The sequence below is a fragment of the Centroberyx affinis genome, unplaced genomic scaffold, assembly GCF_046629955.1.
Source record: "Centroberyx affinis isolate AG114_WGS23_722 - 3 ecotype Tasmania unplaced genomic scaffold, CSIRO-AGI_Caff_v1 ptg002280l_1, whole genome shotgun sequence".
NCBI lineage: Eukaryota > Metazoa > Chordata > Actinopteri > Beryciformes > Berycidae > Centroberyx > Centroberyx affinis.
The window spans coordinates 808-61,755 of record NW_027280558.1 but is presented as its reverse complement, the minus strand read 5'-3'; the positions used below and the strand labels follow the sequence as shown (position 1 = coordinate 61,755).

The 60,948-nt window shown below is 41.6% G+C and overlaps 2 protein-coding genes across 2 annotated transcripts; both read right to left on the bottom strand.

Annotated features, from left to right (window-relative positions):
* Positions 1-2,874: 2,874 nt before the first annotated feature.
* On the bottom strand, positions 2,875-42,070 carry aass (aminoadipate-semialdehyde synthase). The gene is made up of 24 exons (XM_071532907.1): positions 41,997-42,070; positions 39,724-39,954; positions 38,284-38,460; positions 36,852-36,936; positions 34,509-34,576; positions 34,134-34,280; positions 33,558-33,636; positions 32,509-32,636; positions 30,951-31,099; positions 28,574-28,696; positions 26,971-27,082; positions 26,683-26,742; positions 26,250-26,317; positions 21,572-21,693; positions 20,774-20,903; positions 19,471-19,581; positions 18,989-19,097; positions 16,095-16,235; positions 15,701-15,868; positions 13,192-13,287; positions 11,082-11,197; positions 9,607-9,695; positions 8,300-8,476; positions 2,875-4,439 (listed from the first exon to the last, which is right to left on the bottom strand). Exons 2-24 carry the CDS (start codon positions 39,940-39,942, stop codon positions 4,321-4,323), a joined length of 2,793 nt encoding a protein of 930 aa, XP_071389008.1. The 5' UTR covers positions 39,943-39,954; positions 41,997-42,070; the 3' UTR covers positions 2,875-4,320.
* Positions 42,071-49,765: 7,695 nt separating this feature from the next.
* On the bottom strand, positions 49,766-54,320 carry fezf1 (FEZ family zinc finger 1). The gene is made up of 4 exons (XM_071532902.1): positions 53,562-54,320; positions 52,529-52,663; positions 51,220-51,352; positions 49,766-50,010 (listed from the first exon to the last, which is right to left on the bottom strand). Exons 1-4 carry the CDS (start codon positions 54,318-54,320, stop codon positions 49,766-49,768), a joined length of 1,272 nt encoding a protein of 423 aa, XP_071389003.1.
* Positions 54,321-60,948: the final 6,628 nt, after the last annotated feature.

The following is a 60,948-nucleotide window of genomic DNA, read 5'->3' as shown; positions in this document are numbered from 1 at the left end:
TGAGTGCAACAAGCAGAGCTGAACAGAGAACACACACAGAACCAAGTCCATAAAACACACTGAACTCCTTCAGTAAGTGAACAAAACTCATTTAGATTTGTCTTCATGCTGTTTCACTGTGGCTGTGAAACGACACGACTCAAGTTAGAGTTCAGTCTGTCCAATTACAGTCATATTGGATTGAGCCGAACAGATTATAATCAATAAAGCAGTCATGTTTAGTATTTATGTAATAATTATTCATAATTCTGAATGTCTGCAACTCGGAAGTTTCTTCAGACTTTGGATATTTTATTTCTTCTTTCTGTATAAGGCAAAACAAGCGCTGAGAAGAAAAAGGCTGAGAAGAACGTATGAAAAAAAAGTCTGGTGTTTGAGCTGCAGACTTCACTGCATGTTTTTAATTTTCTGACCACTGGAACATGGTGGTTGTTCATAGGTACAGATATGCAGAAGTGACTGCATATTGAGAATTTGCGAAAAACGACTAATTTATTGAATAAAACGGCTCTGTACTCAAAACTGCACTGGGCAGCTTTGGCGACCCCAAGTGGCAGCGCGAGATAACGAGTAAAAGATTGAAGTACTTCATTACCCAGAAATAATATTATCTGATGTCAGTCAACTAAATGTCTTCTTCTTAGTGTGTGTGCGTGTGTGTATGTGTGTGTGTGTGTGTGTGTGTGTGTGTGTGTGTGTGTGTGTGTGTGTGTGTGTGTGTGTGTGTGTGTGTATTAACTTCAGCCATCGTATCATTTCACATCCAAAGCAAGAAAACTACAGAGCCAAAATATCAAACAATGCGTTGCTGTCTTCACTGTGTTACATCAAAATACATATCGGCTACATGTATGGATATATCATATCAAAATACATATATTATTAGGTATATGTAAAATATCTCATCTCTGGTATATTTACCCATTTATAGCATGCAACAAACCGTTCAGAAGGTGACCCAAAAAATATAATAAATATGGCTAAGATGACATACAATAAATATTAATCAGTCTGGGGTCCTTTATCAAGGTTCCACAAATATATAATCCCTTTAAAAACACCTCAACGCTATTTATGCCCAAATACAGGTTCCTCCCCAGGCGCTCTCTAAACAACAAAGGAGTACAACAGTACAACATCACATCCTGGTGGCAGGATGTGATGTAATATCCCTATATTACATCACATCCTGTCACCAGGACATGTCAGTAGTTTCTCACGTCTTCCATTTGTGTTTGTTTTGTTTGTTTGGCTTTCCATACGCAGTGTTCAGAAAAGTACAGTGTAACTTTGAAGGAAGTATAAAGCGGTGCGCTGGTCAAGTCATGGTGGTTAACAATTTATTTGGACAGTCCAGTGTTGATACCCAGCTAACCCACACACTGAATATCATCTGAAGCTCAGGAGACACATTATAGGTACTTGATAATAGTGATGGGACGATATATCAAAATTCAGGAACTCAGGAACATGAATATTGATATCAGCTCCATGTTATTCTGCTGTCAGGAACATGAATGGTGATATCAGCTCCATGTTATTCTGCTGTCAGGAACATGAATGGTGATATCAGCTCCATGTTATTCTGCTGTCAGGAACATGAATGGTGATATCAGCTCCATGTTATTCTGCTGTCAGGAACATGAATGGTGATATCAGCTCCATGTTATTCTGCTGTCAGGAACATGAATGGTGATATCAGCTCCATGTTATTCTGCTGTAGTAATCACTAATGAGACTCTTGACCATCACAGTTTCACAAGCTCTCCATCCAAATTATATTATTGTCACTTTGTAACGACATTTTTAAATTGTTGTTTACATTCTAGCAGCCAATGGCATCGCTGGAAAGATCTGAGTCTCACAAATAAACAGAATTCTGCACAGTCAGACTTTGGTGTCACTGAACTTTTATTGATCACATCGTATCCTGGTTGTATTGATCCTGAACCTCAGATCACGTATTGAATGGTATCAGGAGATATGAATATCGTCCACCACTAGTAGAATTTCAACATTGGACTTTCTAAATAAAGTGACCACCTTGTCTTGTCTTTTTAAAGTTGCCAACACTCCATCCATGTTTTCACAGATTTTTTTGAAAGTCAGTGCACATGATTGGGTTCATCTTTCTTATGTGCTTTAGGATTTCTCCAGTTACTGAAATCAGCCAAAAAAGTTGCCAATTTCCGACTGAGAGACAGCGCCACCTACAGACTGATAAAACCCCGTCCACATGGTCTCTGTATGGAAGTGAGTCTCCTTTCATGAAATTATCATTTATAGATACAAAACCCCTGGTGACCGCAGTAAACCGATGGCCAATATTTCAAAAACTTCCGGGCCAACATGCTCAGTTCCATTAAAACTAAACACTGTTGACTTGGAGGTTTCAGTTTGGCAGAGATGATTCTTCAGTTTGTTGTTTTTTGGGGTTGAGACAAAACTTATCCATTACTGAGATCACAGTTTGTTGCTGGTATAAAACTTTAACACTGGTCTAAATATCAGTTTACTGTCCACAGCTGTGGCAAACTGCAGGAAAACAAGATCGCTCCATGCATCTTCAAAGACCGATGTGTTTCGGGTTTTTTTTTAATTTATCTTTTTAATTTTTCTGAAAGCAAGAAAATACATTTGGAAACATTCGCGTTGTGTTTTGTATGCAGCTAACCTGCAGCTTTCAGTCTAAAAGTGCTTTAGGAGCTGTGGATTTGCTCTAAAACACAGCGGGGGGTTTTGGGTTTCGGGGTTTCAGGGTTTTGGGTTTTGGGTTTTGGGTTTTGGATGTGAACCCTCAAGATCTTACCGGACATTTGGACATTTCACTGATGATTGTTATGGGAATGAGAAAAGGCTGCAGGGCTTTTGTTCCAATCCAACACCGTTCTGACTCCACATAGGTTTGATGTATTTTGTTGAGCCAATTAAAAGAGCTTTAACAGAGATATTTTCTGCATATCGCTCTTCTCATGGGAAAACCTTGTAACTCCAATCTTGGAGAATTTCATGTTTTAATTTCAACTGAAGGACACACATGTTTCTCTATGGGTTAAAAACTCTCTTGAACCCTTGGGCTTTCAAAACCTCAAATCTTAAAAAGTCATGGCGGTCAAGCTGAAAACAAGGCTGTTTTTCTTAGTTCCTGAACAGTTGAGATTGTGGAGATTTGGTTTTATATTTCTCTCTGTGTGTACGATCCTCCACCATGACGCATAAACCAGTTCTTTGGACTACTGAGATCTGTGAACCTGGATAAACCAGATCTGTCTTGGCTGTGCTTTATCTGTATTGTATTGTCTGTCTTGCGTATTGTTAAATTAGGCCTGATGAAGGCTGAGAAAGGGTGTGGGGGGTGTTTGATGCCAGAATTTACCTTCTGTCTGTCTTCATGGGTCTAAATCCCAGGGACAGCTCCTCCCACCTCCAACACCCAGCTGGTTTCTACGCTCAGGCTAGTTTAATAGCAGAGGAGACAGTTAGATCAGATGCTGTGTGCTGGTGAGTGTGTTAAACAGCTGATCCTTTAAATGTTTATCTGTTTTATCAGCCGGCCTCCTTCACATCTCTGAAACGTTCTCGCTCTGCTCCACAGTGTTTTCAGATTGGCACTGATGAGTGAGCAAATGAAGCCAAACAAAAGATATCGTCTATTATTATTAAACTGCAGATTACTGTCTGTACATTACTGGCTGCCTCTTCAGCATTTATTGCGGCCAAAGACTAAGAAGAATCTGCAGAGTGTGACATCTCACCGCCAGCCATCAAACGGCAGTGAAATTATCTTTGGTGGATAAATCAATAAGGGTCACTGATCATTTCAATTCCTTGTTTTTTTCCTGTTTTCAAACTTTGTCCCTGCTGGCCACCGTACACACTCTGACCGTAAACCAATCAAATCGAAGCAAAACAACGGCTGCTCTACACAGGCTCCTGATTGGCTGCCTGTTGTGCTGCTCTACACAAAGCAGTAGCATCTAAACTTCTGCAAACTTTGACATATTTCTATGAAAACTGACATATTTCTACGGAAAATGTTCATTAATTATTTTGGGCAGGTCATTTTTCTTCAGTTTACCGGTCCTTGGAAAGTGAGCCGACAACATCTGAATGGAAGCGGGACCTTCAGCGGGTCTCAGGATCCACTTTGGATGAAAACACTGTAAAATGTAGAAAAGGCAGCAGGGAGCGTTTGTGTTAGATCAGGTCTGACTCGCCGTGGCCCCCCGGTGGCCCCCGGTGGCCCCCGGTGGCCCCCGGTGGCCCCCGGTGGCCCCGGCGGTCTGACCCGGGTCACAGTGAGTGTGTGTTGGAGCGGCTCTACTCCTGCAGCGTGCTCGTGGCGGTGATGCGCAGGCCTTCCTCCTTCAGCCGCCGCAGAGCCGGACCGTAGATCTCCTTGGTCATGGGAACCACCAGACCCTTGGTGCTGATTTCTCCTGCAGAGAGGGAATTTACTGATTTAGGCTTTGTCCACACTGTAACAAACACAGTAAAGTTTTCCTTCCACACCAAGGTTATTATAGTTTTGCATTTTTCATTTCAGTTTTTATTTTTATTTCGTTTTGACTTTTTGTTTTCAATTTCAGTTTAGTTTATAATTCGTTATTAAAGTGGGCTTGCTAGTTCAGTTTAGTTTTTATTTTTTGAAAATGCTTAGTTTTAGTTTAGTTTTTATTAGTTTCAGTTAGTTTTAGTCTTTTTTTGTAATATGGGGTATTTGTCAGGAGCGAGATTCAAAAATTCAAAATACTAGGCTTATGTATGAAATAAATTGACAAAGAAGAAAACTAAAGACATTTGCATTAGTTTTGTAAACACACAATACAGTTTCAGTTAGTTATCGTTTTTTTGTAAAGCCTCGTTTTTATTTTTATTTCAGTTAACGAAAATGTTTTTTCACACCTAGTTTTCATTATTTCGTTAGTTTTCGTTAACGATAATAACCTTGGTCCACACTAGTGTTTTCACTAGCGTTTTTGAAAAGTCCCTTGTCCACATTGCCTGGGTCCAGACCTTTGACTCCGCCCACTCCACCAGTTGACTGATTCTGGTCTGGCATCGTGACATGAAACAGCGGTTTCTCGGTTGAAAAATGATCGGTCCAATGAGCGCCGGGGGGGGCTAACGATTAGCCAATCAGAGCCACGGGGGCGGGACTAACGCCGTCGTCAAGCTGTTGTCAAGCTGTGAGCCGGAACCAAGGAGGAGTAATAACAACAATGGAGACGCTATAGACAAGATGGACGCTGCTATCCAGGCTGTTCTGAATCCATTAAAAGTCGTCGTACTTTGTTTTTACTTGGCTCCGTGTCAAAGATGCTCTATACTTTCTGAACCGTCTCTGGTGTCGTCATGGCTACGCATCAGCGTCGACTTAAAACAACATTAGATTCAGGCGGATACGTCGGTCTCTAGTGATTGGTTAGGGAAAATCGAATCCCCCTCCCCCATGTTAATCTGTTAGAGTGGAGGCAATGAAGACTGAAGATGGAGATGGAGCGGAACCAGTTGACAAGTCTGTCTGATATCAGGCAAACTGTCCACACTGAACCACCAAAAACGCATCATCATCATCATTTCTTCATTGTCCCTGCACAGGACACTCGGGCTGGAAGCTTTAAACCGTTTCCACCAAGCAGCAGCTTTTCCGCCACCGGCATTTCTAAAAAGAGAGAGCGTTTTCAGAAAGCTCCTTTTTTTTTCGACGGTCAAAAACGCTGCTTCAGTGCGGATGAAAGGCCAATAAAGATGAAAGAAAGAAATAAAGACGCGTTTTCAAATGTATCTGCATCGACTCGGCCTGAGGATCAAGAGGAACTTCAGCAGCAACAAAACCGAAGCCTTCAACATTACATCTGCTGTGTGGTGGAGGTTTCTATTCAAAGTGCTGCATACATTTTCATCCCAGAGGGTCCCGGTGGGAACTGACCCTCTGACCCGGCGGTGTCCGTGTCTTGCTCTGTTCATTCAGCTGCACGGCACCAAATCTCCTAAAAATTGCTCAATAGTGTTCTCGCAAAACACAGAAAAGCTTTTCTTCACAGCGGTTCCTCTGATGGAGCCTGAAGGGAGCAGAAATCTCCCTGAACTCTCAGCATCACATCAGGAGCTGGAGTCAGGAAAGAGTCTGCTGTTCACCTCCAACAAGGAAGCTGGAAGGAGGTTATGTTTTTATCTGTCTGTCTGTCTGCCTGTGTGTCTCTCTCTCTCTCTCTCTGACTGTCTGTCTGTCTCTCTCTCTCTGACTGTCTCTCTCTCTCTGACTGTCTGTCTGTCTCTCTCTCTCTCTCTGACAGTCTGTCTGTCTATCTGTCTCTCTGTCTGTCTGTCTGCTCGTCTCTCTGTGTCTCTCTCTCTGACAGTCTGCCTGTCTGTCTGCCTGTCTCTCTCTCTCTCTGACTGTCTGTCTGTCTCTCTCTCTGTCTGCCTGTCTCTCTGTGTCTCTCTCTCTCTCTGACTGTCTGCCTGTCTGTCTGCCTGTCTCTCTCTCTCTCTCTCTCTGACTGTCTGTCTGTCTGTCTCTCTGTCTGCCTGTCTGTCTGTCTCTCTGTCTCTCTCTCTCTCTGACTGTCTGCCTGTCTGTCGGCCTGCCTGTCTCTCTCTCTCTGACTGTCTGTCTGTCTCTCTCTCTGTCTGCCTGTCTGTCTGTCTGTCTCTCTCTCTCTCTCTGACTGTCTGCCTGTCTCTCTCTCTCTCTGACTGTCTCTCTCTCTCTGACTGTCTGTCTGCCTCTCTCTCTGTCTGCCTGTCTGTCTGTCTCTCTGTGTCTCTCTCTCTCTCTGACTGTCTGCCTGTCTCTCTCTCTCTCTCTCTGTGTCTCTCTCTCTCTCTGACTGACTGTCTGTCTGTCTCTCTCTGTCTGCCTGTCTGTCTCTCTCTCTCTCTCTCTCTGCCTGTCTCTCTCTCTCTCTCTCTGACTGTCTCTCTCTCTCTCTCTGACAGTCTGTCTGTCTATCTGTCTCTCTGCCTGTCTGTCTGCCCGTCTCTCTGTGTCTCTCTCTCTCTCTCTGACTGTCTCTCTGTGTCTCTCTCTCTCTGTCTCTCTCTGCCTGTCTCTCTCTCTCTGACTGTCTGTCTCTGACTGTATCTCTCTGTCTCTCTCTCTCTCTGTCTGTAAGATATCTCAAAAGTTATGAATGGATTTTGTCAGAAATCTGCTGGACAGATCTCTCTCTCTCTCTCTCTCTCTCTCTCTCTCTGCCGAAGAACTAGCTGATAAGATTTTGGTGATGATTTGGATCTGGGATTTTTTTCAGATTTTTGTTTTTCAGCCATAACTCTCATGCTGCGTTCATGTGCTGGTGGGAAAGTGGGGGACTTCCAGGTCGGCTGCTGAACAGCGTTGCTTTCACATGCTGCTTCATCAGGAAATCAAACCAGACAGATAAACGATGAAGAAACAGAAACTGTTAGAGAGGCTGCAGATGTGAAGATGAAGAACTGCTGAAGGTTTGTGTTTTCTGCCTCAGTAAATTCTGCTGATACTGCTGCTGGAATCCAGACATTATTGCATATTTTAATTGATTAATTCATACTAAATAGGTCTGAGTGTTGATATTGTCAGTTGCTTGTTCTATCCAATTTCCCTACAGCCATCTGATGGCTGTAGGGAAATTGGGTTTTTACAAGTTTTATCTAATTGAATGGAAATGACACGCCTGAATGTTGCTGTGTAATCAGCAGAGGTGAGACCAAGTCAACTCTGCTCGAGTCCCAAGTCAGTCTCAAGTCTTGAGGCACAAGTCTCAAGTCTAAATGCAGATTACCAAGTCAAGTCCATGTCATTAATGTCAAGTCTCAAGTCTAAATGTAGAACAGCCAGTCAAGTCAGAACAAATCAAGAGTCCAGTATCAATTTAATATCTTAAAGAAAACTAAATATCTAGGACTTTTCAATGCAATATGGTTTTAATAGGATAAAAACTCGGTAAGAGCATCATGAGTTTGATTTCTATAATCGGTTTCAACTTCAATAAATTCAATCATTCCATACAAATTCAGAAAACAGAATTTAAATTCAGTCGTCTGCTGGAACAAATCTCATCACTTTCAATCTAAGTCATTTACACAAACACAAGATCTCAAGTCAAGACTTTAGAAACCTTTTCAAGTCATCAGAGTACAAGTCAGAGTCAAGTCCCAAGTCACCAGAACCCAAGTCAAGTCAAGTCTCAAGTCTTCTCTTCATGCAAGTCTCAAGCTGTTAAAACTGGGACTCAAGTCTGATTTGAGTCCAAGTCATGTGACTTGAGTCCGAGACTAGCCCCCCCCCCCCTCCTCCCGGCACTGTACTGACCGTCGAGCACCATGCGTGCAGCAATGGCTGCTGGGTAGCCGACGGTCTTGGCCATGGCGGAGAAGCCGTCGGTCTCGCCGTACACGACCAGGCTGATGTGTTTGGTCTCCAGCTCGCCCGTCGGGTGGCGAAGACCCACGTCGTTCCGCATGATGATCATGTCTCGCTCGCCCTTATCTGAGGGAGAGAGAGAGAGAGAGGGAGAGAGAGAGAGAGAGAGAGAGAGAGAGAGAGGGGGTGAGAGAGAGGGACAGTGAGTGAGCATCCCGTCCACACACACACTTCAAACCAGTCCCAGAATGAGGTTTTGTTTTTGGTTTTTTTGTCCTTTTACATTTGTATATAATTGATGTTACAATTGTAGTAACAGTAGTAATGGTGTCATGTTTTTGTTTTACTTGTTTCACACTGTTCACATTGTTCATATTGTTATACACATGTAATATGCTTTGGCAATACAAATGTGTACATTTTGTCATGCCAATAAAGCACCATTGAATTGAATTGAATTGAATTGAGAGAGAGAGAGAGAGAGACACAGAGAGAGACAGAGAGAGAGAGAGGGGGGGGTGAGAGAGGGTGAGAGAGAGAGAGACAGAGAGAGACAGAGAGGGGGGGGTGAGAGGGTGAGAGAGACAGAGAGACAGAGAGAGAGAGACAGAGAGAGAGAGGGGAGAGAGAGGGTGAGAGAGAGAGACAGAGAGAGAGAGAGACAGAGACAGACAGAGAGAGAGACAGAGAGAGAGAGAAACAGAGAGAGAGACAGAGAGAGGGAGAGAGGGTGAGAGAGAGGGAGAGAAACTACTACTACTACTACAACTACTACTTCTACATCACTACTACTGCAACTGTTACTACTGTTATTACCACCATTACTGCTACAACAGCTACTAGTACTACAACTACTACTATTACTACTCCTACTACTACTGCTACTAATAAGCTTAATAATAATATCACTACATCATTTTGCACTTTAACATACAAAAAGACTCTTTATACACATATATACACATAACACATGAAAGATATAATAAAACTGAGGATTTCATGATGTAATATATAATATGTGTGTAATATATAGTTATATTGATCGATCTCAACTGTCCTTTTTTAGTCTCTCACTTTGTAACTTTTGTTTTGAAAAGTCTCTATAGATAAAGTTTGATTAGTCACTGTGAGACCTGCTGTGTGCCTCAGACCAAGCTGCTGGAGTGAAGAGAGGAAGAGAAGAACACATTTCTAATTCATCTCTCTTCTTCTCCATCCATCCATCTCTCTCCAGTCATAAAGAGTTTGTGTCTCACCGTAGGACAGTTTGGCCTCCAGGTGCTTCGCCAGAGCGGCCAGGACGCTCTCCGCCTGGGGCACCGGCTCCTCGCTCAGCATCCCGAACCTGACAGGCAGAACGCAAGGAAAAAAAAATCAAGACTTTTCCTTCACAATAAAATAACCTTCACAAAGCAATATTAAAAGCCTCAAAAGAAAATTACTCTGCTTTAACACCCCGGCGGCGCTGCGGCCCACACATCCTTGGCTAAGTCTAAAGAGATGAGCAGTTGCTTTTTGTAGCCGCTTTTGCTGGTGAATTGAATAAATGAACAACAAGTCATTGAATTTCAGCTCCGAGCGCGGCGGCTTTTTACCCTTTTAACGGCGCAGATGGAATGTTTCCAACAGTTCACTTTTACCGTTTGAGGAATTCACGTTTCAATGCCGGCGCCGGCCTCTTCCCTCCGCCGCCGGCAGCAGGAGGAACAATGGCGGAGCAGAGCCTTGGTCTGAAGAGACCCTTCGAAAAGTTGATTTAAATTGAAGAGCGTGCGCGCTACACCACTTCACACGCCACCATTAGGCAGCGGAGTGGAGGGGGGGGGGGAGGCTGAGCGGAGGGGGGGGGTGGGGGGGGGGAGCGGCGGCCTTGCTCTCGCTCTCTCAGCAGAGGCTCTGCAGAGAGGCAGCGCCGCAGAAAACATCTACATCTGAAACTCGTTGAAAGTCTTCTCCTGACCCACAGCACAACATGACCACAATGCATCAGCAGGAGGTCGACAGGCTGATCAATACCAATGACCAGAGGTGGGGACTCGGGTCACATGACTTGGACTTGAGTCAGACTCGAGTGACAGTTTTACATGAATTCCTCCATTCCATACTTTACAAACATATTAAACTTGTAATAGGACTTGTAACAACTTTTTACTGTAGTCTACTCTTTTACCATGTCCTTTTTCAAAAAATGTTAGTCATTTTCATCCCACAATGTTTTGATAATCTATTATGTGATTTATTACCTTCTCTGTAACACTTTACAGTGAGGGCACAATGACTTAGATTGAAAGTGATGAGATTTGTTCCAGCAGACGACTGAATTTTAATTCTGTTTTCTGAATTTGTATGGAATGATTGAATTTATTGAAGTTGAAACTGATTATAGAAATCAAACTCATGATGCTCTTACCGAGTTTTTATCCTATTAAAACCATATTGCATTGAAAAGTCCTAGATATTTAGTTTTCTTTAAGATATTAAATTGATACTGGACTCTTGATTTGTTCTGACTTGACTTGCTGTTCTACATTTAGACTTGAGACTTGACATTAATGACTTGGACTTGACTTGGTGATCTACATTTAGACTTGGGACTTGACATTAATCACATGGACTTGACTTGGACTGGACTTGGTGATCTACATGTAGACTTGGGACTTGACATTAATCACATGGACTTGACATGGACTGGACTTGGTGATCTACATGTAGACCAGACTGAGCTTCTCACCATCTGAGCGTGTCCATCCTGAAGTCGTCCTGTCCGATGCGTTCGTACACGGCGTCTTCAAAGGCATCATGGGAGACGGAGGAGGAAACGCCCATCTGTGCACAGAGCAGCTCTTTCTGCAAGGAGAGGACAAGTGTACACTACACTGTTTCCTTCTATACCTCCTAGCTCCTACACTGTTTCCTTCTATACCTCCTAGCTCCTACACTGTTTCCTTCTATACCTCCTAGCTCCTACACTGTTTCCTTCTATACCTCCTAGCTCCTACACTGTTTCCTTCAATACCTCCTAGCTCCTACACTGTTTCCTTCTATACCTCCTAGCTCCTACACTGTTTCCTTCTATACCTCCTAGCTCCTACACTGTTTCCTTTGATACCTCCTAGCTCCTACACTGTTTCCTTCTATACCTCCTAGCTCTTACACTGTTTCCTTCTATACCTCCTAGCTCCTACACGGTTTCCTTCGATACCTCCTAGCTCCTACACTGTTTCCTTCTATACCTCCTAGCTCCTACACGGTTTCCTTCGATACCTCCTAGCTCCTACACGGTTTCCTTCTATGCCTCCTAGCTCCTGTTTCCTTCTATAACTCCTAGTTCCTAGCTCCTGTTTCCTTCTATAACTCCTCTCTACCTCCTAGACTGTTTCCTTATATAACTCCTACCTCCTAGACTGTTTCCTAGTTCCTCTCTACCGCCTTGACTGTGTCCTTCTAACACCTCCTACCTCCTAGTTCCTAGACTGTTCCTTCTATAACTCCTACCTCATAGACTGTTTCCTAGCTCCTCTCTACTCCTTGATTGTGTCCTTCTAACACCTCCTACCTCCTTGACTGTTTCCTTCTATACCTCCTCTTTACCTCCCAGACTGTTTCCTAGCTTCTTTTTACCTCTTAGACTATTTCCTAAATCCAACACCTACTAACCCCTAAACTGTCTCCTTCTATAACTCCTAGTTCCTAGACTGTTTCCTTCTATAACTCCTAGTTCCTAGACTGTTTCTTTCTGTACCTCCTCTCTACCTCTCCACAGCATTTCCACTGAAAACTTCTTCAGTCAAGGTGTGGGATCCACTGACTGTGTTTAAGCTGTTAGTGGATAAAACCGCGGCTCGGGTTCGAGGTTCAGAGCGCTGAGCTCTGCATCTCCTTTAACCCTCATCCTCCCTCTGGGGACCCACAGACCCCAGAGCTATACTTTTTGTCATATCTCACAGGTGCTTTATTCTATCATTCCAATTTTTCATGACTTTGTCAATCAATTTGTTCCTAATGACTTCATATCATTGTTTTCTGTTTCTGTTTTAATTAGTGCTTTTTAAAAAATACCAATGTATCGGGGTCCTGGGGGGCCCCGGCCAAAAGAACCCAATTCCACCTATGCAGTTTTAATAGATGGAACTATTTATTGAGTTCATGTTTGCCATGGGTCCTAATTTAAAGTCTCACACACTATCGGGGAGGGGGGGGGGGGGGGGGGGGGGCACTCTGTCAGTCATTTTGAAGGAGACAGACACAGATGCAGCAGACACAGATTTCCTCATGTGCTCTGTGACCCTAAATACTGCTCTTCCTAAGGTAAGATGATGTTCAAAGTCACAAATACAATACATCATTTAATTAACTGTAACTTTCCTAAAATAATAATAATCTGTGTTTTTTTTTCAGATGACATTAATTACATAACTAATAATGTTTTAAGAAGAAATAAGTTAACATTTTGCTATGATGGTTGTTTCTTACAGTAGTTTATTCTTGGGGTCCCCAGGGACCTCAGTCGGTAGTCCTTGTATGTTAAACATGTTGGTAGGATGAGAGTTAAACTGGAAAAGCCTTCAGTGTGCAGCAGCAGCCTTGATGTTGACAAGCAGCCATTGAAGGTAACGAACTCTTCCTTTGTTAGACTTATACAGCAACACAGCTCATTTGAAAAACTGTATAGAAATAAATACAATGTGATGCTCAGTGTCGGCCTTTCATGTGTTCCGATGTTGTGAATACGTCTATTTTCTGATCTTTTCATGATGTTATTTGCACCCGATTTCATTGCAGCATCGATTCAATTCATGACTTTTTTTTTTTTGTGGTAGCGCTAATCACTGGTCGCTCACCCAGGAGACGGGAGCGGCGGTGTGGTCCAGCATGGCACACGGCTCGCTGTTGATCAGACCCAGCTTTACAAAACCGCTCATGGCCTTGGAGAAACCCTGCGGGACAGAAGAACACAAAGCCAGCTGACTCGAGACGACAAACAGACCCGAGTGACTGCGTACGTACAGGAGGAGAGGCTGCAGGAGAGAATCACAGAGCACACAGAGGAAGTGGTGCGGGCAGAAATGTGTGTCACTAGAAACTGAAATTGAATTATTTATATTTTGAATTTGAATTGCTCAGCTTGAATAATTGCATTAAAAAACTGAATTTGAATCACATAATTTGCATTTGTATTGTTTAACTTGAATAATTGCATTGAAAACCTGAATCTGAATAGCATAATTTGAAATTGAATTTATTAGTTTGAATTCCAATAAACCTAAAACTGAATGTAATATTATGAAATTTAATTAATTTGCTCTGAAACTGTATTCAGTTCTCACAATTCAAATTCAGTTCTCTTAATTCAAATTCAGTTCTTGCAGTTCAGTTTCAGTTCACTGAGACACACATCCTGGTCTTTGAGGAGAGAGCAATCGAGTGCAGATTCACAGAACTCCTTTTCATTTTTTTGGCCTGAAAATTCCAGATCCCTTCAGTTCTCTGGACATGATGCTCCGAGCTGAACGAGCTTTCAGCTTTCAGCAAGTCGAAGCGGTGACCAAAGGCTCGATTCACGGGTTTGTATAAACGTATAATATATATATAAGAAGAAGCTTTATGTATACAAGTGATAGCATAACTGTAGCTGTTAGATCTGGTTAATATGGCACAGCTTACGAGCTTAAATGAAAGATTTCGGGCAGCTGTGCCTGAAATCTTTAATTTAAGCACATAAGCTGTGTACAAACCTGTGAATCGAGCCGTTGGTCATGCTTCGACATGCTGAAAACTGATGCCGTTCAGCTCGGAGTAATATAAATAATTCAATTTCAGTTTCTAGTGACACATATTTCTGCCCATAAAGTGGCTTCCGCTCCTGTCAGCTGAGAAGCTAAAACAGACACACGAGCACCAAAACCGGACGGCTGCAGACTTGAGAGTAGAAAACAAGCTGCCTGTCTGATGATTCCAGGTTTCTGTTGCAACAAACTGAATGCCGATGAATGCCCATGCTGTATCCAGCGCTAGCAAGGTGTACCTGATAAAGTGGCCACTGAGTGTAGTTCACAGAGGACTCAAATATTAACAGCAATGAAATAGCGCCAACAATTAGAAACTATCTCCCAACAAGGTCCCAGGAACAATGAAAACTGTAAAAAAAACAAGAATCTGGAGTTTTTGGACCTTGGAAAATTTGGAGTTGTTTTGCAGATATGTGTCTGATGTATAAATTAATTCATGATCTTGCGCCACCACCACTTAAACAATGTGTGTGTCATTCTGCAGGGACAGTGCCAGGGAGACCAGGGCATCAGTCGGAGGTGACCGCTCGGCTAAATTTAGGAAAACTGCTTTTGGACAGTCAGCATTTTCAGTCAGAGCAGCAGGTAAATGAACTCAGCTCCCGCCCAGATCAGAGAATGCACAAGCTTAAAACATGGCACAAGACAAATCAGTCATGTGATCACTGATCTAAACCCTTCTATGGAACCAACTGTTTTCCAACATGGAGACTACAATGTATATTTTGTATGACGTTGTTTTATATGTGATGTACTGTTTGTAAACTTTGTTAATTGTATTGTTTTTAATTGTTTGTATTGTATTGTATTGTTTTTAATGTCTTCCAGCCCAGGGACTGCAGATGTAAATCAGCTATATACTGTAGCTAACTCTGGCCCAACAGTTGTGTTGTGCATGGCCGCTGTTAAATAAACGAATAAACTAGAAACAATCTCTCAACAAGGTCCCAGGAACAATGAACAAGGTAAAAAAACAAGAATCTGGAGGCATAAACTGCTGCTGATGGTTTCTTATATCCAGCATGCATTGTAAAATAATTGGAGGAAATGTAAACTAGATCAGTGATTCTCAACCTTTTTCATATCATGGACCGAAAAATTCAGTCCATTAGAGCCACAGACCCCCATTTGATGAGATTTTGTCTCTCGGACCCAAATCTGAGAATATTTTTATTGTCAGATTTGATTTTGTCCAGAACTCCATGACTGTCTGTTTTGTAGTTAGAGAGATAACAGAGAAACTATGATCAGAACAGTCATTCTTCTACATTCTCTAATTGTGTTAACTTCTTGTTAATTAAATAATGCTGAACTTTAACAATTCATCATTTTGCTGGGGACCCCCTGGAACCCCCTTAAGGACCCCTGGTGGTCCCCGGACCCCACGTTGAGAACCACTGAACTAGATGTAGACAGAAGTAAAAAGGCTTTAACTCTAAATCACACTGGGATTCTCCATTAACTGATTCTGATTCAAGGTGATTTGTTTTGTTGCCCAGTGCGAGGCTGTGTGTGTGTTGTGTGTGTGTGTGTGTGTGTGTGTGTGTGTGTGTTGCTGCACCTTGAAGCGCAGTGTTCCTCGGACCAGTGTGTGCGCCCCCTGGATGCCGTACGGCTCGGCGTACTTGGTGCTGTCGCGGTTCGGGAATCCCTCCAGACTGAAACCAGGAAAGAAATCCATCGCAGCCGTGGAATCCATCAGAGACCCGCCGGCCGGGATACTCACCACCTGGGACACACACACACACACACACACACACACACACACGAGGACAAACACATGCAAACACACACACACACACACACAGCCAAGAGACATTCATCAGGTTTGTTCGGTCTTTCTGGTTTCTCCTCTTGGTTTAGGCTGACATAAATATACTGTACATTTTGACAAGATATTTATCATAACACATGCAGTAACTCAGTCAGTTTTTGGTGCTTTGGGGCCACCGTACCTGGTCGTCCTGCAGGAAGACGGCGGGGCTGACGGTGTTGAGCAGGACGCCGTACGGACTCCAGCTGAACTTGTAGCGAAGAGGATTGTCCGAACACTCGGGAGCAGGAAGTCCACCGCAGAACGAGCTGTAGGACTCCACCTGGACCACAAAACCCCCACCCAGCATGTCAAACATCCACTACCACGTAACTAAGTACATTTACTCGAATACTGTACTTAAGTACAATTTTGAGGTACTTGTACTTTACTTGGGTATTACCATTTGATGCTACTTTATACTTCTACTCCACTACATTTCAGAGAGAAATACTAATAATAGTACTTTTTACTCCACTACCTTTATTTGATAATTTAAGTTACTAGTTACTTTGCAGATTCAGATTATTAATACAAAATATAATCAACTAATAAATTGTGATGTATTATTATAGATTACTGTAAGCTACCCAGCAGTATATAAAGTAGTGGAAATCAGCCCCACCTTTTCCAGCTGCAACATTAAAGTGATGCTTACACATTAATGCATCAATAATTATAATTCAATAATATAATATATACTGTATTATTCTGAAATGGGCCATTCTGCATAATGAGTACTTTTACTTTTGTTGCTTTAAGTACATTTTGATGCTAATACTTTTGTACTTTTACTTAAGTAACATTTTGAATGCAGGACTTTTACTTGTAACAGAGTATTTTTATACTGTGGTATTTCTACTTTTACTGAAGTAAAAGATCTGAGTACTTCTTCCACCACTGTCCACTAGCACCTGGACCACAACACCGCTCATCTGTCAGTCTGTTCACAGCTGCACCAGGTGACTTGGCACGTTGGCGGCCCCAAACGGCAGAGTGAGACAAATTTCAACTTCATTACCCAGAAACCCTGTGTGGTGAGGTCAGTAAAGCGGTCTGTGCTGCTTTATACCACAGGAAACCAAAGGAACCAGAGAGGTAACATCAGGGTCTCCAATTCCAGACAGCATATGACCAGAAAATCACAATCATATACCAATATATTTCATCCTGTACTGTTTTCGCTGAAGTTTCTCATAACTTAACAATCCTCCATCTGTCTTTTTTAAACTTTAATATCGCTTTTACCTTAACTTGTAATTGATTTTCTTCCAGTCCCTGCAAATGGATGATAGCGCACCTATTTTTCTGATTCAAAATTCGTATCCAATTCCGGACACTTACTTTCGTCCGTGTCGGTGTATTCATACCGACATTCATACCGTAGCCGAGTGCCGCTAGCTAGTTAGCACACTAGCCAAACCAAAGAGCTTACACTGAAAATATTTTTTGGCCAACTTGACTGATATGCTAGCGGCGCAGACTATAGGCTGCTGTTAGTGTCAAGTCACAATATTTACACCATAAGTGATGTTCATGCTAATTGTCCCCCACCAAAGGGAAGACTATGGATCAGTCTCCGTCCGTTCGTTCGTTCGTTAGTTAGTCACACTGTAATGTTGACTTTGTGCCACTAGGGGGCGGCATTAACAATGAATGGGGACTCAGTGGTAAAGCAGGTCATACAGTTAAAGTTATCATACAATGTGGGGGACAATGAATGGGGACTCAGTGGTAAAGCAACACAGTTAAAGTTATCATAGGTAACATAACAGTCTCCACACGCTACACACTTGGAGACATCAGACTGGGTTGATGTGTTGAAGTGAGAGTCAAACCTCTAACCACAAGACACTGTAGTTATTGTCCAGTTGTTGGACTGTTGTTCTGTTATTGCATCATCACTGCACTACCACTGTGCCTCAGTGTTCACTACTTATATCATATTACCACTTACCTACTGTGCAATACCGTATATCACTTATTATTTAACATTTATATTATTCATAACACTCACGCTCCTGGTGTTGTATGTTATATTGTATATTGTATTATAAATTGTATTGTAGTGTACATTGTGTAATGTACGGATTGTATTTATTGCGTATTGTAGTTCTTATATTTTGTACTGTATTGAGTAAAAACAGGACAATTACAGTTACTACATTTCAAGATATAACTTGTAAGCCTAATTCTGAGGAGAGTAGGCAACAGAAATATATGGTCAATCTGTCCTTTCATTGTCCCATACCAAAATGCTTATACAATTTCACTCATATTTCAAGTTCACTCAGCAATCACTGACTGACCCAAGAGTGGAACTACATCACTGTTGGGGGACAACATGTTTACTATCTGCTTGTTAATTCTAATTTCATTACAAAAGTGGGGAAATCAGGGAAATCCCAGATTTCAGCTTTAAAGCGTTAATCTGCAAGATTCTTGTTTTGTTTCTCTTGGTTTTACGACTCTTCTGGCGGCCGTTGCTTTGGTGTTTTGTTCTCGGCACTGACCAATATTACAATAAAGACACTTAGCGTAGACTGCGACTGCCACATCTTCATCACTCCTCATCCTCCCTTCTCATATTGGAGATGTTCGGCTCTAGTTTCGACTCGCCTTCCTGAGATTCATCTGTTTCTTTTTATCTCTAACTGACTGTGTGCAGACAGCAGCAGGAGGAATGGAGAGGAGAAGGGAACCTGGTCCAAACACATCAGTATTATCTTTTAAATCTGTGACTTTGCCATCAGGGCTTCAACTCAATAACTGCTGCTAGTGTTTATAATTTGTAACATCGCCCGTTTTTGGACTGAGGAAATGAACAAGCAGGAGACACATGGACCATCAGTCTGTTTGGTTAGTCAATATCGCTGCCAGGAAGTTTCTCTCCGCATATGTTGAAATAATCATTATCAGCACTCACACATACACTGTAAACACACACAGACACACACACACACACACACACACACACACACACACACACACACACACACACACACACACACACACACACGCGCGGTGCTGACTCACAGTGCAGCCGTCGGCCTTGGCTTGGTCGATACACTCCATGGCCAGCATGTGGTCGATGCCAGGATCCAGACCCATCTCATTCACTATGGTGACGCCCGCCTGCTCCGCACTGCAACACACACACACACACACACACACACACACACAGACACACACACACACACACACTCAGTCCATGACACAGAAAACCCACGCACTTCAGTAGACTAGGCATCTACTGGTCTAATTTTCGTTTTGTATGTTTATTTTCTATTATACATTCTATATACATTTGAATATTCATTTTTCATTCACTTTTCCATATTTTTTCATACTTCATATATTTTCATATTTTCGGCATATTTTCATATTTAACAATTTTCATTAATTTCTTCGTCTCAGTCTGTTCTACTGCTGCTACGCTGCACACATGCAGTAATTCATATATTTTCATCCTTTTTATTCATATGTTTCTATTTAATAAAGCATGTTTCTTCTGTCACCTGTGCTGCAGCTCCTTCATGGCGGGGCTCAGGTAGCTGGCCGTCACCATGTTCACCTTCCTCTTGATGCACTGCTTGGCCACGACCGGGTGGAAAGCGTACGGCAGCATGCTGAGGACGAAAAACATTTAGATGTCCTGTGCATCATTTCATACACGTCTCCTGTAATTCAGCCTGACATATTTAGTATCTTTGGAAACCTTTGGATCTTGACTAAAATTTAAAATAAAGTTCTGTGGGTTTGAACGAAGCTCGGCCTCACAACATGCGTTTGTAGTGATGGACCCGCCGGTGGGACCGGTGAAAAATCTGTGTCCATATGTATCACAGTTCATATATCACAACTGCATGAAAGAAGCAGCGTGCATCAGGTTGAGTTCCGTTAGCCAGTTCCATTTTGGAACCGGTTCAAAGTTGGTAAAATTCCTGGATTTGCTCAGAAAAGCTCAGAGTCTAACAAATCTAAAAATTTTCTTTTTCCTCTCTCTCTTCTACAACTGGCGGCTGCAACTGATGATGTGCGGCTGCACTAAAATCAATGATCAAACGGCAAAATTACCTAAAAAGATCCGAAAGGATCTTTTTAGGTAATTTTGCCACAGAGACAGTTGTGATATATTTGAAAGGATTTGGATTCAATAAGCAGATTTGATACTGGGTTCAGGTTCGATAAAATGCTTTTGGACCCCAGGCGTAATGGTACGTTTCCACAGGATCCGCCATTTCCACGCTTCCCATTCATTTTCTTTGTAAGCAGCCGTGCAATGCATTCTGGGAGCGCCGCGGTGCGTTTCAAGAGACGGGCGTCACGTCGGCCGCTCCACATTTGCATAAAGTTGAGGTCTAGGCTACTTTATGCAAAATGCAAATCAGGGGCGCCCAGCACGACTCGCCACCTCTGGAAACTCCTGAAACTCGCGTACAAACTTTTAAACTAACTGTTGTCGATCTAAAATGAAGATTCAGCTGCAACTTATTTCTCACCTCAAATGTTTTCAGAAACACATTTTGGTGAACTATTGTCATAATATGAGAGAAAGTTTGCAAACGAGCCGCCATGTTTTTCCAGTTTGAAATCCGGGGGCAGACGGCCCAGCGAGTGACAGCGTTCGTCCAATCAGGTGCAGCGAGGAGCCGATATGGAGCTCGACTATCAAGCGTCCGATACTGGGAACAGCGCGACCCCTCGAGTGAAATGATGCTCCTGTGAAAACCCACCATCATGGTTCGCTTGATAGCCATGCTTCGATATTGGTGCGCTGATTCACATGGGCGCGAGTCTGAGGAGCGGAGCGGAGCGTACCTGATGACCAGGTCGTGGTCTCTGACCAGCGAGTCCAGGTGTCCCTCCTGGCTGGTGACGTCCAGCATGACGGGCACGGTGTTGGGATACCGGGCCGCCAGCTCCTCCGCCTGGTTCAGCAACACCGACGCTGCACAGAGACAGAGGAGGTCAGCAAGAGGAACCATGTAAATCCAGAGACCAGCTGTCACTGGAACCTGCAGAACCCGAATGGATAGAACGGTCCTTCCACTGTTTTTCATGGTAATTTGACTAGTACAGGATAACATGGCGATTACGCAATTTTAAGGATTGATTGCTATGGTGACAACACAGTCTGGACATTAAGGCTGTAAAGTCTGTCACACTGTGAGAACTGAGCAGATGAGTCTGTTAGCAAACTGTCAGAACTCAACTGGAAGCTAACGTTAGCGACGAGGCTAACGTAGCTTCATCACAGACTGGACTTCTCTCTCTAGCTCTTCTAGTCAACATTAGCATGTTAGCAATCCATGGCAGCAAGGAGACAGAGAAGCTGCTTTGGTTCTTGCTGTAAAACCTCTCAGCTCAGTGACTTGCTGCGAGTCCCTTTATAAAGAAGCTAGTCCTACGGGTCACAGCAAGATGGCCGCCGTCCAGGAACGTTGATTTGAATGGGAATGACCGTTCTGTCCATTACAGTTCTGTGGTCTCAACTATTAACCCTTCCAAAGACCAGAAAAATAAAATACAAATTCTGAACAAACCTCTATAACATTCCTCATGAATTTATGAGATAATGCTTTTCATGCCTGTCCCAGGCCCAGAGAACAGACGTACCTACAGTGACCTGGGTTCCCTCGTCCCGGGTCAGGTACTCGATGACGGGTCCGGACACGTACCCCGAACCCAGCAGCAGAACCCGCTTCATCCCGGCTTTCTTCATGATCTGGGCCTGTTCCCTGAACGACATGTGACGCTCGCTTAGAACCACCGACCGCAGAAAACTTAACACACACACACACATAACGCATCGATGGGCTTCAGTCGCTGCGTTTCCATCCAACTAGCTGTCAAATTATAGGACAGAAGGTTTCAAACCACAAACCATGAAGACCGAGAGTCTGCAGGGTTTCATTTCAACCATTTTCACTGATTAACAAGCTTCAACCCAGAGGTGTGACCAAGTCAACTTTGGGTCCCAAGTCAGTCTCAAGTCTTGAGGCACAAGTCTCAAGTCTAAATGTAGAACAGCAAGTCAAGTCAGAACAAATCGAGAGTCCAGTATCAATTTAATATCTTAAAGAAAACTAAATATCTAGGACTTTTCAATGCAATATGGTTTTAATAGGATAAAAACTTGGTAAGAGCATCATGAGTTTGATTTCTATAATCGGTTTCAACTTCAATAAATTCAATCATTCCATACAAATTCAGAAAACAGAATTTAAATTCAGTCGTCCGCTGGAACAAATCTCATCACTTTCAATCTAAGTCATTTACACAAACACAAGATCTCAAGTCAAGACTTTAGAAACCTTTTCAAGTCATCAGAGTACAAGTCAAAGTCAGGTCCCAAGTCATGGTTTGAAACCCCTGTTCTAGTCAAATTTCGAAGGCCGCAAAAATAAAAATTTGGTGCATAAACCAGCTTCCTGAAGGCAGGACGACGCTAACGTTGGGTCAGACAACTCCATGCCACGTCATTATTTAAGCAACAAACCGTCACTATTTATCACAAAATGTACAGTTTTTTTACAGATACAATTACAGATTAAAAAAAGCATTCCCATCTAAAGCGAGTGTCAAAACGGTTTTGCAATATTTAATACATTTTTATCAAAATTTGCTGTTTTATATTAAGTCTTTCTAATTGGAAACTTGGATGGAAACCCGACCAGTCACCCAGAGTGAAGTCAACTTCCCCATCTGCACATTTTGTGTGACAGAAGACAGTACAGGTAAAAATGCATTTATTTGGGATTTGTTTGAGATCTATGCAAAGCTCTAATTCAGTGGAAAGTTTATCTTGACATTTTTCTGAACGTTTACATTTCAGAAATTTGGATTAAGGAACTTAAACTGGAGAGGTACTCATCCTCCTCGTTTCATCTGAACTAAATTATTACAGAGACAAAGAAACTTCCTCAGACTTTATGTTTGGGTTGTTAGCGGTCGGCTTGCTTGGGGTTTTGTGCGTTATCTGCAACAGCAAAGCCAATATGAGGAAGGATAAAAAGAGATAAAAAGCTGTCTAGCTAGTTAGTAATCTTTCTTGCTAATCTTTCTCCTGTTTTTTTATTACGTATATTCACGACTTTGGAGAAAAACATGTTGGTGACTGTTATTATATAAAAGCTATTATACCTTCATGGTTATCGACTGTATCTCGGATCTACTGTATCACTGTTTTACCAATAATCACAGTAAAAAAATGCATTTTCAGGCACTATTGCTTTAAAAGATGAGGCACTTTGATGGGTTTCAAATTTGATTCTTCTGGGGTTTTTTTCTATTTTATACATTAGCAAAAAATCTGCATGCATAGATCTCAGACAAAATATCCAAATATTCTGGAACACAACAAAATGCGCAAGTCAGGGAGGATGGAGGGTGGAGAAGGTTTTGATCAACTCAACCAGACAGTTTCTCTGTGACTGATGAAGGTCTGGACCAGGAACACAAAGGGGGGGGGGGGGGGGGATGATGCAAGCAGGGAGAAAAAAAAATCAGAACATTTTTGTTTGATTATTTGGTTAAGTGAGCATTTGATTCGAAAACCATACAGTTCCTTCAGCAATCCACACTGAGGAATATCATGCAAATGCGTTGTGACATAAAATCCTTCTGATTAAACAGAAACAACTGGATTCAGTTAACAGTCTGTGATTGTGCATGCTAGATTATCCTAACACCATAACACAATAGAGGCATCACCCCTAATGACCCCCCCCCCCCCCCCTCCTACAAATCCCCAAGGAGTCAGAGGGATGCGCTCGTTAGCCTTGGCCTAATTGGAAGCGACACTGCACACGTGCAGAAGGCGCAACAGGACTGGCTGGAGGTCCGGCCGGCCGCGGAGCCTCGCTCCCTTAATTAAAACACAGAGACGGGGGCCGCACTGCTCCCTCAGGAGGATTTCTCCCTAAGTTTACATATCTTAAGGAGCCAAACTCAATCAAAGGGATTAAGATTTCGTGGCATAGCTTGTCTGGAAAAATTATACTTAAGATCAATTAGGAAGAAAACTCATCAGTCTTACAAGCGGCCTAAATATGAGCAGAACGCCTCGGTGTGAGCAGCGTCTTCTGCAGGAGGATTTGCTGCCACTTCCAGCTCAGCTGCACTCTGAGGCGGCTGCTGAGTGGAAGTGGAACAGATTCAGATCTATTCAACCAAGCCAACACTGTTTATATGGAACTCCATAGTAAAGCTGCATAGGGTGTAAGCCTTGAGGCTGCATGTTAATACTCTATGGAAACAAAGCAGCATTGACAGAAGAAAGTGTGACACGTTACAGGCATGTGACAGGCTGCACAGATGACCTGGACAGACTGTAAAAGAAGAGCTGTGATCCCAGAGATGTGTTCTTCCAATCAAGAGAACTTAGCCAGAGTAATAAATCAAAGAAAATTAAAAGGATAACTCATTGGGGAAATGAATATTGACAGGAATTTCCAAAATTGGACTGAAATGTTTAACAGATGTGCATTTATATTATTTTAATTTGCATGCCAAAATCGGGAGACAAAATGAGATGGGATGCAACAGAAGGGTGACGGTCTGTTTTCATAAAGTGAGAAAAAAAGATGTTTCACCCCTCTCCAGCGCCTCAGTGATGCAGCAGCGGGCCGTTAGCGCGCTAGCAGGCTAACCAAGCAAGGTGTTAAGGCAGAGGCAGGCAGCACACCGCGGCGCTGTGCAGGAACAACCACAAGGTGACCGTTAGACGCTACGCCGGCAGTCAGCACCCGGGACGCTGCTGTAAACCGTTTCGTCTGGAGTGAAACAGCGCTCCCCCTGCTGGTGGAGGACACTAAATATTACACACCACTGTGTAGCACCAAAAAGACGGTGGATGGCGTTGATTTATACGTGTCATTACCAGCATCCAAAAGACTTCTCTACAAAACGACCTACCAAGCGTTTCATTTTTGTGTTTGGTTTCCAAAAGGCTCAAACTTTCACCCTTCCTCCTCGGTCTTAGTATCATGTAGACGTCACCATCAAAGTTCCGATAAAGTCCTCATAACGCAGCTTTCGGGAAATGGGGGCTAAAGCTAATGCTAGCTCACTGATGACGTCGACGGGCGCACACGGTACTTTGCGGGTTAACTCGCTTCTTAACCCGCAAAGTATAATGCGCACTCCTTCTCTCTCACAGGACTTGGTACAGTGGCGAGGAACTTTTATTCTGAAGGGCTGCGTGAACTGTGCGTGCGGCAGCATAGAGTCGCCATCATCGGTGAGCTAGCATTAGCTTTAGCTCCTGAAAGCTGCGTTTGGGAAAACTAAGGACTTTATTCAGGAATTCGGGACTGTAGATGTAGCAGGAATTGGCGGAGTTATGAGGTAATCGCTCTTTCCAACATGGCTGAACAGAACGTGAACGGTAAGAAATTTCATACAATAAAGCCGAAAATTAACCAGAAGTATAAATTTAAAAGACATATTCCTGTGGTGTTTACATTCATAATCCCCTAGAATAGCCGAAGATTGTTTGCTAGCTAGGCTATTGCTAGCTCGATTGCTAACGTTAGCCTAGAAGCTGTGACGTGTTCCTGACTTGGAGAAAAGTGCGACCCGACATCAGTTGAATGCAGGGAAAGCCTTAGGAGGAAGGGTGACAGTTTGAGCCACAGAACCGCCTGGAAACTAAACACAAAGATGAATTGTATTGTAAAAGATTTTGGGACGCTAGTAACAATACATATAAATAACCGGCATCTTCCCTTTGGGTTTCCCTGTGCTAAGCGGGACGAGCTGAGGAGGGAAAAAACACAACACAAACGGGAGGCTACACAGCACAAATATCACTAAGTATTTGCTAACCTTGCATGCTATAAACTGTCATTAGCACTACAGTTAGGAGAGTTAGCACTGGTTATTTGTTAGCTACACTAGCACATGAGATACAGATGGAAAATGTTACCTGTCTCGTAATCTTTAGACATTTCATCCTTAGATTGGTTGCATTACCTCGTAGATGGAACAGGCATGTGTGCCAAAGTAATTTTTTGACATGTATATTAATCTTTAAAAAAAAAAGAGTTCTTTCTAATATGCAGGAAGATTAAAGATAAAATCGCCAAACACTTACAAATATGCTTAGAACACTGAAAACATCACTTAATATTGGATTAAATATTCTGCAAAAGTGTCATATTAAAACAAACGTTAAACACCAAAAAACATCACAAACCAGTGACACAAAAAACATGTAAAAATACTTAAAAAGCAAAGAGGACATTCATTAGGAAAACAGTTCCAGTCTTTGATTCCATGAAATAATTCTTACCTTTTCTCCCGAAGTTTTTCAATGTATTCAAACTTTGGGGTAAGCTTTCCGTTGGAGGTGATGACAGCCTGGACAAAATAAAGCAAATGAATACTATTTTTGAAAAATATTTCAGAGTGAAGAATCTTTTTTGTAGAGTTTTGTTCCAATAAAAACAGAAGGCCACCATTTGAAAAAGGTGACATCGACTCTTACAAAACCATTGATGGCACAAGACAAACATTTTTGTGACAGAAATTTAAAAGATGGTAGGTAAGGAAAGCAGAAGTCCTTGGTGAACAAACACCTTTGCAGACTGGGTCTGAGGTCGTTCTTAAAGATATTGAACAATGAACTTAAGGTAGAGATTTGTTTTCCAAAGCAGATAGAGGAATATGGTGTTTTGGAAATTAACTCTTCATTTAGTCAAATATTTCAGTTCCCTTCTACTTACGTCTCTGACTTGCGGGCTGAAGTCTTCTTCCTCCAGCGTCCTGGTGGCGTCCGACGGCAGCTGATGAGGACAAACACTGGATTTACAAAAGAACGGGAGAACGCCTGAATCCCCAAAAGGCGAGTCCCGTCTCCCCAGGGTGGTCGTTTTTTTTGCTCAGTTCCACTGTCAATGCTGTTGCAACTCTCTCCCATAGCAAACTGAACCAGAAGTCTGGTAGAAGCAGCAAAGACCGAGACCGAAGCCCAACAACACCGCCAGTTTGAAACCGTAAAAACCTGGTCTTACCATCTCCCAGATGTAGGGGAAGAGGCGATCTCCAAAATACTCTGTGGCCTCGATGGGCAGCTGGGCCGGCAGGTTGTCGATGGAGCACATGAGGATCCCGTTTCCCTCCACACTGCCAGGACCAGAGAGACATGTGAGACAATGTGAAACTGACGAGGGCGGATAATGTGAGGAGGTAGCATTGTCACGATTTCAAATTTCGATACCGTTGCGAAAGATTGAATTCAATATTGAATACTGCAGTCAAAATTTTGGTATCATAACAACTTTATGCAGGATAATATGTACTGTTATGTATAAATCAAGTATCTGGTTAGTTTTTAAAGGTCCCATATCATGTAAAGCAGGACTCCCCTTGCCTCTGTGGTGATAAAGGAGTTGGATGGTCTATCTAAACATGGTGAAAGTATCAAAACTAAATCCACACAATCCATATTAGTGCAGCGAGCCTCTAAACGAGCCGTTTGGACTTCCGTAACTTTGTGATGTCACAAAGGTTCGCTCATTATCATTTTTGTAAGAAATAATAGACTAACAAAGTGTTTTTTTCAAAGCGGTTGAGCGGTTGTCATCGTTTATTACCGGAGAGTTTTCCCTACCTGTAGCCGCCGGGCCGCGGCGTCTCACGTTTCCCTCTGGAAACGGTTAGCCGATCAGAACGGAGGGGGTCGTTAATATTAATGAGCCTTAAAGACAGGGCGACAGAAACAGCCTGCTCTTGGTAAGGCTCAGAGAGATGCTGGAAAATGAATGAATTTTCTGGTTGTTTGTCATTTTTTTGCACACTGTGCTTGTTGAGTGTTCACACTTGTGATGCGGATTACACATCCTCTTGTGTTCCATCTAGTTAATGTATGTATTTTCTTGTGTGCATCTAGAGAGGATTACACACTAAGCATCTGCTGAACTACACTTCCTATCTGAGCAAGAGCAATACAGCACAGGTGTTATCTATACAGCTGATTGCATTGATGATCATATATGGACCTAGTTCATTGTGAAGGCTGCTTGGCCCTGATGAAGGTCTTGTGACCGAAAGCTTGGCACTTGATTTATTAAAGAAACTTGCATGGATCTAAGTGTGTAGAACCTTCTCCATTAATACGGAAAATGAACGTGTCAGAATGGATTGAGAGTGTTTTTGGTACATGACACCACACACACAGCTTTGAATGGACCTCAAGACACAAAATAAAACCCAAAATAATATGGGACCTTTAAGGAATGAAGAATAGAACGCATATTTTTCTGTTGATGCCAATGTACTTTTTTAAACAGGTATCTAGGGCCAAAGGGTCAACTCATAACTGAAGAAAAAAACATTTATGTGTTTTTTCATGGCCGTTTCACACATAACTATCATATCTTTGCAGGCTGGGACTGTCAGCACACAGCCAAAATCACCCATCTCTAATATCTGGCCAAAGTAACCTACAGATCTGCAGAGTTAAAGTGCCACTTTTACTTTTTCTGTAACTCATTGACAGAAAAAAACGTTGAGCCAAAATCACATGTGCAGGGTGCAGGCGACCAGGAGAAAAAAAACAAGACAAAATTCAACAGAGCAGCAAAATTTCTACCTCCGTGTCAGACATGTCGGTACCTGTCGTGATCGATGTGCTGGTTGGCATCGTACATACAGAACGGCTTATCAATGGTGGTGCACTCGTTCATGAACTCAATAGAGCCTCCTGTGTCTGCAGATATGTCACAGATGGCTAGCAGTCTGGGGAGAGAGAGAGAGAGAGGGAGAGAGAGACAGAGAGAGAGAGAGAGACACAGAGAGAGAGAGAGACAGAGAGAGAGAGAGAGAGACACAGACAGACAGAGAGAGAGAGAGAGAGTTACTGTACATATTGTAATAATATTATGTAGTATTATAATACTAACACCATTACATATTGTTATAATACTTATTATTTTAATACTGTTCTTGCTGGCAGTATTTTATCTTATTTAATTTACTCATCTTCCAATTTGTAATATCCATTTATTTTACTATCAGAATTGTTTTTTTTGTATCACTTTAGTCTTTATTTCCTTTATACATACACAAGTAAAACAAAAACAGTACTATTTGCTTATTAAAATTTTTATACAATATATAATTTACATTATTGTCAATAAAACTATACAGTGCCGATGTCTTTATTTCTCAGAATTGATTCTGTCTTATTTAATAATGTATCCACTGTTTACTTTGTTGTTAGATCAATTTTATGCTTTTTTAGTTCAGTGTCCTTAGACGCTTTGCTTAGCAATTTTGTTCTTATGACATTCATGCTAATAAAGCGTATTGATTTGAACTGAGAGAAAGAGAGAGAAAGAGAGAGAGAGAGAGCATGGCAGGTCAAAGCTACCGGCTGCTCTCCACACTGAGCTATCACACAGTGTAAACATGGTTGGAGATAAAGCAGTGACCCCTGACCCCTGGTGAGCTATAGCAGTGAACACGCCACCCAGCAGACACTCAGCCGGAGAGACCAGAGGTAGATCTCTCCGTCAGTCACTGTGTCTGACTGACTGACCGACTGAAGACTGAGGAGGCTCTTTTTTTTTCTCTCTCTTTTTAATGTCTGCAGGCTGGAGCCACTGGTGAATTAACTCAGCTTCAACTTTATCGTCCCGAGGGAAGTTTGGTTTGCAGCCAAATACTCATAAAAAACACATGAAACACATTAGCTGTGTTTACATGGAGCCTTTTATTCCACTAATAATCAGAATAGGAGCCGAATCAGAATAAAACTGCCTCATGTTGGGGATTTTTTTTCTAAATTACATCACATTTCTAGGTTATTCTGTGTATTATACTATTGAAATTTGATCTTACTATTCAAGCATTGGAGGAAACAACGTCCATTTACTGTAATTTGCTCATTTCTGCTATTTTCAGGAAAAAAATAGGCTGATTGTGGAAAAGGGAAACCATTTGAAATAAAAAAATATATATATTTCTAATATATATATTTTTTTTTCTATCCTACCACTAGTAGATTATAGGTTTACAAGTTTAAAAGTTTGCATAATTGTAATCTAAGCCAGTGGTTCTCAATGTGGGGTCCGGGGACCACCGGGGGTCCCCAGCAAATTGATGCATTGTTAAACTTCAGCATTATTTCATTTACAAGAAGTTAACACAATTAGAGAATGTAGAAGAATGACTGTTCTGATCATAGTTTCTCTGTTATCTCTCTACCTACAATACAGACAGTCATGGGATTCTGGACAAAATCATATCTGACAATAAAAATATTCTCAGATTTGGGTCCGAGAGAAAAAATCTCATCAAATGGGGGTCTGTGGCTCTAATGTGGACTGAATTAGGGTCCTTGATATGAAAAAGGTTGAGAATCACTGTATTATACTATTGAAATTTGATCTTACTATTCAAGCATTGGAGGAAACAATGCCCATTTGCTGTAATTTGCTCATTCCTGCTATTTTCAGGGGGAAAAAAATGGAAAAAGGAAACCACTTGAAATAAAATTACAAATATTTCTATGATTTTTTTTTTTTACTATCCTACCACACAAGTTTGTATAATTGTAATCTAAGCCAGTGGATCTCAACGTGGGGTCCGGGGACCACCAGGGGTCCTTGGGGGTGCCAGGGGGTCTCCAGCAAATTGATGAATTGTTAAACTTCAGCATTATTTCATTTATAAGAAGTTAATTTTATTAGAGAAAGTAGAAGAATGACTATTTTGATCATAGTTTCTCTGTTATCTCTCTACCTACAATACAGACAGTCATGGAGTTCTGGACAAAATCATATCTGACAATAAAAAATATTCTCAGATTTGAGTCCGAGAGACAAAATTAAATGGGGGTCTATGGCTCTAATGTGGACTAAAGTAGGGTCCTTGATATGAAAAAGGGTGAGAATCACTGAGCAACACATGGTCCAATATCGGGTGAGCGATGTGATTGGCGGCGGGTGGTAGCTCCGCCCCCCTCGCCCCTCCCCTCCCCCGGTCTTACTTGTGCGGCAGGCCCGGCCAGCCCTCGGTGCCTGCGAACGAGTATTTGAAGGGCCTCATCAGCTTCTGAGCGTCCAGCCGGCGGAGGAGGCGGGGGGTCTGGGGGTCCCAGTAAATCCCGTTGATCAGGCAGGTGGTGTACGGCGCCACCTGTGGTTCAAGTGGCAGGACAGCAATTTATTTTACTTTGATGCACTTAGAGCAGTTTTTTACCCCACGTCAAATTTCAGCGTCGTCCCAGGACGGCAGATCGGCCCAGAGGTTCAGAGACCGGCTACTAGGGACGAGACAAAAATGTGACAATATATATGGTGGGTCAGAAAAATGAATCATGATATTAGCTCCATTTTATCCAACAAACCATCCCACTACTATAATTGGAGAACGGTTTGTGTGTTTGTGTGTCCCGAGAGGAGAGGAGACAAGGAGAGGAGAGGAAGAGAGGAGACAAGGAGAGGAGAGGAGAGGAGACAAGGAGAGGAGAGGAGACAAGGAGAGAAGAGGAGAGGAGAGGAGAGGAGACAAGGAGAGGAGAGGAGAGAAGAGGAGAGGAAGAGAGGAGACAAGGAGAGGAGAGGAGAGGAGACAAGGAGAGGAGAGGAGACAAGGAGAGGAGAGGAAGAGAGGAGACAAGGAGAGGAGAGGAGACAAGGAGAGGAGAGGAGACAAGGAGAGAAGAGGAGAGGAGAGGAGAGGAGACAAGAAGAGGAGAGGAGACAAGGAGAGGAGAGGAGAGAAGAGGAGAGGAAGAGAGGAGACAAGGAGAGGAGAGGAGACAAGGAGAGGAGAGGAGACAAGGAGAGGAGAGGAGACAAGGAGAGGAAGAGAGGAGACAAGGAGAGGAGAGGAGAGGAGACAAGGAGAGGAGAGGAGACAAGGAGAGAAGAGGAGAGGAGAGGAGACAAGGAGAGGAGGAGAGGAGAGGAGAGGAGACAAGGAGAGGAGGAGAGGAGGAGGTTGTAAATTCTAGTCAATGTAATATGAGACTCTGAGCAGCCGATTCTGATTCGTTTTATCCCAACATCTCACAGTATTGTGAGAGTTTCTGTGGACAAACAGTTTGATCCCAGCAGCCTGCAGTCAGCAGAGTTTACTGATCAATAAGCTCACGCTGCTTTGCTGTGTGATGTCATTAAAGTGCGACGGCAGTAAAATCCACAGAGTGACGCTGTGAATTCTGATCAGAGGAGCTGCTGACGGGACGGGAGATCACACGGAGATTTAATCAACAATCAATCACAGAACAAACATGTGGCTTCTGTTTTGCAACACACGCACATGGCGACCTCATGGTGTCCCCCCCCCCCCCCTTTCCCCCCATGGGACACTGAGCCAATCAGCCGGAGCCAAAAACCACGGTGCCGTTTTTAGAATTCACAATTCACTCTTTGGGCGAATCAACTTTTAGCAAAACAGCGCTGCATTTCAAACCGGTCTGAGCTTCCCACACACATCTGTTCTGAAATAGAGAGCCGAGGCGTCCGACTGACAGACAGGAGCAGGTGGAGGTGGGGGGGGTGGAGGGGGTGGGGGGGGGGGGGGGCGGCTGCCAGACTCACGCTGGTCCTGAAGTTGGAGGTGTACAGCTCCGGGTGGTTCTCGTACTCCATGGGGTCGTACATGCCGTCGCTCTTCCTCATCAGGTGGTGGTGGCGGCTCAGCACTGTGGCGAACACTTTGGTCATGTCTGCAGGAGATAAGAGGAGGAGGAGATAAGAGAAGATAAGAGGAGGAGGAGATAAGAGAAGATAAGAGGAGGAGGAGATAAGAGAAGATAAGAGGAGGCGGAGCTCACATGACCGGCTTTCAGCACCATGCCTTACTGTGGGTTCACACCGCAAGCAACTCCACAAACCTGCCGCATATGGTGATTTGGGCAATGTTCAATATCACAGAAAATATTGCGATACAGGCCTGGGCGTTATGGTTGAAATCAATATCATGATAATCATATGGATTTTTCTCGATATCAATATATATCATGATATGGTTCATGTATGCAAAATCACGTTAAATAATCAAATGAATGTTCATCTCATTGAACCGAATGGTAATGTTAGGTGTGATGTCAAACAAAACAGAAATATTCAAATAATATTCCTACCATACCTCATTTTATGAGAGTTTTTAAGTAAAATTTGCTTGTCATCATCAATTTAAACAGCAGAAATGTGTGTCAAGATATCAAAATATCTTCATATCATCACGATATGATTCCACTGAAAGACGATAAACGATAATATTGAATTATCGCCCAGCCCTACCGCGATATTCACAAAATATCGCTATATTCAATGTTATCGAATTTCGACCCGAGCCTAGTTTCTATAGGCTGGAACAGCATGTGCGACATCTTCCCTCCTCATCTGGCATCTTTGGTGCCGGTGATCTTGTGTGTGACCTCACCCTTCAGCAGCCAATGAAATAAGAGCGTTAACATATGCCCCGCCTCTCACTGCATTAGAGCTCAGCCGGTTCAAATCAGCCGCCGGACAGCAGCGGGTTGATGGTTGCTAGCGGTCTGAAGAGTTTTAACAATATGAGACATGAAGCACAAACACATGAACGTGACACTGCACACTGAGGATAAGCAAAGGGGATTCAGTACCTCCAGTTTTAGAAACGTCTTTCAGCTCGAGAGGCTCAACGTATTCCACAGGAAGCTCGTTGATGATGTCCTGCGCCCCCTGCAGGCGGCGAGGAGAGAGCGGCATGATGATCATCACTGGAGTTATGATTTCACGACTAAAACTGAAGCGACCGACCGCTTGGTAGGGCTGAACGATTTTGAAAAAATATCTAATTGCGATTATTTTGACTGATATTGCAATTGGGTTATGATTTGCGATATTAGAGGGAATGATAATTTTTACATCATTATTCTCATTTTCATTGAAAAACATATTAAAATGATTATGGTGTGATTTTTGCAGGGATCTGTACCAAACAAAGATGTTTTCTTAAGTCTGTAGAATATGATGTGTAGGCCAGGACATCTCTGCAGCACCACAATATTTACTTTAAAATGCTATTTTGACACATTTCACCTTTAACAAATATTGCAGCTCCTGCGATTTGAAAATTGCAGTAGGCCATATTGCGATTTCGATAAAATTTCGATTAATTGTTCAGCCCTACTGCTCGGACGTGTGTTTTTGTTTTTGAGTGTGAAAGTTCGTCTTACCTTGGAAACGTTGCCAGTCCCGGTGAAACAAAACGTTACCGGGCCGAGGGACTTGGGCATGAGCCCCATGGAGATCTCATACCCACAATCCCTCACTGCCTGGACGGCCTGGCTGACATTCCTGTAGTTGTGAGCCATGCCGATGTGCTGGATGGAGGAACAGCAAGTTGTTTTCATGGCAAATGAAACGAAATTATTTAAAGGCGAAACTGGAATGTCAAAGAAAAGCTAGTTGTTTTTTTCATTTCCACTTGTCGGATTAGGCGGTGAGGTGAAATACAAAATTCTACAAAAAAAAGTCCTGCATTGTATATTAGCAAGAGAGTGACAGTTGATGTGTTTGGATCCAATTTAGGAGAAAATAAAGCATCTTACCATAAAAGGAGTGTGATGCCCGAGAGCGAGGAAGCGCAGTCCTAAGCCGTGCAAGATGTTAATCATTCCTACAATACAAAAAAACAGATTCAGGATTCAGTCACATGAAGTACAACTTTAAAACCTGATCAGAGCGAGAAGAACAACAGCTTCAGGTCTAACTGAGCGAGTGATGAAGGCAGGGCCGGTGTTAGCCTGCTATATTAGGGTGGGCTGGTAGAAATAATAGGTGGGCAACTTGGGCGGTAGGTAGCCCAGAGGTTAGAGAAGCAGACTAGTAGTCCGAAGGTTGCCGGTTCGAATCCCTGGCCAGATGGCACAAAAATCTGGCAAAATGACAGCTGGTAACCGGAGGGTTCAGAGTCAAGATCAGATGCAAGCTCCTGCCATTGAGCCCTCAGGCCTCTCCAGCTTATGGCTGTGTGTCTGGTTATGGGCTGTTTGGATGGGTTACATGCAGAAGATTAATTTCCCCATGGGGATTAATAAAGTAGCATTCTATTCTTTTTTATTCTATTCTAATTTATAAAGAACAATTTGAAGCAGGGAGATTGGGAGGTAGTGAAGCAGCATTTCTAAGTTTGCTGCTACCCTATGATTTGAGTCAGTGGAGAGCAGATTGATTTACCCTAAAATAAAAAAAAATCCTTCATCCAGATTTTAAAATAATCAACTCCATAACATTTATTTTCATTGGATGAGCTTAGTTCTCAAATACAATTAAAACCTAATCCAGTGAGACTTCTCACCATAGCCAATATTTACAAAAATAGAAGGCAGTCGTATTCAAACTCAAACTGAAAAGTGACAAAGAAAACAACTAAATCAGCTAACTCAAGCCTATACTCAAACTTCAATCGAAATCGAATCTCTGGTCCATATGTTGTGGTCTTGCTCTGTTCAGAACGGGCCGACTGCTTGGCCTCCGGTGTTGCTGCTTGCAGCTTTCTGGAGAACCGCTCATCCAAACAGCTTCACACTCCACACTGAGCTTCCAGTCGTTCGCTTTGAGCCTCGCTGCTGCACAGAGCGCCGTTCGCTTGTTTATTCAAAGTTTATTAACATTGAACGTGTCGCGTGTCCAATCCCACACCGCACGTCCGTGGGTCCCCAGCAACACACCCGCCAAGCGTGAAGTCGATCGGACGAACGGTTCTCGAGATATGCGAAGGACACACACACAGACAGAGATTCCTTGCTTTATAGTATGATATTGGACTCTATTGAAAAGGCTTAGAGCTTACTTTAAACCCAAGGCTGGTATTGTTGGGAGATGAATCTATATTGCCTTCAAGAAACAGTCAGAATATTAGATTTGTCAAAATGGCTTTGATTGCATTGAGATGGAAAAGTGCTGTACCACCAGGCTCTACTATGTGGCTGAAGGAGCTTTCATCTTATGTTCCCCCGGAAAAGATCATGTAAAACTTGAAGAAGAAACCAAGAGACTGAAACGTAATGGACAATTTCTGATATGATGAACTTGTAATTTTGACTTATTGATGTCATTTTTTTTACCTGTTATTATCATTTTTTTATTATTATGTCTATTTTATATTTCTTTTATTTTTTATTTATTTTTTATTATTATGTCTATTTTATATTTCCTTTATTTTTTATTTATTTTTTATTATTGTCTATTTTATATTTCTTTTATTTTTTATTTATTTTTTATTATTACGTCTATTTTATATTGCTTTTATTTTTTATTTATTTTTTATTATTATGTCTATTTTATATTTATTTTATTTTTTATTTATTTTTTATTATTATGTCTATTTTATATTGCTTTTATTTTTTATTTATTTTTATTATGTCCATTTTATATTTCTTTTATTTTTTTATTTATTTTTTATTATTATGTCTATTTTATATTTCTTTTATTTCATTTTCATTTTTTTATTATTATTATTTTCTTTTTTTAATATCATCATTATTATTATTATTATTATTATTATTATTTATATATTTTTTTTTATTTTGTTGTTGGGTTTTGTTGTAGCTGTTCCCTTCCTGTTGATATGTGTGGTGGGAGGGAGGGTGTGGGACAGTATGGGTTGGTTTGGAAACTCCTGACTGTGATTCTGACTGGAATTGCCCTTGAATATAATAAATATATTGGAAAAAAAAACAAAAGTCTTAAGCAATTCAAATTGTGACTCAAGTCCAAGTCATGTGACTGGAGTCCCCACCTCTGCTTCACAATAGTTTCACAACAGATTGCAGTGCAGTGAGTTCTTCACATCAGACAGCTGCTGCAATACAGTTTCACAACAGTCTCAGCGAATGACTAACCAGCTGCAACAACCACATCACAAAGATTAACTGAGGATCACATGATACCTGCCACACCGGCCCATTGGCCGAACGCCACGATCCGGTAGCCGTTAGCGTCGACCATCTTCTCGTAGTCGATCAGACGAACTTCCTGGGAAGACAAAACAAGAGCCGAGGTCGACTTTATTATCCTTCCTGGGGAATTTGGTTAAACAAAAACCAGACACACAGATGATGCAGGAACACAGGGAACTGCAGTCACATACACACTCACACACACACACACACACACACACACACACTCATGCTCAGTCCACAGTCTGGACTCCTGACTGAATGTTCTGTTTCATTCTGATCTACAGTCTTCTGCTTAAATGCTTGAAATGAGTTTCTTAGTCAAATATAAATAGTGAAGTTGATCCTATGTATGAATTTCTTTCCAAAGCCTTTGCCTTTCCATCAAGGCAAAGAATCTAAAATATAAGATAGTTTGGATTTGTTTAACACTTTTTTGGTCGCTGCATAATTCCATTTGTGTTATTTCATAGTTTTGAGTCTTTACTGTTATTCTAAAATGTGGAAAATAGTGAAAATAAAGAAAATGTGGTGTGTCCAAACTTTTGACTGGTAGTGTACATCAGATATGCATCAAATACAGCAACATCAGCTCCAGTACAGAAGACAGAAATCCTCTCACTCATCACTTTATGATACACTCAATTATAAACAAGTCTAAATACAGAGAGGAAAAACTCTACTTGAACCAGGTGTATGGGCAGAAATATGTGTCACTAGAAACTGAAATTGAATTATTTATATTTTAATTTGATTTGCATAACTTGAATAATTGCATTAAAAAACTGAATTTGAATCACATAATTTGAATTTGTATTGTTTAACTTGAATAACTGCATTGAAAAACTGAATCTGAATAGCATAATTTGAAATTGAATTTATTCGTTTGAAACTGAATTCCAATAAACGTGAAACAGAATGTAATATTATGAAATTGAATTAATTTGCTCTGAAACTGTATTCAGTTCTCACAATTCAAATTCAGTTGTCGTAATTCAAATTCAGTTCAGTTCTCATAATTCAAATTCAGTTCTCACAATTCAAATTCAGTTTTTGTAATTCAAATTCAGTTCTCGCAATTCAAATTCAGTTCTTGTAATTCAAATTCATTTCTCACAATTCAAATTCATTTCTCACAATTCAAATTCATTTCTCACAATTCAAATTCAGTTCTCGTAATTCAAATTCAGTTCTCACAATTCAAATTCAGTTCTCGTAATTGAAATTCAGTTCTCGTAATTCAGTTCCAGTTTACTGAGACACACATCCTGGTCGTTGAGGAAGAGCAATCGAGTGCAGATTCACAGAACTCCTTGACACATATTTCTGCCCATACAGGTGACCAGAAACAGAATTCAGTGTCACTCTGTAAATGATTCTTCTGTTGACCTCCTTGCTGCCCAGCAGACCGGAGACTCTGTACCTTCTTCAGCAGGTCGTCCAGCAGCCCCATGTTGGCCTCCTGAGCCTTGATGGTGTGGGAGAAGAAGGCGTAGGTCTTCCTGGGCAGAACCTTCTCCTCCGGCGGCCGCTTCACCCCGATGATCAGCGAGGCCTCTGAGATGTCCTCCTGGATGACGGCTCCCGCTTTCTCATAGTACTGAACACAAAACACACAGCGGGTCAGACCAGGACCGCTTGGGTCCAGCTAAAATCAGAATTATTTTGCTAGATATTGTGATCGCTCTTATTGATCATGATTATTCCTCTTGACGATTTGAGGAAGAAAAATGATTTTACTGCACTTCTGGGGTGATGAGATAAGATGAAACTGAACTGATGAATTGATTTATTCCAGTGGGGAAATTACTGTAGCAGCGAAATGACCGAAAACAAAGAATGCTAGGGGGCCAAATTTGGGCCCACAGGTCACACTTAGCCTTACTTTAAAGGAATACACCAAGTTAGTAGTGATGGTAGGCTCCATGCTAATACAGCTAAAGATAAGAAACTCAACATAGTGTATGCTAAAGTGTTAGCATGGAGCTACTATCACTCAACATAGTGTGTGCTAAAGTGTTAGCATGGAGTTACTATCACTCAACATAGGGTAGGGCTGGGCGATATGGTTGAAATCAATATCATGATAATCATAAGGATTTTTCTCGATATCAATATATATTACAATATGGTTCATGTATGCAAAATCACGTTAAATAATCAAATTAATGTTGATCTCATTGAACCAAATGGTGATGTTAGGTGTGATGTCAAACAAAACAGAAATATTCAAATAATATTCCTACCATACCTCATTTTATCAGAGTTTTTAAGTAAAATTTGCTTGTCATCATCAGTTCAGACAGCAGAAATGTGTCACGATATTAAAATATCTTCATATCATCACAATATGATTCCACTGAAAGACGATAAACGATAATATTGAATTATCGCCCAGCCCTAGTGTATGCTAAAGTGTTAGCATGGAGCTACTATCACGCAACATAGTGTATGCTAAAGTGTTAGCATGGAGCTACTATCACTCAACATAGTGTATGCTAAAGTGTTAGCATGGAGCTCCCATCACTCAACATAGTGTATGCTAAAGTGTTAGCATGGAGCTGCTATCACTCAACATAGTGTATGCTAAAGTGTTAGCATGGAGCTGCCATCACTCAACATAGTGTATGCTAAAGTGTTAGCATGGAGCTCCCATCACTCAACATAGTGTATGCTAAAGTGTTAGCATGGAGCTGCTATCACTCAACACAGTGTATGCTAAAGTGTTAGCATGGAGCTCCCATCACTCAACACAGTGTATGCTAAAGTGTTAGCCTGGAGCATCAGAGCCAAGGCTCCAGCAGGATAATTGAATGTTCTCATCACCAAACAGCCAAACCTCCCCGGCCCCTTCCTGCTTCACCTTCTCGTGGATGGCTCTGCGGTTGGAGGGCTGGACCAGGACCCTGTGCCCGGCGTGGGTGAGCTCCTTGACGTGTCGCGGGGCGAGCGGCGCCCTCCTCTCCCAGGGGTTGATGTCTTCCCGCCGGATGGCCACGACGCTCCCGTGATGCTCGTAGCGGCGCTGGTCGGCGAGGCGGCTCCTCGCCCGCCCGCCTCGGTGACTCAGGAGTCGGAACATGACTTCGCCCCCCTGCTTGGGACAAACACACTGAGCCACAGACCGCTGACCACACTGTTTATCACAGACGGGCAGAAACCCATCAGACGTATCGGAAAAACTAATTCACTAGTTGGGAATTTCACATGAGCGCCGATCATCATGTGAGGAAGTCAGAAAGTCTGAGAAAATTTTGCTATCCGAGTTCCCGAGTTATGACACAATGACCTTTAACCAATTCAACGTGGCGGAAAAATCAAGTTTAGTGTCAGTAAACAGTGAAAGAACACTTCTATACACATGTAGTTTTACAGAATTGTGGTTCACCAAAATAAACATCAAAACTAACATTTATTTAAATTAAGTTCCTTAAATTAGCTTGTTAAGCTGCAGGACGGCCATGTTTGTTTACTGTTTGTCTTCCAGATTTGATTTTCCCACTCAGCAGCAGGTGAAAGCTGTTCAGCAGCCGACTGGGAAGTCCCAGATGTCGGACTTTCCTATCAGCATGTGAACGCACCGTGAGAGGTCAGAGGTCAGGCTTGGTTTGCTATAGGGAGAGAGCTGCAGACCAACAGGTGGTTCTGACAGGCAGCGAAACCCACACTGAGCATGCTGGGTACTGTGTTTTTTAGCAGGTTAGAAAACAAATAACACAATCCCAATAAAAACAGTCACTCTAAACTAAGAACTGAGCACCACACACACTGGAAGTCCTTACAGGAATGATTTAGGAATATTTCAGTGACGCCATGGGAGAGAAAACTGCCATAAGGTTTGATCAGCTGACTGAACTGACTGAGCAGCAGAGACTCACTGTAGGAATATTACAGGAATGTTGGAGCGACTTCAAGTTAGAACAGAGTCTCTGCAGTTAGACCAGTATCTACTGATGAGGCCAGTGGTGGAAGAAGTACTGAGATGTTTTACTGAAGTAAAAGTATCAGTACAACAATGTAAAGATACTCCATTACAAGTAAAAGTCCTGCATTCAAAATCTTACTTAAGTAAAAGTACATAAGTATTGGCAGCAAAATGTACTTAGAGTATCAAAGTAAACGTACTCATTATGCAAACTGTCCCCATTTAGAGAGTTATATTTTTCATAAATTATTGGAATATTAATACTGATTTATTGACATACATGTACATGTAAGCAGCATTTTAAAGTTGTCAACGTGAAGCTAATCTTAACAATTTAGCTATACTTTTGGGTAGTCTAATCTATAACAATGCTATTTTAGAGTTATTTTATAAAGATGATCAAATGTTTTAAATATAAAATATTGATCTGAAAAGTAACTAGTAACTATAGCTGTGAAATAAATGTAATGGAGTAAAAAGTACAATATTTCCCTTTAAAATGTAGTGGAGTATAAGTACAAAGTAGCATAAAATGGAAATACTCAAGTAAAGTACAAGTACCTCAAAATTGTACTTAAGTACAGAACTTGAGTAAATGTACTTAGTTACTTTCCACCACTGAATGTGGCTGAACTACATTCATCTAACCTCACTGAAGCAGGATGACTGTCTGACACATGTAGATCTCACTGGTGATGTAGAGATAAAGTAAAAGATGGTATTACAGTATTACAGTATTACAGTAATCCTATAGCCTAGTAATCCTTGGCCTGCTGTATATACTTTTCAGACTGATAGAAATATCACAGCGACTCTGTGAGTCCCTAAAGGAAGCGACACTTTAAACTCACTCTAAATACCACACACACAATATAAGATCCTATAGGAATATTATAGGATTATATGGAGAGATAAAAAAAAACCAATACCACAGCCTAAAGTCAAATATAATCACTGTAAAGTCACAGCTGAGCACCGCAGATACATTTGACGACACTTTATAAGGAATATTATAGGATTGTTGTGGTGGTTTTAGGAGAGAATGAGTTTCTCTGCACATGTGATCCCGGACAGGAGAGACAGCAACCAGCAGCAGACTGAAGACGCTAATTATCAGAAGTTTGCTGAAGCAGGAAGCAGCAGACGGATGAAGAAAAGTGTGGATAGGAACCTGAACCTGAACCCGAACCCAGACACGGACCCGGACCCACCTTTCCTGCAGGTTAATGTTCACGCGGCGGCTCCTGGAGAGGAAATGTGGCGGCGCTTTACCGACAGACCGGAGTGTCAGGCAGAGGTGAGCCGAGCTGCAGGAGCCACGGCGGACCTGTGTCAAGCCCCGCAGAGTACACACAACCGTTTCCGGTCCGGATGTCAAAATAAAAGCCCCACTTAGTTTAGTTTATGAAAATTTTAATTTATTATTATTATTAAACCTTTATTTAACCAGGTGAGTCCCATTGAGATTACAAGATCTCTTTTTCGAGGGAGCCCTGGCCAAGATAGCAGCGATACAGAGTTTCAAACAACATACAAGCAAACATTAAAAGCACGTAAAACAAAACATACAGCAGCAACTCACAGAATCATTATGCCTAAAAGACAGACACGAGGAAACGGGTCTAGCTAAGGAAGCAATTACAAATTCCAATTGAATTTGCCTCCAAACCCTTCACTACATTTTTGAAAGCCCTAATCGGGATCAGCTCATTTAGCTGCAAATCTGCCTGCAAGTGGTTCAGGCTGCAGGGCGGAGAACATAAAGGCCGTTTGCCAAATTCAGTGTGAACCTTAGGAGGGTGTCATTTGAGCGCAAACAATAATTACTAATTTTGAGTGAGACTAGTAATTATTGTTTCTGTCATCATCTCCTCCCCCTCATGCCAAATGAAACTCAGGTGAAATTTGTTAGTCCATATAACACACAGGGAGGCTGCAGCACAACTTGGTAGCAGCCTTCTCCAAAACAACTGAAGTCAATGGGGACCTGTTCTTTAGAGCTCCAAAACAAAAACAGACAAACAATCACACTGTGAATAGAAAGACCTATACACCATTATTTGTTGCAGATCAATCAGCTGTGGTTCAGATTTGCACTAAATGATGGTGTAAATATACTGTAGGTCTTTGTGGAACTCTGAAGAACTGGTCCCCACTGACTTCAGTTGTTTTGGAGAAGGCTGCTATGGAGTTGTGCTGCAGCCTCCCTGTGTGTTATATGGACAAACTTCACCTGAGTTTCACCTGGCATGAGGGGGAGGAGATGATGACAGGATTTTCATTTTTGGGTGAACTATTCCTTTAAGATAAATCACTCCATAGTGTGTCAATTCTTAGAGTTTTTAATCATCATAACAGAGAGCAAAGATTAAGAAAAATTGCAAGAAATCTTATTTGGAAGCCATTTCTAAAAGCAAAAATCTTTCAGGACCAAAGTTCCTCTCAGCTGATAGTTTGGTGACCTGCAACTAATAATGTATCACATTGACCAAATAATAATATCCTATGGGCTAGCCCCTACAGCTAATAATTAATCAGACTGACTAAATATGACTTGTATGACTGAAATATGACTTAAATATCTCTTGTCCCCAGAGATTGAATCAATATAAAGATGTTTGGACGTTTTGGTGGAAATGATATTTTCTGCAGGGACTTTGCCACAACTCACTCCATATTAATCTGATGATCTAATGATTCCACTGTGCATCACAGAAATATGGATTACAGCATTAAGAGGGTCTTTTCCAACTAACCCTAACCCTGGCAAATTACATTTTGTTCTATATGAAAATATAGGCTACTAAAATGTGAATTCTGTGAATAAGTGAAACATTAATTAAAGAAAAAATAACAAGGTAGATGTAATATATAGCAAATTAAAAGAATGAGCAGAACATGTAAGACATCCACTCATATACTCACAATTTACAGCTGCATTATGTTTAATAGCAGGTGAGACAGAAACATGTTGTTTGTGTTTCCTGTTTATTCTGCTGCAGACTGTATTGATCAGTTTGTGGTCAGTCAGATCTAGTTAGGCCTTTAGTGAAGTCCTGTGAGTCAGGCTGTGATGAACAGCTGGAGAAATAATCTGGACCTTAAAATCCCACCTGCTCTGTTCTTTTCTAGATTTGTTTTTCTTTGCTGTATCCTGTTACTATCTGCTGTTGCAACGATCAACTTCTCCACAGGATCAATAAAGTTTTACTTGACCTTACCTGACCTTACTTTACCAGGTAAACTAAGATCAAGTAAAGTTTGCCTGACCTTACCTTGACAAATTCTCTGACAAATTTTACGCTTTTAATTTGAAGGAAAAATCGACCATTTTCCGGTTGTACTCGAGCTAACTGTGTCGAGCTTGACGCGGCTGGAGCGGAAAAGGAAACTTCGCTGCAGCTCTGCGCGGCGCTGCGCAGCTTCAGATCTACACAACCGCGTGTGTGTGTGTGTGTGTGTGTGTGTGTGTGTGTGTGTGTGTGTGTGTGTGTGTGTGTGTGTGTGTGTGTGTGTGTGTGTCGGTGCGGGTGGTTTATAGATTAGCAGCGTGTCGCCCGGACAGAGAGGATTTGTTTGGAGGAATTCTCTCCGCCAATCAGCTTCCAGAGCCGAGGAGCGGCCTCCTGCTCTGCCCGTCGCACTGTTATGACTCATGTGGAGAAATCCTGTAGAGTTCCTACAGGACTGACAGCAGTGACCTTACTGAGTCTGCATGGCAGCACTAGAATATTCCTAGAAGATTCACATAATGTTCATATTATTCCTATACTGTGTATACCAGGGATTCTCAACCTTTTTCATATCAAGGACCCTAATTTAGTCCACATTAGAGCCACAGACCCTAATTTGATGAGATTTTGTCTCTCAAACCCAAATCTGAGAATATGTTTATATGATTTTGTCCAGAATTAAATGACTCTCTGTATTGCAGGTAGAGAGATAACAGAGAAACTATGATCAAAAGTCATTCTTCTACATTCTCTAACTGTGTTAACTTCTTGTAAATGAAATAAAGGTGAAGTTTAACAATTCATCAGTTTGCTGGGGACCCCCTGAAACTCCCTCAAGGACCCCTGGTGGTCCCCGGACCCCACGTTGAGAACCACTGGTGTATACTACTCCTTACCGACTTTACAGTGAATTTATCATATTGCTGGTAGTGCTTTTATCTCTGACATTTCTATAATATTCATATAGGGACTTAAAGCAATATTCCACTTAGTTTTAACATGGGAATATAATCTGAGAATCTGCTCACCAAGATCAGATGCAGCTGGGTGAGTTTGTAGCGTTCAGATTTTTACTTCCCATTCATTTGAATGGAAACTGACATTGAACACGTTGGTGAACAGATTCAGTCCATCTCTGCTTCAGTTTTGTCCTTCAGTCCATTTTAAATCCATCCATCACAGAACAGATTGTGTCTCTCCATCAGCAACAGAAACTGGATCAACGTAAACTGACAAACTGTGGATCCATTCACAGTGAGAAGAGGAATCTGACTTTACTTTGTTTCTGCTCTTTATTTTCTCATTTCTAATGTTTCCAGTTAATGAATCGTCTTCTTAGAATCACATGGAAAATATCACAACAACGTTTTCTTTTCTAAAAAAAAAAAAAAAAAGGTAACTTTTAGGACATTTTAAATGAGACACTTTAAAGCACTTTTTACATTTACCAGTATGTGTCTCCTACAGTGGTGGAAGAAGTATTCAGATCTTTGACTTAAGTAAAAGTAGAAATACCACAGTGTTAAAATACTTTATTACAAGTAAAAGTCCTGAAGTAGATGTACCTAAAGTAGCAAAAGTAAAAGTAGTCATTATGCAGAATGGCCCATTTCAGAATCATATATATCATGTTATTGGATTATAATTATTGATGCATTAATGTGTTCATCACTTTAATGTTGCAGCTGGTAAAGGTGGAGATAATTTTAATTACTTTATATACTGCTAGGTAGCTTAACCTATAAAAAATATATCATCATTTATTAGTTGATTTATAATTTGTATTAATAATCTAAATCTGCAAAGTAACTAGTAACTAAAGCTGTCAAATAAATGTAGTGGAGTAAAAAGTACAATATTTCCCTCTGAAATGTAGTGGAGTAGAAGTATAAAGTGGCATGAAATGGAAATACTCAAGTAAAGTACAAGTACCTCTAAATTGTACTTAAGTACAGTACATGAGTAAATGCACTTAGTTACTTTCCACCTCTGGTCTCCTAATATCATCTAACAGATTGACTGTTGATTCTGGTTTGTATTCAGGAATCTATGAAGATTTCAGTTCCTAAAGTTTGGGTGTATCTGTGCACATTTACTGTTTCCCATTACAGAAACTTTAATAACCGATGATGAATTTTGTTTTTCAATCAGAATCACAGTTATTATTGCACATCCTGCTCCAGGTGCCAGACGAGCAGCCTGTTGACAAGGTGGATCACACTCTGTGTAAAGTGTTTCCAAAGACTCACATTTCATCCAAACTGTGATGATAAACACTCCAGTTAGTGATCTGATCTCCACAGGAGTAACAGGAGACAAGTATAGTTTCACAGCAGTATTCATTTAGGTTTTATATCCCTGGAAAGATCTTTTTTTCACACAGCCAAACTTAAATATGTCTGATGCTACTTGTATTATACACTGTGAATTTAGATGATAAAAATGTGAAAGGAAGTAAACTGAGTACAGGTGGATTTATTGTCCGCTGCATCCCTGAACCCAGACAAAAGACGGATCGCTTGTTAAAACACAGGCCTGATAAACTCCATGTGCTTGACTTTTTACTTCTCCAGACGGAATAATCCAGTGTTAAAATCCAGTCCAGGTCTTCCTTGGTCTGGCTCAGCTGATCCCAAACTGCTTCATGTTAAAGAGTCCTGGATAGAGACGCATAAGACCAAGACTCCCATTTTTAATAAAACATTGTACAGAATTAAAATGTTTCTACGTGGAATGAGGTGAGGGAACAGTAGGGAAAGTAAAGCTGTGATCGAAACAGTCATTCTTATACGCTCTCATCGTGCTTATACTGCTGTTGAGTGAAATAATATTAAAATTGAACTATTCCTTGTTTTCCTTGGGACCCTCTGGAACCACCTCAAGGACCCCTGGTGGTGTCTGGACTCCATGTTGGGAACCAGTGGTTTAGCTCTGTGTTGACAATAAAACACTTTAACAGCATCAGCTACTGATGTTTGAAGAAGTGAGGCTGGAGAATACTGGAGTTTAACTGATGAAATGCTGAACGGGAAATTAGAATGAAAGTCATGTCATTCCTCTGAATTTACTTCCAACTGCAGGCGATGCAAGACGGACCGAAGAAGAAGAAGAGTCTGTTTGCACTGATTTGCCTGAAAAAACTATTTGAGCACAACAATATTAATATGAATAATATTAACACTACTATTCTATTACTAACCCTAACACTACTACTACTATTACTACTAATAATAGTAATAATAATTTTAGACTAATGACAATTATAGCATGAAATGTTTGCCAAGCAAATCCAATTCCTGTAAATGCAATGCATGTTCTTAAACTAAATATATGATTTATTTTTTTGTTAATAGGGTCTTTAAAATATGTAGTCAATATTTTTTTATATATATATTTATAGACGGTCTTAAGGATGCACAGAACAAAATTGAACACACACAGTTGATTTTATTATCGTTCCTGCACAGTTCTGTACAGCAGCAGGCTTGTTGTTCAGCCTCAGAAAACAAGCTTTCAGCGTTACAAGAAACTATTTATATAGTCTTCAGTTCTTCTTTTAAGTTATAACAGTGTTACAATTTCAAATAAATATCATAAAACATTTTTACAATAATCCTGAGATTGAAATAAAAAATAATGATGGGAAAAAGTTCAACTCGTCCTCCACAAGTCAGGACCAGTGATGTAGTGGCACAGTGAATAACAAGCTGGGTGACCTCTGACCTCTACCAACTGATCATTATGAGGCAGACAGCCACCAGCATGAAGAAAAATCAGATATAGTTTCAGAAAAGCATTAATCTATGCTCTTTCCCCCTTAAATGACCCAATCCTTATATAACATATATCAGTTTGATACTACTTACTATGATGTAGGCTATGAGTTTATGTCATAAATATTTATATCAGGTTAAAATCGAGGGTATAACCTCTATTCTGCAAATAAAAAGTGGGTAAACTGACTTTAAGTGGGTTTACCCTCCACTACATCTCTGGTCTCGGAGTTCATCAATCTCACATCCTGAGATCCAAATCAAAAACAATGAAAACTAATAAGAATCGATGACTATTGATTGATATCATAATTAGCCACCATAATAATATGATGGACTAACGATAATAAAGGGACAGGTGATTGGAAAAAGTTCTACTTGTCCTCCATGAAGTTCAGCAGTCGCACATGGGCTGAGAGAGAAGAGCATAGTGGCCAGTTGGGGGGTTTGGGTTTCCAGGCTAGGGTCAGGGTCCGACTCAGGGTATAGGGTATAGAGTCAGGGTATAAGGTATGAAGTCAGGGTATAAGGTCAGGGTATAGGGTTTAGTGTCAGGGTATGGGATCAAGAGCATGGTAAAAGGTCAGGATATTTGGTCAAGAGCAGGGTATAAGGTCAGGGTATTTGGTCAAGAGCAGGGCATAAGGTCAGGGTATAGGGTTTGGGGTCAGGGTATAGGGTCAAGGTATAGTGTCACGCGCAGGGTATAAGGTCAGGGTATGGGGTCAAGAGCAGGGTATAAGGTCAGGGTATAGGGTCAAGAGCAGGGTATAAGGTCAGGGTATAGGGTTTAGGGTCGGGGTATAAGGTCAGGGTATGGGGTCATGGTGTATGATCAGGATCAGTTAGTTTCAGATCTGAGGGGCAACTGGGTCCAGAGGATTCATGATGTGTCCTGGTGTTTTCAGGGTCAGGGTGTCGAGTGCAGGCTCAGGGTTGGGAGTCCGAGTTGGGAGTCTGGGTCAGGGTTAGGGTTGGGCAAGTGTTAGGGTCAGCTGTGAGGGGTCTGAGGGGTTACTGGGGCCTGGACGGGTCATTAAGTATGCTGATGTGTTTCTTCAGGGTCAGGGTCAGGATCAGGGTACAGTGTCAGGGTATAGCGTATAGGGTCAGGGTATAGGGCATATGGTTAAAGTACAGGGTTAGGGTATAGCATATAGGGTCTGAGTATAGGGAATAGCATCAGGATACAGAGTATAGGGACAGCGTACAAGGTCAGGATACAGGGTCAGGGTACGGGGTATCTGGTCGGGGTATAAGGCCAGGATACAGGACCAGGGTATAGGGTATAAATTATTGGGTACAAGGTACAAGGTACAGGGTACAGGGTAAGGGTATAGTTTCAGGGTACAAAGTTAGAGGGCCTGAGGGATGACTGGAGGCTGGACTGGTCACAAAGTTCCTTGAGGTGTCTCTTCAGGGTCAGGATCAGGGTATAGGGTCAGGCTATAGGGTATAGGGTCATGGTTTGGGGTATAGTGTCAGGGTCAAGGGTATAGTTTTGGGGTACAGGGTTAGTTGGTATCAGGCCTGAGGGGCGAATGGGGGTCGGGTGGGTCACAAAGTTCCTTGAGGTGTTTCTTCGGGGTCAGGATCAGGGTTTGGGGTCAGGGTATAGGGTCATGGTATGGGGTATAGTTTCAGGGTACAGGGTCATGGTATGGGGTGTAGTTTTGGGGTACAGGGTTAGTTGGTATCAGGCCTGAGGGGCGACTGGGGGTCGGACGGGTCACAATGTTCCTTGAGGTGTTTCTTCGGGGTCAGGATCAGGGTACAGGGTCAGGGTACAGGGTCATGGTATGGGGTGTAGTTTTGGGGTACAGGGTTAGTTGGTATCAGGCCTGAGGGGCGACTGGGGGTCGGACGGGTCACAATGTTCCTTGAGGTGTTTCTTCGGGGTCAAGATCAGGGTTTGGGGTCAGGGTATAGGGTATAGGGTCATGGTGGTATGGGGTGTAGTTTCGGGGTACAGGGTTAGTTGGCATCAGGCCTGAGGGGTGACTGGGGGCCGGACGGGTCGTGGAGTTTCCTGATGTGCTTCTTCAGGTCAAAGTTCCTGCAGAAGCCCTTGCCGCAGGTGGGGCAGGTGAAGGGCTTCTTGTCGTTGTGTGTGTGCATGTGGAAGGTCAGGTTGTACACCTGGTGGAACGCTTTGCTGCAGATCGAACACTTGAACTGTTTCTCCCCGCTGTGGGTCAGCTTGTGGTTCTTGTAGTTTCCTGGACAAGGATGAGACAGAGAGTCAGGAAAAACAAGTCTAGAAATCCTAGGATCAGTTTTAGCAGCATACTATGAGAGTTTTATGAGAGCAACCCACACACTGTTCCACAGGAAGTAAAACATACTGTTGGAGAATAATACTATACAAATATCACAGCAAAACTAGAAGAACCTATGGAAATACTGTAGGAACATTCTAGTGATACCATAGGAGAAAAAATAACATGAGCTAAGAAAGGTCACTTCAAACTGACTAGAGAGTAAAAATAGATATAGTAATAGTAATAGCTATAGTAATACTATGATACATTTCATAAAGAAATATCACAGCAAAAATTATAAATCTCTATTATATCCCTATTATAGTGATGGCACAGGAGACAAAAATACCATGAAGTAGAAGAAAGTTATTATAAAATTCCTGCTTTTTCCCTTAACAGGCCCCTATATTCAAGTATAAGTTTGGTATTACTTATCATAATGTATAGGCTACTTAGAATTTATCATAATATATACTTAGAATATATGTTGATTCATGTCGGCCTAAACAAGATGGATACCATCAAGAAAAATACTATAGTATTCTTATGATACATTTTAGAGGGATACATACAAATGCAAATTAATATAACAGGAATGTTATAGTGACAGGTAGGAGATAAAAATACCATAAAGTACCATAAGGCGATTATATAATATAATATAACCTCCATAAGTCTGACACTTACATGATGTTCATTCTCTGAATGTATAGGATTTATTTCAGCCTCAAAAGGTTCAATAAACTCTAAATAAACTCTAAGCTGCAATTTTTTAGAAGGATACTATAAATAAAAAATAAACTTTTGCACACCTGAAAGTCTTTGAGTGACAGGTGCGGAGGAGAAAAACCAAAGAGGCAGCTACTGAAAAAGAAATATAATGCGGCACTGTCTACACATGCATGATGCTTTATTGCAACGTTTCGGACACGCAAGTGTAGACAGTGTGGGATTATATTTCTTTTTCAGAAGGATATTGTACAAATATAAAAGTGCCTATAGGAATATTAAATTATTGTTCTCTCAGGAAATGATATTTTTTGAAGAAAATAGATTCCGGGAAATTCGAGCCAAGGACTTATTTAAAAAATATATTTTTTTCTGACCTCGTAGGTCTGTATTATTTTACGAAAACATAAAAAAATATCATAATAATAACTTTCTCACCTTTCTGATGAAATCCTTTCCCGCAGAACTCGCACACGAACGCTTTGTATCCCGCGTGGATGCGCGTGTGCGTGTTGAGGGTCGAGCTCCGGTTGAAGGCTTTCCCACACTGGTTACACTTGTGCGGTTTTTCCTGCAATAAAACCACATCTGGGTTAATATGCTATATATACTGTATATTATGTTATTATCATTACAGTAAGTGATAAACCAAATGCAATAAGTTCCGTCAGAATAAGGAACGGTAGCAGTGCTCTAATACATTTTATAAAGATACAAATATAAAAACAACAACCTATGAGTCCCTGCAGGGATATTACAGAAATATTATAGTTATACCATAAGAGATAATATACAATAAAGTACTGTAAGATCACTATAAACTCGCTACTGAGTAGCAGACACACTGTCAGTCCCTATAGAAATATTATAGGAATACTATAGGACTATTACAGTAGTACCATAGGAGGTGAAATACCATGAAGCATAATAAAACCACTATAAACTCTCTATTGATATCACACACACACTTAAAGTCCATATAGCAATATTATGGGAATATTGTAAGGATCTTTGTTACAGTATTAAAGCCTCTATACAACTTGCCTTCTCTCATGTAAAATAACAATAAAAATCTGCAACATAGAGTATTGATTATTAATGTAATCTGTTATTGTCATTATAAGACCAGATGAACGAAAAGAAAAGAGTCAATGTGAAGTTCAGACTAAAACAGGTTCGGCTGCTCTAATAAAGAAAATAATAAATGTCTCTGTTCTGTTTTCCTCAGCAGATTCTTCATCCTGAGGAGACTTTGTGGTTCAATAAAAATGATCAAATACATTTTAATAACAAGCCTAATTGGTGGAATGCGGCTTATTTTCTCTAATTGGTACAATGTAACTCTCTTGACAAAGAGTCCGGTATAGAACCTGGAAATGGTTCTTCGGTCTAGAACCATAGCAGAACCTTTAAGAACCTTTAGGAACGTGAAATGTTCCAACCCAGCAGCTTCTCAAGAAGCTCTTTTAAGAACCACACTGACTTCTTTATCCTGATTACTTTTTTACGTTTTATTTTAACCGATCAGAGGGTTCTGTGAGTCATTATGGTTCCATGTAGAACCACTAACTTTAACCGAAGAACCCTGAAGAACCTTCCTTTGTTTTTTCCTGGGTGTTGATTATGGGTTTATGTCAAAATATAAAAATAGCCTATAATAATTATATTTCCCATTCTAATAACAGTAAGATGTATTTTCTAATGAAAGGAACTTGTTTGTGTATCAAAGTGTTTAGTCTCTTCCCACCTGAGTGTGGATGATCTTGTGGCGGCAGAGCGTGCTGGCTTGGCGGAATCCTTTCCCGCACACTTTACACACGAACGGACGCGCGCCGGTGTGCACGGGCATGTGGCGCGTGAGGTTGTAGTGGGCATTAAACACCTGAGCAGAAATATAGATATTAAATATATAAAATACACCAAAACCATTAAACAGCTGAGCAGAAATATAGATGAAATATATTATACATGCAAAAACAAAACCATTAAATAAACAAACAACATTAAATGTACAAAAACGATTAAACACCTGAGCAGAAATATAGCCTAGATTAAATAAACAAACACTAAAACCATTAACTACACAAAATACACTAGAAGAATTAAATACACAAAAAACCATTAAATGCACAAAAACATTAAACATTCAAACGCTATTAAACTCCTGAGCAGGAAAATCTAAAGCCCATATTAAAACTATTAAATATCTTGACAGGAAAACACCGGGTGTGTCAAAAGTAGTCATACATTTAACATTATTAATACTCACTGTATTATTAAATATGAAAAATAATAGGTGGCTACACCCATTATTTACAGACTGTTGAATGTTGAGTTATTTTATTAAAATAAATAAATACGTTAAAAATTACTAAAATTAGGCCTATAGTCTACAGCTTTGTTTTTCATTATTAGTATTAAAAATTGTATACCTACTTGAAACATAGGCCTACTGTATATTAAATATAATAAAACCATTAAAAACCTGATGAGAAAAAAACTCCAAGAACAAGAAGAAAAAGAAAAGAAAAGAAAAGAAAAGAAAATAAATTACAAAATTCACAAGCTGAGCATCAGGACTAAAGTTCCTCCGAGCTGATAGTTTGGTGTTTTATGTCGAATAATTTATCATTTATCACACTGACTAAATAACCTCTAGTCAGTCAGTGGGTTTGGAGGTGTTGCTGTAAACAATATTAACACAGTAAGTCGACACCTCTAATGAAAACGAGTAAAAATGCATCAGCTAAAAGCAATAAAACCAAAAGCATCAGTCTCACCTTCCCGCAAACCTCGCAGGTGAAAACTTTGGGTTTGTTGCCCGGACAGGAGCCGCTCATCCGGGCCGCGGAGCCCTTGAAGATCTTGTCGGACAGGATCTGGTCCCGCTCCTTCATGTAGTGCTGGATCTGGCTCTGCGAAAGCTCCTTGAAGGCCACGCCGGACGGGTAGCGCTCCCCCGCCTGGCCCGGCTTGCTCTTCTCCGCCAGGAAGGCTTTGTGCCGGGCGGTGAGGAGGTAGGAGGCCATGGGGTGCAGGTTGACCAGGCCGGCCGGGGGAGGACAGCCGCTCTCCCCGCAGTTCAGGTAGCAAACCGGCCCCATGGTCGGGAAGGACGACTGGTTCACCACCCGGGGCCGGAAGAGTTTGTACTGGCCGGCGGGTTGGTTCGCGTCTTCCTGCTGGTTCTTATAGTTCAAGCCAAAGCCCAGAAATTCGGTGGGAGTGTGAGAAGACGCGTCGAAATGGTTGGGATCCAGTCCGGTGATGTTGAGCCGGTGGCCCGGCTCGTACCCGAGCGGCACCAGCGGGATCATGCAATGCAGGGAGGACGGACACATGTCGGGTTTCCCCACGGGAGCGGGCTGGAACCAGCTGGGGAGCGGTATCGACTTTGGTTCAGGCGTCCTGGCCATAATCCGGTCGATGGAGAAAGCGAGAGGCTTGCTGGAGGTGATCATGTCGGAGCCCGCAGGCTGGCTCCCTGAAGCCGGGGGGGAGCCGAGGATCCCCGCTGGGCGGCGGAGAGGACCGTCCATCACCTCCGCAAACCGCGGCGACAACCTGCTGGAGAGCCGGGGTCGGTGCTGCTCCTCACCGGCCCGCTGGAAAGGACATCATCTGACGGGGAAACCCCCCTCACTGTCCCCCGCTTGGCGCTGATTGCGGACAATCAGGACGGCTCGATAAGGCGTGTGGAGAGCCGAGACCTCGCCGATCGTTACCGTCCAGGAAGGAGAGGAAAGTAGATCATTTGCTCAATTCTCCTCCGTCAATTCTCCACTTGTCGCCGCTGGAGGAGGAGGAGGTTGTCATTTAGTAGCAGGACTCCTGTTCAACTGGAAGGTATTCGGTAAATCCCAGGTCCCCTTGTGGCTTCGTGTGACATCATTTTAAATCGCAACACGCCAGACGCGCAGCGGGGTCAGACTGTCAGAGTTTAGATCAGATTTGGACGCATCTTTTCCTGCGCCTCGTCTCGCCTCGGCTCCAAAACGCGCGCCGTTTTACGCACGGTTCAAAGATGAACACAAAGCTGCTCCGCTGCCATGTGGCTGCTATAGATGAACTTACATAGAAAATGGATGAACTTGAATAGAAAATGGACCTGAAGTCGCCGCTCCCGGCTCGGGTTTCAGGCTGGATCAACAACTTTGATCGAAATGCCTTTTCTTTTACGCACAACATTAGACGCCAAAGCAGCCGCAGAATGAACCAGTTTCCAGATGAAGCCTCGGTTAGACTTTTGTCCCGGTTTACACACTTCACACTCTGCAGAAAGGCTCCAGACACAGAACCCGGGCAGGAAACTGTGCAGCTAAATAAAAGCGCGCGCCCTGCCTTATACCAACTATATGTGAACTTGGACAGAAACTGGATCTCAGTCTGTTTCAGGTTTCATCAGTCTTCAGCCGGCAGAGGGACGGAAACTCCTGATGACTCAGTTAAACTAGACTGTAAAAAAGCCAATAACTTGATCATAGGAAATTATTTCCCCATCAGAGCAGTGTGTGTGTGTGTGTGTGTGTGTGTGTGTGTGTGTGTGTGTGTTTTCCGGTCAGTCTGCATGTTGGCAGCAGGCTGAACGGTTTGATGCTCAGCTTTTGAACAGATGCAGCAGAAATAAAACTGGCGGCTGCAGAACTGAAGCAGCGAGAAGCTGACAGTAAAAACACAGTAAAACAAAAACACAGTAAAACAGAAAAAAAAATAACAGTAAAATGTACTTAGAAAATAATATTTGGTGGTGAGTTGTAGCTTATTTTTCTCCGGATAAGAGCGTCAATTAATGCCTATAAAAAAATCTTCTTCTTATTATTATTATTACTACAGGTATATAGCCTATAATTGAAGACCAAATAAAGCAATAAACGCTATACTGAAAAATGAAAATTGGATGTTTCGGTTTTTCAGTTTTTATGCAACTAGCAGAAAAAAGACAGAAGTGTCTGATGAATAAAAAGAGTGAACGAATATTGTGTTTTTATATAGTAATAATGACAATAATAATAATTTGTATTATTTTAGGCATTTACCTGAGACATTCAAAACAACCAGTAGGCTACTACAGAGGTCAGAGGTCACTGAGACAATATGGAACAAATATTCCCGTTAACACAAAATTATTACTATTATCTGTTATTATCATCTCTCTGTTATTATATATTATTATCTTACTATAATTATCATTTTACTATTATTATTATCTATATTTTGGTATTTTTCAGTAGGTTGCCTGGTAGAAACATATCAATAGAAACAACCCCCCCCCCCCCCCACCCCCCATCCCACACACACACACACACCCTTCGATAAGGATTTACATTGAGATGGAAATCTTTCACGTCACTTGACTGACACTTAAAGTCTCTTTAACTGACGCGACGTCAAGTTAATCCTCCAGAGCGATGAATCACCGCGGAGGAAAGAAACTCCGCTGCTTTATTCATTATCATTATCATTAATAATGAGCCAATAATCATCTGCCTTTAATCAGTTTTTGGGCTGTGCTTTGTTTTGTTTTTGCGATATTCAATGCCCGATTTTTATTCTACTGAAAACACATTACTAGTAAAAGATAATGATTATAATAACAATAATAATAGTAGGCTAATTGTAATAATAATAGTAATAATAGTAAAAAATAATAGCCTGGTAAAAATAGGGCCTAATAGTAATTATAGTAATAATAATAACAATAATAATAATAATAATGATAATAATAATAATTATAATAAAAACAATACAAATAATAATCATCATCATCATGATAATAGCTTTATAGCCTGGATCAAATAGCAATATTTTCAACCAAAAAATCCGTTCACTCTTTTGTGTCATGTAATTATAATTATCATATATAATATCAATAAAGCGACATAATAACGTCCGTCATAAGTGCAGACACATCCTGTTGCTTACAAAAAATAAAATAAAATAAAAAAATAAAATCCTAAATACAAAACAAAAACAAAAAAAAAAGAAAATAAAAAAATGTATGGGATTATTATTGGACCCCACCCAATAAAATAAATAGAATCAAATAGAATAGAATAGAATAGAATAGAATAGAATAGCTTAAAATAGATTAAAATAAAATAACATAAGTAAATAAATAAAATGAAATCATATAATGAGGAGACAGCAGGCTCGTCAGTAAACTGACTCCAGATCAGTCTGGACGCTCTGCTGCTCTTCTGTTTTCTAAAGAGAAGCAGCAGAAAGATCTGAGGAGCCGCAGCTTTAAGATGACTGAGGATTATTTGTGATTATTCAATATTTCAATAAATTATTCTATATTTCAGGATAAATGCTGGATGCTACCCGAGCGGCATGAAAAACTTCAAAAATGTAGACATCTGACTGCAAATAAACCAAAATAAAAAAACATAAATCCAGCGGAGGTCTGGTAGATTTGTTGGAGGAGCCAGGAGTGATATTAAAATTCTTAAAATATTACAACAATATTTGATTGTAAATATGCTTTAAATATGGCTATCACTGTTATGTTTATTGGCGCTCTCTTTAACAACAGAAACGGGTTACTGAGCTTAATGCAGCTCTTCATTTGTTTTTTGTCTCTTTTTTCTTTTTTTCTTGTTTTCATGTTCCATATTTTATCTAACTATTGTATTCAATTGTGGTACTTTTTCATCACTGTCTTTTTGTATGTAAAGCATTTTGTAAGCGTTGTTGTTGTTTTTTTCTTTTTTTTTTTTTTTTAGAAAAGTGCTATACTACATACTATACAATTATTGTTATTATTAGCTCATTATTACTATTACTAATCGGCAGCACAGGATGGGACAAGTTAAAAAAAAATCTGCAAAAATGGAAAGAGTGATTTCTTATTTCTCTTTTGGTTTCTGTCTCCCTGCAGGCTGAATTTCTTTTCTCTTCTCATTTTTTCTCTCACTAATTCCCCCCCCCCCCCCTTTTTTTTTCGCATCGTGAAAATAAACTCCACCTTTCCTCCTTGAGGATCTGAGAAACCGTCCGCAGTTAGTTTGTGATGTCCGGTCAGAGAAATGACGTCACTCCTTCACTCTGAATAAACGGAGAGAAATAAAGACCAGAAGCCGCCGCTGCTTTAAAAACACTTTAATTCCGACACTTAGAACACACCTGAACAAAACAGGCGCACAGTGAGACAATATAAATATACTTCATATATTTTGTCCATTTGTTTTGGCCTTTGACTCCACTGACACAAACTGACCGGACCGTTAAAACGGCAGATACGCTGCACGTGCTCGATCCCAGGCGACGGAACACTCTGATTCACGGGTAAAACTGTTCAAGACGAAACATTCACACCGAAAGAGACGGAGGATGATGTGGAGCGTCTGCTGTTCACATTAAAACACAGCGACACACCCGGTCCCGGGTCCCGGGTCCCGGCCCCGCACTGACGTCACATGTGAAAACCCACATGTGAATTCAAAGCATCAGTGGATTTTCCCATTTCCCATGTGAAAATGACATTCCCACATGTGAATGATCTCTTTACATGTGAAAAAAAAAGGTTCACATGTGGAAAAAAACACTTCACCTTTGAATGAAATTTTCACATGTGAAGTAAAAACTGTCACATGGAAACAGAATACAACTAAAATTCACATAATGATAATTTTTCATATGTGAACATGCTTTGAATTCACATGTGGATTTTCACATGTGACTTTTTCATCAGAGCTGGACAGACTCCACTCTAGTCTACTGCAGTTCCCAGACTTCTCTATTGGTTTATTGATTTGACTCTGACTCTGATCAGCGTTCAGTTCGATGCTGATGCTGATGCTGATGTCACCTGGACTCTTCGCTCCACAGCTGAACATTACTCTTCACCACAGGAACAATCACAACGACAGAGATGACATCATCTACAGCTACACAGAACATGGTGTCATGTGTATTGGAGCAAAATTCAGTCTGCACACTTCAACACTTTTTGTGCAATTCCAAAACCTTTTAAGACCTTTAAAAATACCTTTAAGTAATTACATGTACTCTCCAGGCTTTTCCAGACTTTTCCAGACCTATTAGGAATCCATCTGGACCGGTCTGGACTGGTCTGAACCGGTCTGGACCCGGGTCAGACTGTAGCGGATCATTTTCCAGCAGAAAAATTTGGATTTCACAAACCCTGGAACCTGTTTCAGTGATATCTGGTGTTTCTGTGGGCAATAGAAACCATTTTATTTTTTGCATCATTTATAACTAAAGCCACTATCAGTGATTAGTGAAGCCACTGCCCCCCCCCCCCCTCTCCCTCCTCCCCCCAATATATCTTTGAGGACTTTGTGATTGGCTGCTGGTTCAGAAACTAACAACATTTCATGAGTTTGGAGTTACAAGTTTCTATCTGCAGATCTGAGACACATCAAACATTTGACTGTTTACTTTCTATCTTGTTAAATATTTAACCCCAAAAAGCTTCTTTAGTAAAAAAAAAAATAAAACCATGAAAGCATAAAGTAACACTCAACCATCATGAATATGTAGATAACTCAATTTTGATTAAAAAAAAAAATCAGATGGAACCTTATAATTCCAAGCTTGTGATTTAGTAAAAATAACACTGTTGTGCAGTTTCTGCTGTAGTCGCTGCCAGGAAAGAGACTCTGAAGGCCGTGATGTCACTCGCACAACGGCGACTCTGAGGAGGAAAATAAAGATGAAAATAAAGATGAAATAAAGATGAAAATAAAGATGAAAATAAAGATGAAAATAAAGAGGAACCGCCAAGCTCGACTGTACTGAGTGACATCAATCAGAATATGGCTGCATGGGAGGAGAGAGGGGAGGAGGAGGAGGGTCTCATCAGTCCTGATCATCACAGCATCTTCTTCTTCTTCTTCTTCTTCTTCTTCTCCTCCTCCTCCTCCGACGCCTCGCCTCCACTTCCTGTCCGTCATACATTCTGACACACGTACGCATGAATTTCCTCTCATGTTCTCTCTCATCACGCTCACGCCAAAATAAAAACACACACAGCAGCTGCTTCCTGTGGATGAGACGGTGCTGCTGACTGGGTGGTGGTGGGGTGTGGGGGGGTGGAGGGTGGTGGTGGGGGTGGTGGTGGGGTGTGGGGGGTGGAGGGTGGTGGTGGGGTGTGGGGGGGTGGAGGGTGGTGTGGGGGGGTGGAGGGTGGTGTGGGAGGGTGTGGGGGGGCGCTCAGTCGTCCTCCTCGTCGCTGTCCCTCATGCTGATGCCCTGCAGGCCGTCTCCGGCCTTCACGGCGGCCGTGGCTTCCTCCACCGTCAGCCGGTTGTAGATCGTCTCGTAGCTCTTGTTGTTCAGCGTGGCGTCCAGAACGCCCTGCAGCCGGAAGTCACGGTACGTCTTCTGTTGGGGGGGGGGGGGATGAGGCGGGGGCGGGGGGGGGGGGGGGGGGGGGGGGGGGGGGGGGGGGGGGGGGGGGGGGGGGGGGGGGGGGGGGGGGGGGACAAGAGAAGAAAACAGAAAGCATCTTAGGAATGCAGCAGCCTCCTCCTCCTGCTGCTCGCCGCTGGGACAAAAGCAGCAGATTGAGGCTCAAGGACGCGGCGAGTCTTTTATGTTTCCCCGTCGGACTGAGCGGCACACGCGTGTTCGAGGGTTTTAGCTTCAGAAGCCATTATCATTCCTCGACTCGCCGCTTTCAAGTTAAAGTCACGTCTCGCTGCACATTAGAAAACTATGAAAAGACTAAAAACTGGGCAGCAGCTCGCAGCTGATGACACGTTTTCTCTCTGCAGCTTCCCTGCTTCCTTTGCTTCAATTATCCCTTTACAGAAAAGTCACATGTGAAAACCCACATGTGAAAACCAACATGTGAAAACCCACATGGTGAACTCAAAACATGTGCTTTTTGGACACATGTTGGTTTTCATATGTGAACATATGACATTTCCCATTTCCCATGTGAAAATAACATTTTCATCTGTGAATTGACTGCATGTGAAATTAAGTTTTTACATGAGAAACAAACATCGTCACATGTAACCACAGGGGAAAATGTGAAAATAAAATGTTCACATGGAAAAAAAAAAAACCTCACTTTGCACCAGTGAACTGAAATTGAAGTAAAAACTGTCTCATGTGATCAGAATACAACGTGAAAAAAAGAAACTAACGTGTCCAAAAAGCACATGTGCTTTGAATTCACATGTGAGTTTAACATGT

Bases quoted from the DNA above. Each gene is read 5' to 3' on its own strand.
- aass (XM_071532907.1), bottom strand. From the start codon at position 39,942: ATGTTCCGACTCCTGAGTCACCGAGGCGGGCGGGCGAGGAGCCGCCTC. The intron at 34,281-34,508 runs GTAAGATGCTTT...TCCTCCATCCAG, and splicing joins GGCATCACACTCCTTTTATG to CACATCGGCATGGCTCACAA. The intron at 27,083-28,573 runs GTACCGACATGT...TGGTCCTGGCAG, and splicing joins CAGCACATCGATCACGACAG to TGTGGAGGGAAACGGGATCC.
- fezf1 (XM_071532902.1), bottom strand. From the start codon at position 54,320: ATGGACGGTCCTCTCCGCCGCCCAGCGGGGATCCTCGGCTCCCCCCCG. The intron at 51,353-52,528 runs GTGGGAAGAGAC...GTTTTATTGCAG, and splicing joins ACAAGATCATCCACACTCAG to GAAAAACCGCACAAGTGTAA. The intron at 50,011-51,219 runs GTGAGAAAGTTA...ATCCTTGTCCAG, and splicing joins GAAAGGATTTCATCAGAAAG to GAAACTACAAGAACCACAAG.